The following is a 72,089-nucleotide window of genomic DNA, read 5'->3' as shown; positions in this document are numbered from 1 at the left end:
CTGCAGGTGAAAGGTTCTGGTGTCTGTGATTGGTTTGACACAATTGCAAAGAGGCAGCCTTCAAGAATGTCTTAGAAATTATCATATGAGCCATCCTAGGTTTTGCTTTCAACTAAGAATACCAAGAGAACAAAGCAAGTGTTAGAATTAAATCTGAAAGTAGTTTGAAATAATATGCCCTATTTAAAACAAGAAGGTTTTCTTTGGACTTGACTGTCCTTTATATATTTTGGCATCAATGCCAAGCTGTGTTAGCATTAGAATAAATTACACTCCAGTGGGTTCTAAAGAGATGAAAGTAATACAATTATGATTTCCCATTGTTCTCTCCTCCAAGTATTGTTGATTGTTTTGTGAAGAAATGTAAAGTAAATAAGCAAGCATATGTCCACAAAGTACCTACAAGCTCAATCCATTTGATTATGTTGTGGCTTAAAACTATTTCAAATACACAAATAAACCTTAAAAACAAATATCATAGTATACTGTCCCTTTAACCTTGAGATGCTGCTTAAATGTATGTGTTTTTTAAGGCTTCCAGGGAGTTACATTGCTTTTTTAGTCAGTGCAAGTGTTACTGCCCCTGCAATATGTGGCGAGATGAGAATGGAATAGATTTTCTGAATTCTGCACGCATAAGTCCTTACGCTGTATATTGGATACCAAATTGTGCGGCTGTTCCATGTTAGTCTATGGGTAAAAAAAATACGTCCGAAGGGTGAAATATACGCGCGTAACTTGTATGCTACGCCGTATATGTAATACCAAAATCATGTAAAATCTGTCGGCGGAGGATTTTGCGGGCGACGCTGTAATGGAGGCCTTTATTGGTAACTTTTGAAACATTTTTGTATCCTTACTGAAAACTAAAGCCCCAGATGTGATTATCGTTGGGAATCTTCTAGATTTCTCCCCATCACAATCACTGGCAGATCTGGATTTTGAAAACTAAACAGAAAGTTCAGTATCTATTTTTATTATTCATTGTATAATATTATTTTATTTTCAATGATTGCTTATAATATTTGCTAGATACAAATGCAGATGTAATAGCAGAAGAATGTGCAATAGATGGTATTAAAAGGTACGTTCAGAAAATAGAATTTATAATAACAGACTCATCTGGTCATTTCTTCTGGCAAATTACTTTTATTATTATTATTATTATTATTCATTTCAATTAGAATATGTAAAACTAATGAAAAATGTATTCCAATATTATAAATGAACAACATATGATGCACTTTCTGTATCTAAGAACAACATATAGTTGAAAGAGGTTTGTATTCAATTTTTTTTATATATAAACTACATTAAAATGTATTGAATTTTTGTAAACTGCAAATCTTTAAAAATCTTGTATTGCAAAATAATAATTGAGTTGATATACATATGTAGTTTATATATTCCACAAGAAATATACTCCTAGATTACGAGTTTTTAGCGCTATAGGGAAATAAACGAACGCAACAAAAGTGGCGTTATTTAATCCCCTATAGCGCTACCATTACAAGTTTTAAAAAGCCTGGCTTGTGCAGGCGATATGGAGTTTTTAAGCTCCATACCGCACCAAAAACAACTGTTTTGTTGTGCGCGTGTATGCTTTCCCCATAGACATCAATGGGGAGAGCGGGTCAGAAAAAAGTCTAACACCTGCGATCGCAGAAAGAAAAGATCCGTAACGCAGACCCATTAATGTCTATGGGGAAAATAAAAGTTACGTTTAAACCTAACAGACTAACATAAACCCCATGTCTAAACACCCCTAATCTGCTGCCCCTGACATAACCGACGCCTGCCTACAGTTGTTAACCCCTAATCTGCCACTCCCGATATCGCCACCACCTAAATAAAAGGTATTAACCCCTAATCTGCCACTCCCAATATCGCCGCCATTATACTAAAGTTATTGACCCCTATTCCGCAACACCCCAACATCGCCGCCACTATATTAAAGTTATTAACCCCTATTCCACCACTCCTCGACATCACCACAACTAAATTAAGTTATTAACCCCTAAACCTCTAGCCTCCTACATCACTACCACTAAAAAAACCTATTAACCCCTAAACCGCCAGCCCCCAACATCACAACAACCTAAATTAAACTATTAACCCCTACACCTCAACCTAACCCTAAACCAAACCTTAACATAACCCTAACCCTAACACCCTCTAACTTTAACATAATTAAAATAGATCAAAATTAAATTTACAATTATTAACTAAATAATAACTATTTAAAACTAAATACCTGTGAAATAAAACCTAAGATAGCTACAATATAACTAATAGTTATATTGTAGCTATCTTAGGTTTTATTTTTATTTCACAGGTAAGTTTTTATTTATTTTAACTAGGTAGACTAGTAAGTAAATAGTTATTAACTATTTACTAACTACCTAGTTAAAATAAATACAAACGTACCTGTCAAATAAAACCTAAGCTACCTTACACTAAAAACTAACATTACAAAAAATAAAAAAACACTAAAATTACAAAAAATAAAAAAAACCTACCATTACAAAAAATAAAAAAACCCTACCATTACAAAAAACCAACAAATTTATCCAAAAAAATAAGTTATTCCTATTCTAATACCCTTTAAAAAATACCCCCCTCCCAAATAAAAAAGCCTAATCTAGAATAAACTACCAAGGGCATTGCCCTAAGTTAAACAGCTCTTTTGCTACAAAAAATAAACACCCCCTAACAGTATACAAACCCCCACCCCCCAAACTACCAAGGGCCCTTAAAATAGGATTTAAGCAGCTCTAATTCTATTGGATGAAGAATCAGCCAATAGAATGAGAGCTGCTTAAATCCTATTGGTTGATTTTAACAGCCAACAGGATTTCAGCAGCTCTAATTCCTATTGGCTAATTCAAAATTTTCAGCCAATAAAAAAGGAACGCCATCTTGGATTGCGTACCTTGCATTGAAGATTCAGTGTACAGCGTCGACCGTATGAAGAGGATGCTCCGTGCCGGATGTCTTCAAGATGGACCCACTCTGCGCCACCGGGATCAAGATAGAAGATGCCACCTGGATGAAGATTGAAGAGGCCACCTGGATGAAGACTACTCGCCGCCTGGATGAGGACTTCTCCACCAGGATGAAGATCGTTCAAGCGGGACTTCAAAAACTGTAAGTGGATTGTCGGGTGTTAGTGTTAGATTTTTTTTAAGGGTTTTTTGGGTGGGTTTTATTTTTAGATTAGGGTTTAGGCATGTAAAAGATCTAAATGCCCTTTTAAGGGCAATGCCCGTCCAAATGCACTTTTCAGGGCAATGGGTAGCTTAGGTTTTTTTTAGATTTAGGTTTTTTTATTTTGGGGATGGTTGGTTGGTGGGTTTTACTGTTGGGGGGGGTCTTTGAATTTTTTTTTACAGGTAAAAGAGCTGTTTAACTTAGGGCAATGGCCTACAAAAGGCCAATTTAAGGGCCATTGGTAGTTTATTGTAGGCTAGGGTTTTTTATTTTAGGTGGGCTTGTTTATTTAGATAGGGCTATTAGATTAGATGTAATTCTTTTTTATTTTTGATAATTTTGTTTGTTATTTTCCGTAATTTAGTGTTTGCTATTTTTTGTAAATTTTTTTTTGTAATTGGATACTTTGTCATTTTTAGAGAAGTGTTAGGATTTTTTTAATGTGTAGTTTAGTTTATTTAATTGGTAGTTAGTTTGATTGTTAGTTTAAACTTAGTTTTTTTTTTATTTGACAGGTAAGATTAAATTTAATTTGAGATAGGGAAATTGTAATTTTAATATAAGTTTGGGGAGGCGTTGGGTTTAAGAGTTACTAGTTTAAATTAGTTTATTGTGATGTGGGGAGCTTTTGGTTTAGGGGTTAATAGTTAAATGTATTATATTTCGTTGTGGGGGCTTTCGGTTTAGGGGTTAATAGGTTTATTATAGTCACAGCGGTGTAGGACTTAATAACTTTAGTATAGTGGGGGCGATGTGGGCAGACGGCAGATTAGGGGTTAATAATATTTAAATAGTGTTTGCGATGCGGGAGGGCAGTGGTTTAGGGGTTAATAACTTAAGTAAGTCTGAATAAAATCAAACTAAGCAGACACATCTATTGAAAACATCCCTTTAAATGTGTACCATATATGAGTTATAATTAAAAAGAAACATAGATATATAGGGCCCTTTTATCATTGCCTGATTGGACAAAGTTCTCAACCAGGGAACCTGTCCATCTGGGAATGTAGCAAGTGAGCAACATTCAATTGCAACATTTATGATTGCTCAAGCAGACATTTCTGTATCTCCACCCTCTGCTGTCACACAACCAATCATGGTTATGTAAAAAACCAGCAGTCTAAAGACAGCAGCTTCATAACTACTGCTGGCAGGGTTGCTTGTGAAAGCCTTCATCAGAAGGGTTTTGAAGCAGGATCTTGAGCTTGATAAATGGAACCCGATAATAATAAGCTGTTATAGTCGCTTTTTGTAGCATCAGGTAATAGTAGTAGGAATGCAAAAATGTACTATTAGAAGATAGCAACTCTGCTTATCATATATTCCTTTAAGGGTAAGTCTGTAAATGAGCTCAACTTATCATCTGTACCTTAAATGACAGGCACTCGTGTACCTATGTACTCTACTTGTCATGTGTGCCTTTGAAGATAAGTCTTCAGAGCCATGTACCCTGCAGTGACTCTTCAGTGTGCTGTTTCCTTTATAGCATCAGCCTCTGTCTCTTCAGCCTTTCTAAAATAACTGAGGCTTGGAAAATTCAAATTGAGCTCTTCTCCATGGGTATATGCCTTACATCCTTAACTTAAGTTACTTTACTGGCTATCTGAAGTAAGAGCAGTTTACCAGTGATCATCTACCTGTGAGAATGGTTATTATGTGCCATTTTGTTAGTCTCACCAGGACTTTCATCTCTGCCAGCAGCTATTCCAGTTTAAACCTTTTTTTCAGAGACCCCCCCACAGGAGTTGCTATCTTTTAATAATGAGTTTTTGCATTCCTGCTACTATTACCTGAAGCTACAGATGCTTTTACTTATCATGCCCTTTTCTATATAACTGTTATTTGTTTTATCTTTCAGTGTGCCAGTAAACTTTTGACTAGCAGGCAATACTCCATACTTCTTTCAATAAAGTTATTATTTCTTCAGTTTGATAATTAACACTTTATGTATCAAATAATGTTTGGGTGTACCCTATTTTTTTTAAAAAAATATGTATCAATGAACTGGTAGATTAATTTATGTTTTGCTTAATTTATGAAAAAAGGTGAGATTATCACAGAAAAACAGACACATATAATATACACATGGCAATAAAATTCTCAACCAAAAACATATTATTTTAAATTACATGATAGATCTTCTGTATATTATTTTCCTTCATATAAGTACATCAAAAGAAATACATACAAATGGTTCTGCAGAGGCATTATATCCCACGTAAACTTGATATAAAAGTGGAAAATATACTCACATTTAATAGCACTGTTACCACATTATATTTCATTGGAATCACTGTATCATTTATCTTTTATATGAACAAATGTTAAATTAATAATTCAATTGGCAAATTCACTTATGGCTTCCTATTTTATATATTTTAATTGTTCATTAAACGTGTGGTAGGGTTCAAAGAGTGGGGAAGTCTCTGCCGGTGGGAGTATCATTTACGATATGAGATCATTTTAAATAGGGTCCTTTAGGGAGGGGGTCTTTTAAAGTAGGAAGGTTACATAGGATGAATGGGTCCCTTTGGATGAGTGTACTTAGGTGCCTTTAGGTGGGAGTGTCCTATAGATGGCAGGTCCTTGGGGTTTAGATCAGGGGTTTCTTAGGGTGGGGGTCCTTTAAAATGAAGGGCTGGTTTGTCTTTTAGTGTTAGAATATCTTTAAGGTAATAGGGTCACCTTAGAGCATGATTGGTCCCTTAAGGTGGGCAGTAGGGGGTAATTGTAGCAGATGATTCCATAAATTAGAAGTTCATTTTAATGGGGTCTCTGAAAGTTAGGGGTTTATGTATTGCAATAAATCAACAAGGGGTAATGCCCAGCAGGAAGCTCCAGCTGTTATGGGATTATGTGCAGAGCAAACATTTTGAAAAAAATAAATGTTACGGTTGCCTCCAGGCTGGCTGGAAGTTGGACCATAGAAAAGGATGCTCCTAGCGCTCACCAAAGGAGCAGCAGCACCGTAGACACTCTAACTGCTGCGTAGCCACCATAAGTAACGCAGACTCTATGAACCACCGCTGCTGGGCTGTTATCTCGCCGTCTGCTCTGCGCCCTGGACCTACGACCAGGCTCCAGTAGGTGAACCCAGGAACAAGAGCTCTTACAGGAGCTCAGTAGCTAAGGGAGTATATAGAGCATAGCAATCCCTGTAGTGATTATAGCTGAAGCTGTCCCCTACAAACATGAGTCAAAGCTGCAAGTTAGAGGGTCAGAATAGGTCTGATGTGCTGGAGCACACAGCCTGCTTTTTATTGAGGTTACATGCAAAAAGGACACTCTCAGGGGGAGGCATAAAATCCCCCATCACACATTTGATATTAGATAGAGAGACACTCCCTTTGACAGGCCACAACATTACTTCAGCAGATAACAAGTTACACACAATAAAACAATGCAGTCCACCTTATCACTAGCAGTCTGATTAGACAATGGTAAGGTTTATCACTAAACCTAATTAGAGCTGATCCCAGCAAACTTGTATTTAGAATTGAACAAAATTAACTCTTAATGGCACACAATGAAACTGAACCAAGAGGGAGAAAGCCAGGGACAAGTCATTTCACAGGTCTGGGGACATAGTCTTAAAGGGGCATTGTTCACCAAAGTCACAATATGTCCCCAGACGGTTCTTAAAGGGCCATACATACCCAATAAAAGTTAATATACTCTCAGGGGCACAATCTTCCAGGGGCCATAGTCATGAGGAAGGAGGCTGGCAAATAGGCTTCTCCAAAATCCAGGGAAGCAGAGCAATTTTCCATTTAAAGGGCCAGTTACAAATAGCAGTTTGTAACATATCTCCCCTTTTGGAGGGAGACTAACCAGGCACCTGACCTTCTGTCGGTCAGTGCCTAAGTTAGTCTCGTAACCCACCCACAAATAAACATTAGCAGCAAAGTAGCCCCCCCACAATAAGTAGTACTGGCCTGTAGGTTCCAGGTTGTAGGATGAAAGTGTAGCATCCTCGGCCTTCCTGGCGCAGCTGGGCAAATAGCTGGTGGTACTTGGGGGGCAGAGGCCAGCGGCACTCTGCCCTGGTGCCAGCGCTTCTGCTGGGGTGAGGGGTTTGCAGGCCAGTCCTGTAACAAGGGGGTCTGTAGGGCAGAGGCCAGCAGCGCTCTGTCCTGATGCTAGCTCTTCTGCTGGGGTGAGGGGTTTGCAGGCCAGCCCTGTAACAAGGGGGTCTGTAGGGCAGAGGCCAGCAGCGCTCTGTCCTAATGCCAGCTCTTCTGCTGGGGGCATTGGGGCATAGTCCTGCCTGGTGGCAAAGGGAACGTGGGGGTTAACATCTCCACTGTTAACCCTGGGCCCAAGTTAGGAGTTAGCTGGAGAATGGAGACTGGGCTCCCAATCCACTGCATCTCACTCACACTGCTGATGGGGGACAGGAGCAACTGTCTCTGCCCCTGTGCTGTAAGTGCAGAGACCACGGTCCCATCTGCACGGTTGTGGGGCTTGCTGTCTCCCCCTGGTGCGTTAAGCTGCCGCTGGGGAGAGGGGGTTACAAGCTCCTCTCCCATACATACTTCCAGCCGCTGGGGAATGGAGTCTGGGCTCCCAATTCCCTGCAATTCACTCTGCTGCTGGGGGACAGGACCAACTGTTTCTGCCCCCTGTAACTCAGCCTGCCGCTGGGGAATGGAGTCTGGGCTCCCAATTCCCTGCAATTCACTCTGCTGCTGGGGGACAGGAGCAACTGTCTCTGCCCCCTGTGCTGTAAGTGCAGAGACCACGGTCCCATCTGCACGGTTGTGGGGCTTACTGTCTCCCCCTGGTGCATTAAGCTGCCGCTGGACAGAGGGGGTAACAAGCTCCTCTCCCATACATACTTCCAGCCGCTGGGGAATGGAGTCTGGGCTCAAAATTCCCTGCATATTCCTCTGCTGCTGGGGGACAGGACCAACTGTCTCTGCCCCCTGTAACTCAGCCTGCCGCTGGGAAATGGAGTCTGGGCTCCCAATTCCCTGCATATTCCTCTGCTGCTGGGGGACAGGACCAACTGTCTCTGCCCCCTGTAACTCAGCCTGCCGCTGGAGAGCAGGTGTCCATACCCCCAAACTCCACAGTTGGCGCTCAAAGGCTCGTGCCGCTTCGTTCTCAGTAGCCAATTTTCGGATGATTCGACTGACTACCTCCTGTGCAGGGTCTGGACCATATCGGACTAGCCGCCTCTTTACCTCTGGAACAAAATCAGCGCCCTTATAGTGACGGATCAGGTTGAGGTGCTCTTCACAGGGTTCTGACCAGTGTCTTGTCAGCTCCATGCTGCTGTAGGTAGGGACGCTGCGCAGTGGCTAGCGTTGCCCTCAATAACTCTCCTACGATACCAGTGCTGTTGTGGTGCTGCTCCTTGCGCTAGGACGCTATCCCACCGCTGCCGCCAAATGTTACGGTTGTCTCCAGGCTGGCTGGAAGTTGGACCGTAGAAAAGGATGCTCCTAGCGCTCACCAAAGGAGCAGCAGCACCGTAGACACTCTAACTGCTGCGTAGCCACCATAAGTAACGCAGACTCTACGAACCACCGCTGCTGGGCTGGTATCTCGCCGTCTGCTCTGTGCCCTGGACCTACGACCAGGCTCCAGTAGGTGAACCCAGGAACAGGACCCAGGAACAGGAGCTCAGTAGCTAAGGGAGTATATAGAGCATAGCAATCCCTGTAGTGATTATAGCTGAAGCTGTCCCCTACAAACATGAGTCAAAGCTGCAAGTTAGAGGGTCAGAATAGGTCTGATGTGCTGGAGCACACAGCCTGCTTTTCTCCAACATTGGTGTGTCCGGTCCACGGCGTCATCCTTACTTGTGGGATATTCTCTTCCCCAACAGGAAATGGCAAAGAGTCCCAGCAAAGCTGGTCACATGATCCCTCCTAGGCTCCGCCCACCCCAGTCATTCTCTTTGCCATTGCACAGGCAACATCTCCACGGAGATGGTTAAGAGTTTTTTGGTGTTTAAATGTAGTTTTATTCTTCTATAAAGTGTTTGTTATTTTAAAATAGTGCTGGTATGTACTATTTACTCTGAAACAGAAAAGGATGAAGATTTCTGTTTGTAAGAGGAAGATGATTTTAGCAGACAGTAACTAAAATCGATTGCTGTTTCCACACAGGACTGTTGAGATGAAGTAACTTCAGTTGGCGGAAACTGTTAGCAGTCTTTTCTGCTTAAGGTATGACTAGCCATATTTCTAACAAGACCATGTAATGCTGGAAGGCTGTCATTTCCCCTCATGGGGACCGGTAAGCCATTTTCTTAGTTAAACATAAAAGAATAAAGGGCTTCAAAAAGGGCTTAAAAACTGGTAGACATTTTTCTGGGCTAAAACGATTGCTTTACTAGGCATATTATGCAGATTCTAACTAATTATTGGTATTATAATCTTGGGGAACGTTTAGAAAAACGGCAGGCACTGTGTTGGACACCTTTTTCAGATGGGGGCCTTTCTAGTTATAGACAGAGCCTCATTCTGGGACTGTATAGGGGTTAAATGTAAAAACGGCTCCGGTTCCGTTAATTTAAGGGTTAAAGCTTTGAAATTTGGTGTGCAATACTTTTAATGCTTTAAGACACTGTGGTGAAATTTTGGTGAATTTTGAACAATTCCTTCATACTTTTTCACATATTCAGTAATAAAGTGTTTTCAGTTTGAAATTTAAAGTGACAGTAACGGTTTTATTTTAAAACGTTTTTTGTGCTTTGTTGACAAGTTTAAGCCTGTTTAACATGTCTGTACCATCAGATAAGCTATGTTCTATATGTATGAAAGCCAATGTGTCTCCCCATTTAAATTTATGTGATAATTGTGCCATAGTGTCCAAACAAAGTAAGGACAGTAATGCCACAGATAATGATATTGCCCAAGATGATTCCTCAAATGAGGGGAGTAAACATGATACTACATCATCCCCTACTGTGTCTACACCAGTTATGCCCACACAGGAGGCCCCTAGTACATCTAGTGTGCCAATACTTATTACCATGCAACAATTAACGGCTGTAATGGATAACTCCATAGAAAATCTTTTATCCAAAATGCCTACTTATCAGAGAAAGCGCGATTGCTCTGTTTTAAACACTGAAGAGCAAGAGGACGCTGATGATAACTGTTCTGACATACCCTCACACCAATCTCAAGGGGCCATGAGGGAGGTTTTGTCTGATGGAGAAATTTCAGATTCAGGAAAAATTTCTCATCAAGCTGAACCTGATGTTGTGACATTTAAATTTAAATTAGAACATCTCCGCGCACTGCTTAAGGAGGTGTTATCTACTCTGGATGATTGTGACAATTTGGTCATTCCAGAGAAATTATGTAAGATGGACAAGTTCCTAGAGGTTCCGGTGCCCCCCGACGCTTTTCCTATACCCAAGCTGGTGGCGGACATAGTAAATAAAGAGTGGGAAAGGCCCGGCATACCTTTTGTTCCCCCCCTATATTTAAGAAATTATTTCCTATAGTCGACCCCAGAAAGGACTTATGGCAGACAGTCCCCAAGGTCGAGGGGGCGGTTTCTACTCTAAACAAACGCACTACTATTCCTATCGAAGATAGTTGTGCTTTCAAAGATCCTATGGATAAGAAATTAGAGGGTTTGCTTAAAAAGATTTTTGTACAGCAAGGTTACCTTCTACAACCAATTTCATGCATTGTTCCTGTCACTACGGCAGCGTGTTTCTGGTTCGAGGAACTAGAAAAATCGCTCAGTAAAGAATCTTCGTATGAGGAGGTTATGGACAGAGTTCAAGCACTTAAATTGGCTAACTCTTTTGTTTTAGATGCCGCTTTGCAATTAGCTAGATTAGCGGCGAAAAATTCAGGGTTTGCTGTCGTGGCGCGCAGAGCGCTTTGGCTAAAGTCTTGGTCAGCGGATGTGTCTTCCAAGACAAAATTGCTTAACATTCCTTTCAAAGGTAAAACATTATTTGGACCTGATTTGAAAGAGATTATTTCAGACATCACTGGGGGAAAGGGCCACGCCCTCCCACAGGATAGGTCTTTTAAGGCTAAAAATAAGCCTAATTTTCGTCCCTTTCGCAGAAACGGACCAGTCTCTAATTCTGTATCCTCTAAGCAAGAGGGTAATACTTCTCAACCCAAACCAGCCTGGAAACCAATGCAAGGCTGGAACAAGGGTAAGCAGGCCAAGAAGCCTACCACTGCTACCAAAACAGCATGAAGGGATAGCCCCCGATCCGGGACCGGATCTAGTGGGGGGCAGACTTTCTCTCTTTGCTCAGGCTTGGGCAAGAGATGTTCAGGATCCTTGGGCGCTAGAAATAGTTTCTCAAGGTTATCTCCTGGAATTCAAGGAACTACCCCCAAGGGGAAGGTTCCACAGGTCTCAATTATCTTCAAACCAAATAAAGAGACAGGCATTCTTACATTGTGTAGAAGACCTGTTAAAGATGGGAGTGATACATCCAGTTCCAATAAGAGAACAAGGAATGGGATTTTATTCCAATCTGTTCATAGTTCCCAAAAAAGAGGGAACATTCAGACCAATTTTGGATCTAAAGATCCTAAATAAATTTCTCAGGGTACCATCGTTCAAAATGGAAACTATTCGAACGATCCTACCTACTATCCAGGAAAATCAATTTATGACTACCGTGGATTTAAAGGATGTGTACCTACATATTCCTATCCACAAGGAACATCATCAGTTCCTAAGGTTCGCTTTTCTGGACAAGCATTACCAGTTTGTGGCACTTCCATTTGGATTAGCCACTGCTCCAAGGATTTTCACAAAGGTACTAGGGTCCCTTCTAGCGGTTCTAAGACCAAGGGGCATTGCAGTAGTACCTTACTTGGACGACATCCTGATTCAAGCGTCGTCCCTGTCAAAAGCAAAGGCTCATACGGACATCGTCCTAGCCTTTCTCAGATCTCACGGATGGAAGGTGAACAAAGAAAAAAGTTCTCTGTCCCCGTCAACAAGAGTTCCCTTCTTGGGAACAATAATAGATTCCTTAGAAATGAGGATTTTTCTGACAGAGGTCAGAAAATCAAAACTTCTAAGCTCTTGTCAAGTACTTCATTCTGTTCCTCGTCCTTCCATAGCGCAGTGCATGGAAGTAATAGGATTGATGGTTGCAACAATGGACATAGTTCCTTTTGCACTAATTCATCTAAGACCATTACAACTGTGCATGCTCAGACAGTGGAATGGGGATTATACAGACTTGTCTCCGACGATTCAAGTAGATCAAAAGACCAGAGATTCACTCCGTTGGTGGCTGACCCTGGACAATCTGTCACAGGGAATGAGCTTCCGCAGACCAGAGTGGGTCATTGTCACGACCGACGCCAGCCTTGTGGGCTGGGGCGCGGTCTGGGAATCCCTGAAAGCTCAGGGTCTATGGTCTCGGGAAGAGTCTCTTCTCCCGATAAACATTCTGGAACTGAGAGCGATATTCAATGCTCTCAGAGCTTGGCCTCAACTAGCAAAGGCCAAATTCATAAGGTTTCAATCAGACAACATGACGACCGTTGCATATATCAATCATCAGGGGGGAACAAGGAGTTCCCTGGCGATGAAAGAAGTGACCAAGATAATTCAATGGGCGGAGGATCACTCCTGCCACTTGTCTGCGATCCACATCCCAGGAGTGGAAAATTGGGAAGCGGATTTTCTGAGTCGTCAGACATTCCATCCGGGGGAGTGGGAACTCCATCCGGAAATCTTTGCCCAAATAACTCAATTATGGGGCATTCCAGACATGGATCTGATGGCGTCTCGTCAGAACTTCAAGGTTCCTTGCTACGGGTCCAGATCCAGGGATCCCAAGGCGACCCTAGTAGATGCACTAGTAGCACCTTGGACCTTCAACCTAGCTTATGTATTCCCACTGTTTCCTCTCATCCCCAGGCTGGTAGCCAGGATCAATCAGGAGAGGGCCTCGGTGATCTTGATAGCTCCTGCGTGGCCACGCAGGACTTGGTATGCAGACCTGGTGAATATGTCATCGGCTCCACCATGGAAGCTACCTTTGAGACAGGACCTTCTTGTTCAGGGTCCATTCGAACATCCGAATCTGGTTTCCCTCCAACTGACGGCTTGGAGATTGAACGCTTGATTTTATCAAAGCGTGGGTTTTCAGATTCTGTAATAGATACTCTGATTCAGGCTAGAAAGCCTGTAACTAGAAAAATTTACCATAAAATATGGAAAAAATATATCTGTTGGTGTGAATCTAAAGGATTCCCATGGAACAAGATAAAAATTCCTAAGATTCTATCCTTTCTACAAGAAGGTTTGGAGAAAGGATTATCTGCAAGTTCTCTGAAGGGACAGATCTCTGCTTTATCTGTTTTACTTCACAAAAGACTGGCAGCTGTGCCAGATGTTCAAGCATTTGTTCAGGCTCTGGTTAGGATCAAGCCTGTTTACAGACCTTTGACTCCTCCCTGGAGTCTAAATCTAGTTCTTTCAGTTCTTCAAGGGGTTCCGTTTGAACCCTTACATTCCGTAGATATTAAGTTATTATCTTGGAAAGTTTTGTTTTTGGTTGCAATTTCTTCTGCTAGAAGAGTTTCAGAGTTATCTGCTCTGCAGTGTTCTCCACCCTATCTGGTGTTCCATGCAGATAAGGTGGTTTTGCGTACTAAGCCTGGTTTTCTTCCGAAAGTTGTTTCCAACAAAAATATTAACCAGGAGATAGTTGTACCTTCTTTGTGTCCGAATCCAGTTTCAAAGAAGGAACGTTTGTTACACAATTTGGACGTAGTCCGTGCTCTAAAATTCTATTTAGAGGCTACTAAAGATTTCAGACAAACATCATCCTTGTTTGTTGTTTATTCTGGTAAAAGGAGAGGTCAAAAAGCGACTTCTACCTCTCTTTCCTTTTGGCTTAAAAGCATTATCCGATTGGCTTATGAGACTGCCGGACGGCAGCCTCCTGAAAGAATCACAGCTCACTCCACTAGGGCTGTGGCTTCCACATGGGCCTTCAAGAACGAGGCTTCTGTTGACCAGATATGTAAGGCAGCGACTTGGTCTTCACTGCACACTTTTGCCAAATTTTACAAATTTGATACTTTTGCTTCTTCGGAGGCTATTTTTGGGAGAAAGGTTTTGCAAGCCGTGGTGCCTTCCATTTAGGTGACCTGATTTGCTCCCTCCCTTCATCCGTGTCCTAAAGCTTTGGTATTGGTTCCCACAAGTAAGGATGACGCCGTGGACCGGACACACCAATGTTGGAGAAAACAGAATTTATGCTTACCTGATAAATTACTTTCTCCAACGGTGTGTCCGGTCCACGGCCCGCCCTGGTTTTTTAATCAGGTCTGATGAATTATTTTCTCTAACTACAGTCACCACGGTATCATATGGTTTTTCCTATATATATTTCCTCCTGTCCGTCGGTCGAATGACTGGGGTGGGCGGAGCCTAGGAGGGATCATGTGACCAGCTTTGCTGGGACTCTTTGCTATTTCCTGTTGGGGAAGAGAATATCCCACAAGTAAGGATGACGCCGTGGACCGGACACACCGTTGGAGAAAGTAATTTATCAGGTAAGCATAAATTCTGTTTTTATTGAGGTTACATGCAAAAAGGACACTCTCAGGGGGAGGCATAAAATCCCCCATCACACATTTGATATTAGATAGAGAGACACTCCCTTTGACAGGCCACAACATTACTTCAGCAGATAACAAGTTACACACAATAAAACAACGCAGTCCACCTTATCACTAGCAGTCTGATTAGACAATGGTAAGGTTTATCACTAAACCTAATTAGAGCTGATCCCAGCAAACTTGTATTTAGAATTGAACAAAATTAACTCTTAATGGCACACAATGAAACTGAACCAAGTGGGAGAAAGCCAGGGACAAGTCATTTCACAGGTCTGGGGACATAGTCTTAAAGGGGCATTGTTCACCAAAGTCACAATATGTCCCCAGATGGTTCTTAAAGGGCCATACACACCCAATAAAAGTTAATATACTCTCAGGGGCACAATCTTCCAGGGGCCATAGTCATGAGGAAGGAGGCTGGCAAATAGGCTTCTCCAAAATCCAGGGAAGCAGGGCAATTTTCCATTTAAAGGGCCAGTTACAAATATATAAAACTTTTAAAAAAGTTTAAAAATGTATTAGGATTAGGAAGGTAAAATTTAAGTTAGATTCAGGGAACAAATGAGGAGGAAAAGCTAATGCATCCCAAAACACAGGATTCCCATAACCCTGACACACAATTAGAGATCAGAGTAAATTAGAATTAAACTACATGTTTAAAAGATTGTATAAATGAAAACTTTAACATTTTATTTTCATCGGCTATAATGAGAGCAACTAGAGCTGTGAAAATGCATGACCCCACATTTTCCCACTACTCGTTCCTTGATAAATAAATACACAACACCTGATTGGGAGAGAAAAGGCCGTAGCTTATTTATTAAACAAACAAATAAATTAACATTTTAACTTAACTTTTTCAACATCATTTACAATCCACCTCAGTGCTTGCTCTTATTTTCTCATAAGCCCCCACCCCTTCCAGGGCTGGGCGTTCCTCACTTTCCTTTGCTTACACCTCCATAACTGCCACCATATTCCATTAGGCGTAAGCCTTAACAGAAACTAGCAAGCACTTCCGCCTGCACTGCGACACCACACAATTCAACATTCGGGGAGGGAGGGCGGGACACACCTCCTACCGTGCTGCTCCGGAAAGGGCACCTGTGACCTCACTTCCAGTACTGGATCTTATCAATGTTCCCCAACCCCACCCACCTGGAATAATCCACTCCTTGGGGGGGGGAAGTGGGGTCACAGGTGCCCTCCTTCCAGTTTGTCATCCGGGGCCTTTTCTTGACCCCACATTTTCCCACTACTCGTTCCTTGATCAATAAATACACAACACCTGATTGGGAGAGAAAAGGCTGCAGCTTATTTATTAAACAATCAAATAAATTAACATTTTAACTTAACTTTTTCAACATAATTTACCATCTACCTCAGTGCTTGCTCTTATTTTCTCATAAGCCCCCACCCCTTCCAGGGCTGGGCGTTCCTCACTTTCCTTTGCTTACACCTCCATAACTGCCACCATATTCCATTAGGCGTAAGCCTCAACAGAAACTAGCAAGCACTTCCGTCACAGCTCGCTCCCTAGCGAGTACCGCCACCTAAAGCTAAGGTCTTTTCGATCCCTTCCCGAAGAGTGAAATTAAATAAATGCAACCCCACTTCATTGAGGTGCACACCATCCTTAAGGTAAAAACATTTACCCGACTCCCCTTCAAACTCTATGTGGCGTAAGCCAACCCCTCCTAGGCCCCTTACATACCCAGATATCGTTCTATTGATCTTACGCTTGGAAGCCTCCAATTTTTTTACATCCCACACAGACCTCCAAATTACCCTACTCTCAATCTCCGACCAGACCAGGACCATACCCGGAAACAGCTGAACCAACCTATTTAGACTTCTTTTTATGTCCTCAATTAGATCCTTCTGTGGCATACAACCCAAATCGTTTCCTCCTGAGTGCAAAACTAACACCTTCGGGGGGGGAGAAAAGCCTGGCATGCTCAACCACCGTACCCACAACTTGTGCCCATTTCATGCCACGAATCCCAAACTATCTGATGATAAGCTGATCCCTGCTAAAACCCAGCTGAATCCCATCTGGCTTCACTGCTGCCGCCTTCCTCGCCCAGTACACGTAGGAGTGTCCTACGATCCAACACTTCCCCGGATCTGCCAAACAAATTAAAACGTCATCAGTCCCCCCCCTCCTAAAGCACCAAATCCGGTCTCACATACCCTCTGAACCTCTCAGATCTCCATCTTCCAATCCTCCTAATCACCGCCACCTCCAGCCCCAAATTAGCCGCCTCAGTCGCTGCACCTATCCTAAAAGAATGCGACCCGAAATCCGTGCCCCTGATTCCCATCAATCCCAAGACCCTCCGCGTTATCGCCACAAACTGGAAGCGTGACAGTGCTGACCCGTCCGCATGGACTAACAATGGGCCTGCTGCATGGCTGGCTACGTCCAGCTATTCTCTCAAGCCCTTACTGGGCAGCACTCTCCACCAATTGCCTTCAATACCACTGCTGTTCCTCTACCCTCCTGGTCTGTCTTAGACCTCCTGACCCATAGCTCAACTACTCCGTCCGCTACAACTACGTCCTGTTTACCCATTCCGCTCACATCTCACTGTTTTTTTCCCACCAATTCCGACACTCTGAACGCTCCAAAGAAAGCCAGTACAAAGGCGGTTCTAAACAACTCCTCGTACCTTGAGGAACACACCCTACCTAGTCCCGCCACCAACCCCTGCAAAATCGCAAAAGTAACTGGTCTCCAACCATCCATCCGGAATCCCCTTCTACACATACCTGTGGCCGCCATACGGGCCACAAAAACTTTCGTAAGATCCTCCACACCCGTCAACCGAAAAAGGAATGTCATTGCTGCCATCCTCTTATGCACCTCTGAGGGCGATAGCCCTTCCCTATCCCAAGAACCCACCCAGCACATCCATACCAAGAAATCACCCCTCCTACTCCCCTGGCACCGCTCGTCCTGCAGCACCTGCTCCCACAGTCTCCACACTCGAGCGTAAGCCCTCCATGTGTTAGGGGCCAATGCCCCTCTGATCAATCTCAACATTCCTGGAAACCCAGGTGCCACAACTCCTCGGGACATGTGATTCCTTCCTGCTCCGCCTCCGGGGCCACTTCTCGGAACCTGTCCCACTGAAATCGTGACAAAGCGTCAGCAACAACGTTTAACTGCCCCGGGACATGCACTGCCCTGAAAGATATGTTGCATCTCAGACACTCCAATACAAACACTCTCAGGAGTCGTATCACTGCCGGCGAATTTGCCGTCAAGCGGTTAATCGCCCATACCACACCCTGGTTGTCTGAATGAAAACATACCCTCTTGTTGCCCAATTGCTCCGGCCAAATCCTCAAAGCCACTACCAACGGGAATAATTCCAAGAAAGTTAGGTTCTTGGTCAAACCCCACTCAGCCCACACTTCGGGCCATTTGCCCACGCACCATTGGCCATTCAAATATGCCCCAAAACCATGAGCCCCTTCAGCGTCCGTGAATAAGCACAGCTGGTCATCTGACCAGCCCACTTCCTGCATTAACACTTTCCCATTGAACTCCTCTAGGAAAGTTCACCACACCTTTAAATCCTCTTTGACCTCCACTGACAACCTAACATGGTGTCTTAGGTCAGAAACCCCAGTTGTCAGTAATGACAATCGTCTGCAAAATATTCGGCCAATGGGAATTATCCTGCAGGCAAAGTTCAATTTTCCCAATAACGACTGAAAATCTCTGAGGGTAGCTTTTGTTCTCGCCAACATCCTGCCGATCACCATTCTGAGGTCAGCAACCTTGTCCTCCGGTAACCTGCACTCCATCCTAATGGAATCCATTTGGATTCCCAAAAAATTCAGTGACATCGTGGGACCCTCCGATTTATCTGCTGCCACTGGGATTCCAAAATCCCTTGTCACCTGACCAAATGCCTGAACCAACCGTTCACATTCCGTCAAACCGGCCGGACCGACGAACAGGAAGTCATCTAAGTAATGTACCATAGATGAAATACCAGCCGTCTGCTTCACCACCCACTCCACGAAGGATCTGAACCTCTCGAAATATGAATATGAAATTGAACATCCCATCGGGAGGCATAGGTCCACAAAAAAGGCTCCGTCCATCATGCATCCCAACAGATGATGAAATCTTGGATGCACTGGGAGAAGGCAAAAAGCCAACTCAACGTCCGCTTTTGCCATCAAAGCTCCCATTCCCGCCGCTCTCACCAACCCAACGGCCTTGTCGAACTACGCATATTTAACTGATACCAATTCTGGATCTATGCCATCATTGACCGACAGCCCTTTTGGGTATGATAGGTGGTGGATCATGCGGAATTGCCCTGGGACCTTTTTGGGCACCACCCCCAGTGGTGATACCCTTAAGTTTGGCAAAGGGGGGTCCGTAAACGGACCCGCCATTCTTCCCAAGCGAACTTCTTTCAAAAAATTTTCTCTTAGCTCCTCCGGGTGTTTCCTAGCCGACTTTAAATTACCTGCAACCCCCCCGCCTGTTCCTCCTTATATGGAATCATAAAGCCCGAGCTGAAACCCGTAAGTAGCAGCTCGGCATCCTCCGCCTGCCCCCGCTTATGGGCATACGCCTCTAACCATGGGGCCATCTTTCCGACCCTCACCGACATCCGCGCCCGCTGAACCCATGTCCCCTGACTGGGCCCCTTGCTTACCCTTTTTGAAGCATTTGGTGAAGGGGTGTATACCCCCACAACCGGAACATTCATGCTTGTATTTGCACGAGGCCCCAAACTTACATTGCCCGTCATTGAACTGGAAACACACTCCCTTTCTGAGAGCCGATCCAGTTCCCCCAGCGCCTCCGCCCCCGGCCGTTTTCCCGTAGCCCCGAGAGGAATAACTACCCCTCAAGGGGGTCATCATCTTGAGCCAAATGCCCATATCTCTGTCATCCCACCGCATCTCAGGACGTACCACCAACCGCTGCCTAAAACCTTCGTCATATCACCACCACGCCATCCCCCCATACGTCCTGTACGCACTAAAAATTTCGTCGTAATAACAAAACAATGAAGCCCCTTATTCTGGCGTCTTCTTGCATATGACACTGGCCAAAATGCAGAAGGCACGCGACCAATTCCCGAAAGTCTTTGGCAACTTGCGCCACCGTTTCTTTCGCTCCTCTTCCTCCTTTTTACCCTTCTCTTTTTCATCCTCCTTTACCTCTAGAACGTGTTCCAGAGGTAACAGGGAGAAGATCTCTATAAATTCCCGTTTTCCAATCTTTTCTCTCAATTCACTGGTTAAGTGAATCCCTAACGGGCCTACCGAACACAGACATGGTCTCCTGAGGGCCCCTTCTGGAACTCGGACCACCTCACCCCTGCTACCCCCCGGAGTTTCCGCACTTGCCGCATTTGCTTGAGTCCCGCCCACCGCCGGGATAGGCCCTGGCGTGGTCCACGCTGCCGCCACTGAGGTCCCTCCCCCCGGCTTCTCTAACATCGCTAGCAAAGTCCTCAAACCCGCAACCATCGCTTCCCTCTCACCAGTCACTGCCCCATTCACACCGGGTGCCCCACCAGCCATCTCACCTGCTGGCTGCTGCAGCGTTCCTGTGCCCTTTTCGCGTACTCTGCCCCTGTCTTCTTCCATCCTTCCTCTGCTGACGTCCAGCCTCCTCCGTACCGCTTCCCTTCTGGCAGGTGATCTCCCTCTGCCTCACCTGCTCCGGTCACGGCTCCTGTCCACCCGAGCCCAGGTGGGTGATGCCGGTGATCCTCCTCCCCTTGTCCTCCTCCGTGGCGACCTAGACCTCCTGCGTCCTCCTGAGGTCGCCGTCCTGTCCGGCTGCATGTCCCTTCTCCCGGTCCTACCTCCTGTTACTGGCGCCTGCAATGTAGACATAGCCGTAACCTCTCTCCCTTCGGAAACCCTTCTACCCCCTGTCCCCCCCCCTTTGAGGCCCTGCTCCCTGCCCCCCTCCACTCCGTTGAGGAGACAATAACTGTAAGATCTGCGCCAAAGCGGACAGATCTCCTACCTGTCTTGCAGTTCCTGGTCCTGCTGAAGTGCCTTCCAAGGGATCCTCCTCTTCATCTCCAAAGTCACAGCTGGCGTTGAGCTCGAGCGGTGGCTCCGTAAACCTGTCCTGCTGTGCTGGGATGCCTCCTCCAGAGGCGTCCAGAGCCTCCTCCCTCAGCTCTCCCCCGGCCACTCCTGCAACAAAACAAATCATTAAACCTGCCTCTTCACAAACCCCACCCAACCCCTCCTTAATCCCATTATTCCCCTAAAATCTCCCCCTTCTTCATTATTATTTATTTTTCATTTTTTTTTTTTTTTTTAACTCTAACCTAGGAACCCAATGCCAAGGGGGGCAAAATGTGACTACTCTGCCCCCTGCAGCTGTTTCTGCTCAATACCTGCTCCTGGGATCGTTACGCCAAGCCATATCCCTTGCCCAGCTATCCCCCGCCAAAACTATCCTCCTCCCTGCTATGCTAGCACGCCCTTGATGCCCCTTAGCCTTGCCCTGCCTATCAAAAGCCCCAGACCCCTGTATCCCTGGCCCCAACACCGCCCACCCGCCCCCCTCCCACCCCAACCCCCCCCCCAACATACACCACTACTATTGCCGAGCCTGACATGCGGGTGGAGAGGAGGGGGGGGGGGAGAAGGCCGCAAATACCACCTGATCTATATTCACCTAGTACAGGTCATATTCTAAATAGCCGTCCAGGGATTGGGGAACGTAGTCCCATATCCCTGGGCTACAAAATTATCCTCCAGCCTTATGCCTGGCCGCCCCGCGGTCCAATCCGCCTGCTTGGCTACAGTTTACAGCCATTACAACCCCCCCCCCCACGGCCTTATTCCCGGCCGCCACCCACGGCCTTATTCCCAGCCGCCGCCCGCGGCTAACTCTCATACCGACCTGGCCTTATTCCTGGCCGCCAACCCGTGGCTATCCCGTCTAGGCTTCCATTTTCCTTTTTAGCCGCCAAAACCTCTCCCCCCCCCGGCCTTATTCCCGGCCGCGCATAACATCCTGGGCCCATTTAAACCCTTATCCCCGGCCTTTGGACTTATAATTGTTTTGCGGCCGACAAGACAACACCCTCCCCCCCCTGGCCTCTAACACATTGTCCCCGGCCTTTTGGGCTTATAATTATTGTGGCCACCAAAGAACCCTCCCTCCCCCCCCGGCCGTCTTCCTGGCCGTGCATTTAGTTCCCCTACCCCCCCAACAGTCATCTTCGATAGCTCAGCTTTCAGACCCCCAATCTTTGATAACGCAGCTGCTTACCTGACTCCTGAGCGCTTCTCCCGGTCCGTCCTGCTCTGCCGCCTCCTCTCGATGTCCCTGGCTCCGCCTGCTGACGTACTGTGATGACGTCAGACCCGGCACCGCCTGCGGCCGGGCCTCCGCTCCCGCTCCAGTCCGCTGACCTCTGCCGCTCTCCGACCTCGCCTGTTTCTGTGGACCTGCTGGCTGGCTCCTCTCCCGACCGGATCTCCTCCTGCCAACCTCTGGGCTCAAGCGTTCCAGTGGCCTCGACCTCCTGGCTGGCCGTCTTCCACTCCCAACTGCTGCCTCCACCACCGGACCTGCTGTGGCTGCCTCCCCAGCCGTGGACAACTGCTGCCGGATCCAACCTTCGCCATTCCTCTTCGCCGCCGAAAGCAACTCCTGCAACAAGGCCTCCATCTTCAGGTAAGTAAGTGCACCGCACACCTCCTACCGTGCTTCTCCGGAAAGGGCACCTGTGACCTCACTTCCAGTACTGGATTTTATCAATGTTCCCCAACCCCACCCACCTGGAATAATCCACTCCTGGGGGGGGAGTGGGGTCACAGGTGCCCTCCTTCCAGTTTGTCATCCGGGGCCTTTTCTTTATGGGCTCAAATTATGGAAGATTTATGGCATGTGAGCAATGAGAAAATAACAATATGTGTCACTTTTATTTTTCTTTAGAAATGCAAAAGTGCATAAAATAGGATTTTTAGACACGCTGACTACAAGATGAGTTCTGGTAGTCCAAGCTCAATACCAATATTATAAAGTTTTCATTTTTAAATATACATTTATAATGTGCTTTCAATGGTCAGCAATATTCCCAATCCCCTCCTCTAAAATGAAGCTAATGAGACAATTACTTTAAAATTAGTTTTGTTGAAAATAACATAGTAACCAACCACTGAAAAGATGGATAATTCAATTCCACCCTTTAGGACCTATTTAAAGGCTACATTTAAGGATTACATAACATTAGAAATACAGGTATTTTGGCTATCCAAAAATTAATAAATAACTCACGATATCCTATATTTTGGATTAGGCATGTAGAAAGTGTAGCCTGTTAGTCCTGAAGATTGGATCTTTATAGCTCTGTCCTTATGAATGAGTCACTAACTTTATGCATTTCTTGTAGACATGGTTTGATAAATATACTGTATATTAGTGTGCATACAAAAAAACATGCAATTTAGTTAATATGTTTTATTATAAAACAAGAGTTTCTACATTTCTATGATAAAGGCAAACCTATATATATTTTCCTTCAATATGCTGTGTTATTATATGAAGTTCTATGATGACATTATTTAATATGGTCATTAAAGTATTATGAGGTAACATGTTTAACAATGTCATATATGTCACATGATGTTTATTACATTATATAGTCAACTGCAAGGTAAAATGATATTGATAATCTTCTGAGGAAAGCGTTTAAAGCTCTGCCTGAATGGTATTGACTCCGGAACTATGATTTATATTAAATAAAATAAAATAAATAAAAGCACTTGCAATCACAGATCTTGTCAACTTATGGACAGATATGGACATATTTATATCCTCTCTTCTGCACCCCAATGTCACCTGGCAAGATAGGAAAACAATATCAATAGCTTAAGCGTAATTGATAGTACATGATAGCATGGCATCATGATACAATATGCATTCATAATGATTATTTGTGAGGTTTTCATAATGATTTTTTATTAAATATGCATTCAACCCCAGACATCGGAATATGCTGAAGAATGTGTGATTAACAAAATGCATGAACGTTTAGTGTTGTTAATTTTGTTTGTTTTGTTTGCTTGTTCGGAGCCAAAACAAAGAGGACAGGAAACTGAGGAAAGTGGAGGAGCTAATATTGTTTTGCTAATCAGCTCACTTGTTTGCAGTGATGTATAAGGGGTTGGGCTATTCATGTTTCCAATATTCCCTACCCAATCCTGATAGAGTATTGCTAATTATTGATATTAGTAACAGAAATTCAGACATTAAGGGCCAGATTACAAGTGGAACACTAAATATTGCTTTCATAAAGACAATGGGGCCTATCTATCAAGCTCCGGATAGAGCTTGAGGACCTGTGTTTCTGGCGAGCCTGCAGGCTTGCCAGAAACACCAGTTATGAAGCAGCGGTCTAAAGACCACTGCTTCATAACTCAACCGCAATTCAACCCTATTGAGTACGATCGGGTTGATTGACATCCCCCTGCTGGCGGCCGATTGGCCGCGATTCTGCAGGGGGCGGCGTTGCACCAGCAGAACTTACAGTTCAGCCAATCAGTGCCTGCTCCCAGATAACTTCACGTGCACAAGCGCAGTGTTATCTATATGAAATACATGAACCAACACCCTCTAGTGGTGAAAAACTGTTAAAATGCATTCTGAAAAGAGGTGGCCTTTAAGGTCTAAGAAATTAGCATATGAACCTCCTAGGTTAAGCCTTCAACTAAGAATACCAAGAGAACAAAGCAACATTGGTGATAAAAGTAAATTTGAAAATTGTTTAAAATGACATGCTCTATCTGAATCATGAAAGTTTATTTTGGCCTAGACTGTCCCTTTAATTTTGAGCATCAGTTTTAACATTTAATTTATAATGTTATTGTAGCTTCACTGTAACAAACATGTTAGAACATGTTTAGGTACAGTGCAGTTGCAATATTAGAAAAAAACAACATGTTCAGTACATTAAAAAGACAAAAATTCCAAAAAACATGTTTGACATAGTGCAAAGCTGAAAAAAAACTTGTGTAAAATGAAAAAGCTACAGCTAATGTCTTCTATGGAATATTAATATCTGTACACAAAATCTTCTTCTTAAAAAGAAAAGGAGACAAAAAAAGTTAAAAGTATATTTACTTAATAATGGTAAGACTATAATAATAAACATACATAACACAGTGTATTAAGATAAAGTAACAAGAAAGAGGCGCCAATGGTGCAGATCAAAAGGTATTTCAAAATATCAAACTTATGTGAACACTAGGTACTCACAATAGGAGGAGGCACTCAGTTGTGCCGGTAGACGCAGGCTGGGTTTTAACAGCAATCCAGCTGGCTGTGAAAGGCAGCAAAAGGTGGCAGCTCTCTATCAGCATCCGATGGAAGAAGATCTAAAAGTGTAAGCAAGGATAGAGGCGCCTATGGTGCAGGTAAATGGTGGTACAATGAGTGCTAATAGCCCACTCTAACACAATGTACTCACATTTATTGAAGGCACTCACTTGTGCCTATAGAGGCAGGCTGGATTTAGCAGCAATCCAGCTGGCTGTAACCGGGTGGAAAGGCTGGTTCGTGGGTGTCAGAGTGCAGGAACTCTATAGTAGCATAGCAAGGTGGTACCAAAATAACACTGAGAGTGGATGTGTAATAAAAAATGGATTTATTTAAAACATATAAAAAAAGTTATTCCACTCATCACAGTGTTAAAAACAGCTGGTACATCAGGAATACATGCTATCCTGATGTACCAGCTGTTTTTAACACTGTGATGAGTGGAATAACTTTTTTTATATGTTTTAAATAAATCCATTTTTTATTACACATCCACTCTCAGTGTTATTTTGGTACCACCTTGCTATGCTACTATAGAGTTCCTGCACTCTGACACCCACGAACCAGCCTTTCCACCCGGTTACAGCCAGCTGGATTGCTGCTAAAATCCAGCCTGCCTCTATAGGCACAAGTGAGTGCCTTCAATAAATGTGAGTACATTGTGTTAGAGTGGGCTATTAGCACTCATTGTACCACCATTTACCTGCACCATAGGCGCCTCTATAACACAGTGTATGCACACGTACAATATACCTACAATCCCCTAGCCCCTTTATGTATATTATCCATGTAATGGAAATAGTGGCAACGGTGTTAGTTTAAGCAAATATCAACCCCTTCATAATATAGTATGCTGAAATAATAGTAGATATATAATCTATTCAGTATTCATTATATACCAGTTAGTATCACTGGTGAAGTGTAGGAGAAGGGGGGTGCTGACTGTCTGATAAATATATAGGTACAAAAAAGAGAGAGAAGTTTGACAGTACCCAGCACTCACAAAACACTATATAGTAACAGTATGCATTGAAAACCGGATTGTGTCAAGAACTGGTTATTAAAACGTAACTTTTACTAATGATAGAATAAAAAGGGTGGTAAATAGTACCAAATGTATAACATAAATAAGTGAGATATACATTTAAAACTTAGATTAAGAAACAGATCAGGACTGTGTGTGTGAGACTTCAAAAACAGAATTACTTCCTTAGTTCAAATACACCGTAACCCTCAGGGCTCAGAGAATACACGGATTGCTCTAAAGCTAATCTAAAAAGGGGATTGACCCCAACAACATTACCTAATCTGAGCAATACTGGTATCTAGAGCAGGAGAGGAAACGGTTTATAAATGACTGATTAAGGAAGGCAATTGCCACATCAATATGAGCTTAGAAAGGTCCCAGGTAAACACAAATTAGCAAGTCTCATGCACACAGACAATGCCTGATGTACATTTCGCCGCTAGCACGGCTTTCTCAGAGGCTAACCAGAGTCAGGGCCCCAACCCGGTATTTGTATCGTTATTGACCAATAGAAATTGGTTCTAAGCACACACCTCTAGATGCAGCCTATCACAAGAGGCTTAACATAATTGGTTAAAGATTCATCACATGATCGTATCAAGCAGATGTCAGGCTAATAACATGTTGAAACAATTTTGTAATATAAGATATTAGATATTCGCTACATTGTTTCAAAATCAAGTAATAGGTGTCAGGAACAATGAAAGATGTCAGCCTAGCTTACTCAAAATTGTCACTCCCACCTGGTCAAAGATTAATTCTATCCACCAATTGAATTCGAAAGTGTCTTACAATACAAAAATCTGCGTTTATTACCAATGACAGATTTTCATTCACACATTTCAACACACATATGTCACACGTAGGAAAATCCTCAATTGATGCATAAATCCTCTCCATGTATGTTGATAGAAAATTTGATTGCGTTTTTCAAAAAACGATCATAAGAGAATTATGTCAACATCCTTCCTATATCACACGAATGTAAATACTCTATTGCTGTAGAAAAATAAATAAATAAAGCCTCTCCATATATATTGATAAAAAATTTACATTTTAATTGCGTTTTTCAAAAAACGATCATGAGAGAATGACGTCAAAACTCATTCACAAATTGACTTAAATAAGACACACTCTTCTTATCTGTCAGAGCAAAGAGTAATGTTAACACGAATAAGTATAGTGACTCTATTGAAACGGAATCTTCTTGTGTGTCCCTAGTAGATTAAGTGCATAAAATAGCTTGATATCAAAAATCTATATGTAAGATTTATGAATAATATCACGTAATGCGTATCACATTTCAAATAGCAAACCAAAAAAGGGGGGACATTGTTTGCAATATTTCAGCCAATATTATCACTATAGTGCAGATCCTGCCCATTAGTGGATTAACCAAATTTAATTGCGTTTTTCAACAAACGATAATAAAAGAATAATGTGAACACTAATCCACCAATTGACTTAAATTGAACACACTATTCTTATTTATAAAAGCAAAGAGTATTATTATGCAATCATAAGATGAAATATGCTAAGGTGTATCTCTTATTACAGTGGTTATAATCATAATTTATTTTGTACTGTAATTTCCCAAACGTCATCTGCTACAAGTATAAGACTATCATTCGTGCCAGTATGGTAGTTTATCACTATATGAGTTATTACAATAGTGTTACTGTTCCTTCTGTCATGGATTATTGATCTATATGTACATTAAAAGTCACCTATTGTTCATTTACAGGAATGCCGCAAATCCATCCTGTTCGTTAATCCTATTGAGTGTAAGGGTATTAAGCCAAAAAATCCAGCGGCATTCATATTGGAGCAGCATTTGTTCTATATTTCCTCCTCTTATGCCTCTCCATGTATATTGATAGAAAATTTAAATTTTAATTGCGTTTTTCAAAAAACGATCATGAGAGAATGTCAAAACTCAGTCACAAATTGACTTAAATAAGACACACTCTTCTTATCTGTCAGAGCAAAGAGTAATGTTAACACGAATAAGTATATTGACTCTATTGAAACGGAGTCTTCTTGTATGTCCCTAGTAGATTAAGTGCATAAAATAGCTTGATATCAAAAATCTATATGTAAGATTTATGAATAATATCACGTAATGCGTATCACATTTCAAATAGCAAACCAAAAAAGGGGGGACATTGTTTGCAATATTTCAGCCTATATTATCACTATAGTGCAGATCCTGCCCATTAGTGGATTAACCAAATTTAATTGCGTTTTTCAACAAACGATAATAAAAGAATAATGTCAACACTAATCCACCAATTGACTTAAATTGAACACACTATTCTTATTTATAAAAGCAAAGAGTATTGTTATGCAATCATAAGATTAAATATGCTAAGGTGTATCTCTTATTACAGTGGTTATAATCATAATTTATTTTGTACTGTAATTTCCAAAACGTCATCTGCTACAAGTATAGGACTATCATTCATGCCAGTATGGTAGTTTATCCCTATATGAGTTATTACAATAGTGTTACTGTTCCTTCTGTCATGGATTATTGATCTATATGCACATTAAAAGTCACCTATTGTTCATTTACAGGAATGCCGCAAATCTATCCTGTTCGTTAATCCCATTTACGTTTTAATAACCAGTTCTTGACACAATCCGGTTTTCAATGCATACTGTTACTACATAGTGTTTTGTGAGTGCTGGATATTATCCATGTACTAGTTTCACTATTGTATTGTAACAAAACGAGTTGAGTTTCGGTTGACACATGTAAATTATATTGCATTAAATCTGTAAAGGTATTATTTACATTACACCTTCAATACAGGTGGCAATGCTGCTTTTAAAATGTTTAATGATTATGAACATATTAATTTAAACAATGTGTGTGTATGACAAAATATTTACAAATAATCTATACTATAATTGCGTTTGTAATGTCCGTCGCCATCGGCAGTAGCGCGCATCCTCAATGGAATGTTGGCACGCAGCCAAAAGAATTCACCTGGATGCAGCGAACCTGCATCCAGGTGAATTCCGAAATCCACCGGGATGCAGCGAAGGCAAATAGAGTATTACAAAAAAAAACACCGCCCGCACGAAGTATAACAAAAAAAAAAAAACATGAACCTCCCACACGAAGTATTAACACCTACACCGCAAACCCACACATCGCAAAATAATAAAGTAATTAACCACTTAATCCCTTAACCATCAACCACCCACATTGCAATAAACCTAATTACCCTATTAACCCATAAACTGCAAAAACCCCACATCGCAATAAACCTAATTTCCCTATTAACCCCTAAACTGCAAAACCCCCACATTGCAATAAACATAATTAACCTATTAACCCCTAAGCCGCAAAACCCACACATCGCAATAAACCTATTTACCCTATTAACCCATAAACCGCAAAAAACCCACATCGCAATAAACCTATTTAACCTATTAACCCCTTAAACCGCCAAAATCCACAATGCAAATAATTAATTTAATTACTAAGTCCTCTAACCTAACAACCCCTAACCTAATACCCCCTTACCTAAATTAACACAAATTAACTAAACTAAAAAATACTAAAGTTACAAAAAAAAAGCTAAGATTACAAAAAATTAAAAAGGCTAACATTACAGAAAATAAAAAAACAAATTACCAAAGTTTACAAAATTTAACCTAATCCCTATGACCTAGATTTGGAGTTTGGCGGTAGCCGTGAAAACCAGCGTTAGAGGCTCCTAACGCTGGTTTTAGGCTACCGCCGGTATTTAGAGTCACTCAAAATAGGGTCTAACGCTCACTTTTAAGCCGCGACTTTTCCATACCGCAGATCCCCTTACGTCAATTGCGTATCCTATCTTTTCAATGGGATCTTCCTAACTCCGGTATTTAGAGTCGTTTCTGAAGTGAGCGTTAGACATCTAACGACAACTCCAGCCGCAGGAAAAAAGTCAGTAGTTAAGAGCTTTCTGGGCTAACGCCGGTTTATAAAGCTCTTAACTACTGTACTCTAAAGTACACTAACACCCATAAACTACCTATGTACCCCTAAACCGAGGTCCCCCCACATCGCCGCCACTCGATTAAATTTTTTTAACCCCTAATCTGCCGACCGCCACCTACGTTATCCTTATGTACCCCTAATCTGCTGCCCCTAACACCGCCGACCCCTGTATTATATTTATTAACCCCTAATCTGCCCCCCACAACGTCGCTGCCAGCTACCTACACTTATTAACCCCTAATCTGCCGTCCGCACGCCGCCGCCAGCTACATTATCCCTATGTACCCCTAATCTGCTGCCCCTAACACCGCCGACCCCTATATTATATTTATTAACCCCTAATCTGCCCCCCACAACGTCGCCTCCACCTGCCTACACTTATTAACACCTAATCTGCCGAGCGGACCTGAGCGCTACTATAATAAAGTTATTAACCCCTAATCCGCCTCACTAACCCTATAATAAATAGTATTAAACCCTAATCTGCCCTCCCTAACATCGCCGACACCTAACTTCAATTATTAACCCCTAATATGCCGACCGGAGCTCACCGCTATTCTAATAAATGGATTAACCCCTAAAGCTAAGTCTAACCCTAATACTAACACCCCCCTAAATTAAATATAATTTAAATCTAACGAAATAAATTAACTCTTATTAAATAAATTATTCCTATTTAAAGATAAATACTTACCTGTAAAATAAATCCTAATATAGCTACAATATAAATTATATTTATATTATAGCTATTTTAGGATTTATATTTATTTTACAGGTAACTTTGTATTTATTTTAACCAGGTACAATAGCTATTAAATAGTTAAGAACTATTTAATAGCTAAAATAGTTAAAATAATTACAAATTTACCTGTAAAAGAAATCCTAACCTAAGTTACAATTAAAACTAACACTATACTATCAATAAATTAATTAAATAAACTACCTACAATTACCTACAATTAACCTAACACTACACTATCAATAAATTAATTAAATACAATTCCTACAAATAAATACAATTAAATAAACTTGCTAAAGTACAAAAAATAAAAAAGAACTAAGTTACAAAAAATAAAAAAGATATCTACAAACATAAGAAAAATATTACAACAATTTTAAACTAATTACACCTACTCTAAGCCCCCTAATAAAACAACAAAGCCCCCCAAAATAAAAAATGCCCTACCCTATTCTAAATTACTAAAGTTAAAAGCTCTTTTACCTTACCAGCCCTGAACAGGGCCCTTTGCGGGGCATGCCCCAAGAAGTTCAGTTCTTTTGCCTGTAAAAAAAAAACATACAATACCCCCCCCCCCCAACATTACAACCCACCACCCACATACCCCTAATCTAACCCAAACCCCCCTTAAATAAACCTAACACTAAGCCCCTGAAGATCATCCTACCTTGTCTTCACCTCACCAGGTATCACCGATCCGTCCTGGCTCCAAAATCTTCATCCAACCCAAGCGGGGGTTGGCGATCCATCATCCGGTGCCTGGCGACGTCCAACTGCAGAATGACGGTTCCTTTAAAGGACGTCATCCAAGATGGCGTCCCTCGAATTCCGATTGGCTGATAGGATTCTATCAGCCAATCGGAATTAAGGTAGGAATATTCTGATTGGCTGATGGAATCAGCCAATCAGAATCAAGTTCAATCCGATTGGCTGATCCAATCAGCCAATCAGATTGAGCTCGCATTCTATTGGCTGTTCCGATCAGCCAATAGAATGCAAGCTCAATCTGATTGGCTGATTGGATCAGCCAATCGGATTGAACTTGATTCTGATTGGCTGATTCCATCAGCCAATCAGAATATTCCTACCTTAATTCCGATTGGCTGATAGAATCCTATCAGCCAATCGGAATTCGAGGGACGCCATCTTGGATGACGTCCCTTAAAGGAACCGTCATTCGGCTAGTAGGCGTCGGGAGAAGAGGATGTTCCGCGTCGGAGGTCTGCAAGATAGATCCGGAAGAAAGAAGATTGAAGATGCCGTTGATAGAAGACTTAATCCGGATCATGGACCTCTTCAGCTCCCGCTTGGATGAAGACTTCATCCGGATCATGGACCTTTTCAGCTCCCGCTTGGATGAAGACTTCAGCCGGATCATGGACCTCTTCAGCCCCCCGCTTGGGCTTGGATCAGGACATCGGAGGAGCTCTTCAGGACGGATCGGTGAACCTGGCAGGGTGAAGATAAGGTAGGAAGATCTTCAGGGGCTTACTGTTAGGTTTATTTAAGGGGGGTTTGGGTTAGATTAGGGGTATGTGGGTGGTGGGTTGTAATGTTGGGGGGGGTATTGTATGTTTTTTTTTACAGGCAAAAGAGCTGAATTCTTTGGGGCATGCCCCGCAAAGGGCCCTGTTCAGGGCTGGTAAGGTAAAAGAGCTTTGAACTGTAGTAATTTAGAATAGGGTAGGGCATTTTTTTATTTTGGGGGGTCTTTGTTATTTTATTAGGGGGCTTAGAGTAGGTGTAATTAGTTTAAAATTGTTGTAATATTTTTCTTATGTTTGTAAATATTTTTTTATTTTTTGTAACTTAGTTATTTTTTTTTTGTACTTTAGCTAGTTTATTTAATTGTATTTATTTGTAGCAATTGTATTTAATTAATTTATTGATAGTGTAGTGTTAGGTTAGGTTAATTGTAGGTAGTTTATTTAATTAATTTATTGATAGTCTAGTGTTAGGTTTATTTGTAACTTAGGTTAGGATTTATTTTACAGGTAAATTTGTAATTATTTTAACTATTTTAGCTATTAAATAGTTCTTAACTATTTAATAGCTATTGTACCTGGTTAAAATAAATACAAAGTTACCTGTAAAATAAATATAAATCCTAAAATAGCTATAATATAAATATAATTTATATTGTAGCTATATTAGGATTTATTTTACAGGTAAGTATTTATCTTTAAATAGGAATAATTTATTTAATAAGAGTTAATTTATTTCGTTAGATTTAAATTATATTTAACTTAGGGGGGGGGTTAGTATTAGGGTTAGACTTAGCTTTAGGGGTTAATCCATTTATTAGAATAGCAGTGAGCTCCGGTCGGCAGATTAGGGGTTAATAATTGAAGTTAGGTGTCGTCGATGTTAGGGAGGGCAGATTAGGGGTTAATACTATTTATGATAGGGTTAGTGAGGCGGATTAGGGGTTAATAAGTGTAGGCAGGTGGAGGCGACGTTGTGGGGGCAGATTAGGGGTTAATAAATATAATATAGGGGTCGGCGATGTTAGGGCAGCAGATTAGGGGTACATAGGGATAATGTAAGTAGCGGCGGTTTACGGAGCGGCAGATTAGGGGTTAATAATAATATGCAGGGGTCAGCGATAGCGGGGGCGGCAGATTAGGGGTTAATAAGTGTAAGGTTAGGGGTGTTTAGACTCGGGGTACATGTTAGAGTGTTAAGTGCAGACGTAGGAAGGGTCACCACATAGCAAACAATGGGGCTGCGTTAGGAGCTGAACGCGGCTTTTTTGCAGGTGTTAGGTTTTTTTTCAGCTCAAACAGCCCCATTGTTTCCTATGGGGGAATTGTGCACGAGCACGTTTTTGAGGCTGGCCGCGTCCGTAAGCAACTCTGGTATCGAGAGTTGAAGCTGCGTTAAAAATGCTCTACGCTCCTTTTTTGGAGCCTAACGCAGCCTTTATGCGGACTCTTGATACCAGAGTTATTTTTATGATGCGGCAAGTAAAACGCGGGCGTTAGTTTTTCGGCTTGTTACCGACAAAACTCCAAATCTAGCCGTATGAAAATAAAAAAGCCCCCCAAAATAAAAACACTCCCTAATCTAAGAATAAATTGCCAGTAGCCCTTTTAAGGGCTTTTTGCAGGGCATTGCCCCAAGATAAACAGCTCTTTCTCTTGTTAAGTGTATCCAGTCCACGGATCATCCATTACTTATGGAATATATTCTCCTTCCCAACAGGAAGCTGCAAGAGTCCACCCACAGCAAAGCTGCTATATAGCTCCTCCCCTAACTGCCATATTCAGTCATTCTCTTGCAAGCCTCAACATAGATAGGAGGTCGTGAGAGTCTGTGGTGCTTTCTACTTAGTTTATTCTTCAATCAAAAGTTTGTTATTTTTAAATGGCACCGGAGTGTGCTGTTTATCTCAGGCAGTATTTGGAAGAAGAATCTGCCTGCGTTTTTCTATGATCTTAGCAGACGTAACTAAGATCCATTTGCTGTTCTCACACATTCTGAGGAGTGAGGTACTTCAGAGGGGGAATGGCGTGCAGGTTTTCCTGCAGATAAGGTATGTGCAGTAAAATATTTTTCTAGGAATGGAATTGACTAAGAAAATACTGCTGATACCGAAGTAATGTAAGTAAAGCCTTAAATGCAGCGATAGCGACTGGTATCAGGCTTATTAATAGAGATACATACTCTTGTAAAAATGTGTTTTAAAACGTTTGCTGGCATGTTTAATAGTTTTTTAACATATGTTTGGTGATAAAACTTATTGGGGCCTAAGTTTTTTCCACATGGCTGGCTTAAATTTTGCATAGAAACAGTTAACTGAAGCTTCCCACTGTTGGCTGTGGCAGTTTGTTGTGTCTGTTTTTAAAAACGTCTATGTCATTTTTTTGATCTGTTTTTTGCATTAAGGGGTTAATCATCCATTTGCAAGTGGGTGCAATGCTCTGTTACCTTATTACATGTACTGTAAAAATTTCGTTTGTTTTACTGCCTTTTTTTCACTGTTTTTCAAATTTTGACAAAATTTGTTTCTCTTAAAGGCACAGTAACGTTTTATATATTTGCTTGTTAACTTGATTTAAAGTGTTTTCCAAGCTTACTAGTCTCATTATTAGTCTGTTCTAACATGTCTGACATTATGTTTTAAAGCCATGGTGGAACCCCATCTTAGCATGTGTACCAGATGTACTGATTTCATGTTAAACAATAAAGATCATTTTTTGTTTTTAAAAACATTATCACCAGAGGATTCTGTCGTGGGGGTAGTTATGCCGACTAACTCTCCCCATGTGTCAGACCTTTTGACTCCCGCTTTAGGGACTCACGCTCAAATGGCGCCAAGTACATCAAGGGCACCCATAGCGTTTCTTTTACCAGGGGATTCTGTTGAGGGGAAAGTTATGCCGACTAACTCTCCCCACGTGTCAGACCCTTCGACTCCCGCTTCAGGGACTCACGCTCAAATGGCGCCAAGTACATCAAGGGCGCCCATAGCGTTTATTTTACAAGACATGGCAAAGGTGGTGAATAATATTCTGGCAGCAGTATTAGTCAGACTACCTGAAATTAAAGGAAAGCAGTTAGCTCTGGGGGTAGATACAGAGCATACAGACGCTTTTAGAACCATGTATGATACTACCTCACAATATGCTTAGTCTGTGGGTGATTTTTTTTTTTTTTTTTTTTTTTGACTCAGGGAAGATGATTTAACCTGATTTTGATATTTCTACATTTAAAATTTATGCTTGAGAACCTCCACTTGTTGCTCAGGGAGGCTTTGGCTGCTCTGAATGAATGTGTACAATCGCAGGGCCAGAGAAATTGTGTAGACTGGATAAATAATATGCAGTGCCGGTGTGTACTGATGTTTTTCCAATACCTAAAGAGGTTTACTAAAAATTTTTTAATAAGGAATGGGATAGACCAGGTGTGCCGTTCTCTTCCCCTCCTATTTTTTAGAAGAATGTTTTCTAATAATTACCACCACACAGGACTTCTGGCAGACAGTTCCTAAGGTGGAGAGAAGAGTTTCTACTCTAGCTAAGCGTACCACTACCTCTGACGAGGACAGTTGTGCTTTTTAGATCCAATGGATAAAAAATGTTTATTCAACAGGGTTTTATCCTGCAGCCCCTTGCATACATTGCTTCTGTCACTGCTGCTGCGGCGTTCTGGGTTGAGTCTCTTGATGAGGCTTTACAGTTAAGCGACTCCATTGGATGAATATATTTGACAAGGTTATGCTAGCCAATTCCTTTGTTTTCTGATGCCTTGTTCATTTGACTAGACTAACGGGTAAGAATTCTGTTTTTTACTATACTGGCGCGCAGAGCGCTATGGCTTATATCATGGTCAGCTGTCGTGACTTTAATAAATAAGCTAGTTAACTTCCCTTCAAGGGGCAGACCCTATTCGGGCCTGGTTTGAAGGAGATTATTGCTTATATCACTGGAGGAAAAGGTCATGCCCTTCCTCAGGATAGGTCCAAATCAAGGGCCAAAAAAAAAAAAAAAAAAAAAAGTCTAATTTTCGTGCCTTTTAAAAACTTCAGGGCAGGTGTGGCATCCTCTTCCTCTAAGGCAAAACAAGAGGGAATTTTTGCTCAGTCCAAGGCGGTCTGGAGACAATCGGACCTGGAACAAAGATAAGCAGGCCAAGGAGCCTGCTGCTGCCTCTAAGGCAGCATGAAGGAACGGACCCCTATCCGGTAACGGATCCTATAGGGGGCAGACTTTCATTCTTCGCCCAGGCGTGGGCAAGAGATGCCCAGGATCCCTAGGCATTGGATTTTATATCCCAGAGATATCTTCTGGATTTCAAATATTCCCCCCCAAAAAAAGGGGAGATTTCGCCTTTCACAATTATCTGCAAACCAGATAAAGAAGGAGGCATTCTTACATTGTGTACGAGATCCATCCAGTTCCAAGAGAGGAACAGGGACAGAGTTTTTACTCAAATCTGTTTGTGGTTCCCAAGGAGAGGGAACCTTCAGACCTATTTTGGATCTAAAGATCTTAAACAAATTCCTCAGAATTCCGTCATTTAAGATGGAAACTATTCGTACCATCTTAACTATGATCCAGGAGAGTCAATAGAGGACTACAATGGATTTGAAGGATGCTTAACCTCACATTGTGATGCATAAAGATCACCATCGTTTTTCAGGTTTGCCTTTCTAGACAGGCATTACCAGTTTGTAGCTCTTTCCTTTGGGATATCTACAGCCCCAAGAATCTTTATGGAGGTTCTGGGGTCGCTTTGGCGGTCGGGGCATAGAAGTGGCCCCTTATTTAGACGACATCCTGATACAGGCGTCAAACATCCAAATTGCCCAGTCTCATACGGACGTAGTACTGGCATTTCTGAGATCACATGGGTGGAAAGTGAACAAGGAAAGAGTTCTCTATCCCCAATCTCAAGGGTTTCCCTCCTAGGGACTCTGATAGATTCTGTAGAAATGAAAATTTACCTGACGGAGTCCAGGTTGTCAAAGTTTCTAAATTTCTGCCGTGTTTTTTTTTTTTTTTTCATCCCATCCGTGCCCTTCGGTGGCTCAGTACATGAATGAAATCAGCTTAATGTTAGCGGCAAGGGACATAGTACCGTTTGCACGTCTACATTTCAGACCGCTGCAACTATGCATGCTCAGTCAGAGGAACGGGGATTACACAGATTTGTCCCCCTGTTAAACCTGGACCAAGAGACCAGAGATTCTCTTCTCTGGTGACTATGTCGGGTCCATCTGTCCAAGGGTATGACCTTCCGCAGGTCAGATGGGACAATTGTTACAATAGATGCCAGCCTTTTAGGTTGGGATGCAGTCTGGAACTCCCTGAAGGCTCAGGGATAGTGGACTTAGGAGGAGACCCTCCTAATAAATATTCTGGAACTGGGAGTGATATTCCATGCTCTTCAGACTTGGCCTCAGTTAGCAACTCTGAGGTACATCATACTCAGTCGGACAATATACACGACTGTGGCTTACATCAGCCATCAAGGGGGAACAGAAGTTCCCTAGCGATGTTAGAAGTCTTACAATAATTCACTGGACAGAGACTCACTCTTGTCTATCAGCTATCCATATCCCAGGTGTTGAGAACTGGGAGGTGGATTTTCTAAGTCGTCAGACTTTTCTTCCGGGGGAGTGGGATTTCCTCCGGAGGTCAAGACCAAGCAGGAGAGGGCTTTGGTGTTTTTGACAGCGCCTGCGTAGCCACGCAGGACCTGGTATGCAGATCTCGTGGACATGTCATCCTTTCCATCACAGTCTCTGCTTCTGAGACAGGTCCCTCTACCTCAGGGTCCTTTCAACCATCTAAATAGAATCAATCTGAGATGGACTGCCTGGAGACTGAACGCTTGATGTTATCAAAGCATGGCTTCTCCGAGTCAGTCATTGATACCTTAATACAGACATGAAAGCCTGTCTCTAGGAAAATTGAACATAGATATGGTGTAAATATCTGATTGTTATGAATCCAAGGGTTACTCATGGAGTAAAGTCTGGATTCCCAGGATATTATCTTTTCTCCAAGATGTTTTTGAGAAAAGGGTTGTCAGCTAATTCCTTAAAAGGGGACAGATTTTTACTCTGTCTATTTTTTTGCACAAGCGTCTGGCAGGTATTCTAGACGTTCAGGCATTTGGTCAGGCTTTGGTTAGATCCAAGCCTGTGTTTAAAACTGTTGCTCCGCCATGGAGCTTAAACCTGATTCTTAAGGTTCTTCAAGAAGTTCCGTTTGAACCTTTTTTGTTCCATAGATATCAATCTTTATCTTGGAAAGTTCCTTTTGGGTAGCTAATTCCTCGACTCGTAGAGTCTCCAAGTTATCTGTGTTACAATGTGATTCTCCTTATCTGGTCCTTCGTACGGATAAGGTAGTCCTGCGTACCAACCTGGGTTTTTTCCTAAGGTGGTATCTAACAAGTACATCACTCAAGAGATAGTTGTTCCATGCTTGTATCCTAATCCTTCCTCAAAGAAGGAACGTCTATTACACAATATTGGACGTGGTTTGTGCTTTAAAGTTTTACTTACAAGCTACTACAGTTTTCATCAAACGTTCACCTTGTTTGTTGTCTATTCTGGACAGAGGAGAGGTCAAAAGACTTCAGCAGCCTCTCTGTCTTTTTGGTTAAAAAGCATAATTCATTTAGCTTATGAGACTGCTGGACAGCAGCCTCCTGAAGGGATTACAGCTCATTCTACTAGAGCTGTGGTTTTCACTTGGGCCTTTTTTAAATGTGGCTTCTGTTGAATAGATTTACAAGACGGAGTCTTGGTCTGCGCTTCATACTTTTCAAATTTAACAAATTTGATACCTTGCTTCTTCGGAGGCTATTTTTGGGAGAAAGGGTTTTTTACAGGCAGTGGTAACTTCCGTTTAAGTACCTGCCTTGTCCCTCCCATCATCCGTGTACTTTAGCTTTGGTATTGGTATTCCATAAGTAATGGATGATCCGTGGACTGGATACACTTAACAAGAGAAAACATAATTTATGCTTACCTGATAAATTTATTTCTCTTGTAGTGTATCCAGTCCACGGCCCGCCCTGTCACTTTAAGGCAGGTAATTTTTTTCATTTGAACTACAGTCACCACTGCACCCTATGGTTTTTCCTTTCTCTGCATGTTTTCGGTCAAATGACTGAATATGGCAGTTAGGGGAGGAGCTATATAGCAGCTTTGCTGTGGGTGGACTCTTGCAGCTTCCTGTTGGGAAGGAGAATATATTCCATAAGTAATGGAAGATCCGTGGACTGGATACACTACAAGAGAAATAAATTTATCAGGTAAGCATAAATTATGTTTTTACAGAAAAAAAGTCTAAGTCCCCCTAACAGTAAACCCCCCCACCCACCAAACCCCCCAAAATAAAAGAACCTAACACTAAAAACCTAAACTACCCATTGCCCTGAAAAGGGCATTTGTTTGGGCATTGCCCTTAAAAGGGCATTTAGCTATTTTACTGCCCATCCCTAATCTAAATAAAACAACCCCCCTTAAAAAAAAAAAAACTTATAAAAACTTCTATCCCCCAGGTTGGTACTCACACCATTCCTGAAGTCCGGCGGAGAAAATCCTGTTCCAGGCAGTGAAGTCTTCCAAGTGGCGACCTCTTCTTTCTTCTTCCAGGAACATCCGGCGTGTGGTTTTTTTAAGAATATGTAAAATAATTTTCTCCCAGCATTGCTAGAGATTATAAACTTATCAAAATGTTTTTTTTTTCTGTGAAGTCTGTAAGACTTAAAATAATAGATGCTGAAATAATGAAATAGGCAGATCATAATAATAATAAAAAAACAATTCACGTGTATATATATTTTTACATATTACTCAATGGGCTCCATGCACTAAGCTGTCTGCGAGGTGTTTGTGAGTTTTTCCGTCTACATTTCTGCGTGCGGATCAAACATCATATGTACTATGCCCCTAATTCATTGGAAAACTGACTTATTGATCTATATGCACATTAAGTCACCTATTCATTTACAGGAATGCCGCAAATCCATCCTGTTCGTTAATCCTATTGAGTGTAAGGGTATTAAGCCAAAAAATCCAGCGGCATTCAGACTGGAGCAGCATTTGTTCTATATTTCCTCCTCTTATGCCTCTCCATGTATATTGATAGAAAATTTAAATTTTAATTGTGTTTTTCAAAAAACGATCATGAGAGAATGATGTCAAAACTCATTCACAAATTGACTTAAATAAGACACACTCTTCTTATCTGTCAGAGCAAAGAGTAATGTTAACACGAATAAGTATATTGACTCTATTGAAACGGAGTCTTCTTGTGTGTCCCTAGTAGATTAAGTGCATAAAATAGCTTGATATCAAAAATCTATATGTAAGATTTATGAATAATATCACGTAATGCGTATCACATTTCAAATAGCAAACCAAGAAAGGGGGGACATTGTTTGCAATATTTCAGCCTATATTATCACTATAGTGCAGATCCTACCCATTAGTGGATTAACCGAATTTAATTGCGTTTTTCAACAAACGATAATAAAAGAATAATGTCAACACTAATCCACCAATTGACTTAAATTGAACACACTATTCTTATTTATAAAAGCAAAGAGTATTGTTATGCAATCATAAGATGAAATATGCTAAAGTGTATCTCTTATTACAGTGGTTATAATCATAATTTATTTTGTACTGTAATTTCCAAAACGTCATCTGCTACAAGTATAGGACAATCATTCATGCCAGTATGGTAGTTTATCCCTATATGAGTTATTACAATAGTGTTACTGTTCCTTCTGTCATGGATTATTGATCTATATGTACATTAAAAGTCACCTATTGTTCATTTACAGGAATGCCGCAAATCCATCCTGTTCGTTAATTCCATTTACGTTTTAATAACCAGTTCTTGACACAATCTGGTTTTCAATGCATACTGTTACTATATAGTGTTTTGTGAGTGCTGGATATTATCCATGTACTAGTTTCACTATTGTATTGTAACAAAACGAGTTGAGTTTCGGTTGACACATGTAAATTATATTGCATTAAATCTGTAAAGGTATTATTTACATTACACCTTCAATACAGGTGGCAATGCTGCTTTTAAAATTTTTAATGATTATGAACATATTAATTTAAACAATGTGTGTGTATGACAAAATATTTACAAATAATCTATACTATAATTGCGTTTGTAATGTCCGTCGCCGTCGGCAGTAGCGCGCATCCTCAATGGAATGTTGGCACGCAGCCAAAAGAATTCACCTGGATGCAGCGAACCTGCATCCAGGTGAATTCCGAAATCCACCGGGATGCAGCGAAGGCAAATAGAGTATTACAAAAAAAAAACACCGCCCGCACGAAGTATAACAAAAAAAAAAAAACACGAACCTCCCACACGAAGTATTAACACCTACACCGCAAACCCACACATCACAAAATAATAAAGTAATTAACCACTTAATCCCTTAACCATCAACCACCCACATCGCAATAAACCTAATTACCCTATTAACCCATAAACTGCAAAAACCCCACATCGCAATAAACCTAATTTCCCTATTAACCCCTAAACTGCAAAACCCCCACATTGCAATAAACATAATTAACCTATTAACCCCTAAGCCGCAAAACCCACACATCGCAATAAACCTATTTACCCTATTAACCCATAAACCGCAAAAAAACCACATCGCAATAAACCTATTTAACCTATTAACCCCTTAAACCGCCAAAATCCACAATGCAAATAATGAATTAAATTTCTAAGTCCTCTAACCTAACAACCCCTAACCTAATACCCCCTTACCTAAATTAACACAAATTAACTAAACTAAAAAATACTAAAGTTACAAAAAAAAGCTAAGATTACAAAAAATTAAAAAGGCTAACATTACAGAAAATAAAAAAACTAATTACCAAAGTTTACAAAATTTAACCTAATCCCTATGAAAATAAAAAAGCCCCCCCAAATAAAAACACCCCCTAATCTAAGAATAAATTGCCAGTAACCCTTTTAAGGGCTTTTTGCTGGGCATTGCCCCAAGATAAACAGCTCTTTTACAGAAAAAAAAGTCTAAGTCCCCCTAACAGTAACCCCCCCCACCCACCAAACCCCCCAAAATAAAAGAACCTAACACTAAAAACCTAAACTACCCATTGCCCTGAAAAGGGCATTTGTTTGGGCATTGCCCTTAAAAGGGCATTTAGCTATTTTACTGCCCATCCCTAATCTAAATAAAACAACCCCCCTAAAAAAAAAAACTTATAAAAACTTAAGTCTATCCCCCAGGTTGGTACTCACACCATTCCTGAAGTCTGGCGGAGAAAATCCTGTTCCAGGCAGTGAAGTCTTCCAAGTGGCGACCTCTTCTTTCTTCTTCCAGGAACATCCGGCGTGTGTTTTTTTTAAGAATATGTAAAATAATTTTCTCCCACCATTGCTAGAGATTATAAACTTATCAAAATGTTTTTTTTTTCTGTGAAGTCTGTAAGACTTAAAATAATAGATGCTGAAATAATGAAATAGGCAGATCATAATAATAATAAAACAATTCACGTGTATATATATTTTTACATATTACTCAATGGGCTCCATGCACTAAGCTGTCTGCGAGGTGTTTGTGAGTTTTTCCGTCTACATTTCTGCGTGCGGATCGAACATCATATGTACTATGCCCCTAATTCATTGGAAAACTGACATTTACAAGTGTCGAGCGAACTTGTCCGCAACTCTTACACCTAGATTTAGAGTTTTTTGGCCAAAGGGGTGCGTTAGCTACACGTGTTTTTTTTTCCCCACACCTTTTAAATAACGCTGGTATTTAGAGTTCTCTGAAGGGCTGCGTTAGGCTCCAAAAAGGGAGCGTAGAGGCATATTTACAGCCACTTCAACTTTCAATACCAGCGTTGCTTACGGTAGCGGCCTAGCTGGAAAAACGTGCTCGTGCACGATTACCCCATAGGAAACAATGGGGCAGTTTGGGCTGAAAAAAGAACTAACACCTGCAAAAAAGCAGCGTTAAGCTCCACACGCAGCCCTATTGTTTCCTATGGGGAAACAGTTTCTAAGTCTGCACCTAACACCCTAACATGTACCCCGAGTCTAAACACCCCTAACCTTACACTTATTAACCCCTAATCTGCCGCCCCTGCTATCGCTGACCCCTGCATTTTATTATTAACCCCTAATCTGCCGCTCCGGACACCGCCGCAACCTACATTATAGCTATGTACCCGTAATCTGCTGCCCACAACATCGCCAACACCTACATAATATTTATTAACCCCTAATCTGCCCCCCCCCAACGTCGCCGCTACCTTACCTATACTTATTAACCCCTAATCTGCCGACCGGACCTCGCCGACACTATAATAAATGTATTAACCCCTAAACTGCCTCACTCCCGCCTCAAAAACCCTATAATAAATAGTATTAACCCCTAATCTGCCCTCCCTAACATCGCCGACACCTAACTTCAAGTATTGACCCCTAATCTGCCGACCGGACCTCGGCGCTACTCTAATAAATGTATTAACCCCTAAAGCTAAGTCTAACCCAAACCCTAACACCCCCCTAAGTTAAATATAATTTTTATCTAACGAAATAAATAAAATCTTATTAACTAAAGTATTCCTATTTAAAGCTATATGCTTACCTGTAAAATAAACCCTTATATAGCTACACTATATCGAATAATTATATTGTAGCTATTTTAGGATTTATATTTATTTTACAGGCAACTTTGTATTTATTTTAACTAGGTACAATAGCTATTAAATAGTTATTTACTATTTAATAGCTACCTAGTTAAAATAATTACAAAATTATCTGTAAAAAAAATCCTAACCTAAGTTACAATTAAACCTAACACAATAAATAAATTAAATCAATTAACTACAAGTACCTACAATTAAATAAACTAAACTAAATTACAAAAAAACAAACACTAAATTATAAAAAATAACAAAAGATTACAAGAATTTTAAGCTAATTACACGTACTCTAAGCCCCCTAATAAAATAACAAAGCCCCCCAAAATAAAAAAATTCCCTACCCTAATCTAAATTAAAATAGTTAACAGCTCTATTACCTTACCAACCCTTAAAAGGGCTTTTTGCGGGGCATGCCCCAAAGAAATCAGCTCTTTTGCCTGTAAAAAAAACACAATACCATCCCCCAACATTACAACCCACCACCCACATACCCCTACTCTAACCCAAACCCCCCTTAAATAAACCTAACACTACCCCCCTGAAGATCTCCCTACCTTGAGTCGTCTTCACTCTGCCGAGCAGCGATGGACCAAAAGAAGACATCCGGAGCAGCAGAAGTCTTCATCCTATCCGGGCAGAAGAGGAACAGCCAATAGAATGCGAGCTCAATCTGATTGGCTGATTGGATCAGCCAATCCGATTGCACTTCAATCTGATTGGCTGATTCAATCAGCCAATCAGATTTTTCCTACCTTAATTCCGATTGGCTGATAGAATCCTATCAGCCAATCGGAATTCGAGGGACGCCATCTTGGATGACGTCACTTAAAGGAACCTTCATTCGTCGTCTAGTCGTCGGGAGAAGAGGATGTTCCGCGCCGAAGGTCTTGAAGATGGAGCCGCTCCTCGTTGGATGGATGAAGATAGAAGATGCCGCTTGGATGAAGATGTTTGCAGATGTCCTCTTCTGCCCGGATAGGATGAAGACTTCTGCCACTCTGGATGTCTTCTTTTGGTCAATCGCTGCTAGGCTGAGTGAAGACGACTCAAGGTAGGGAGATCTTCAGGGGGGTAGTGTTAGGTTTATTTAAGGGGTGGTTTGGGTTAGAGTAGGGGTATGTGGGTGGTGGGTTGTAATGTTGGGGTGGTATTGTGTTTTTTTTTACAGGCAAAATGCTGATTTCTTTGGGGCATGCCCCGCAAAAAGCCCTTTTAAGGGTTGGTAAGGTAATAGAGCTGTTAACTATTTTAATTTAGATTAGGGTAGGGAATTTTTTTATTTTGGGGGGCTTTGTTATTTTATTAGGGGGCTTAGAGTAGGTGTAATTAGCTTAAAATTCTTGTAATCTTTATTTTTTGTAATTTAGTGGGGGTTTTTGTAATTTAGTTTAGTTTATTTAATTGTAGGTACTTGTAGTTAATTTATTTAATTTATTTATTGATAGTGTAGTGTTAGGTTTAATTGTAACTTAGGTTAGGATTTATTTTACAGGTAATTTTGTAATTATTTTAACTAGGTAGCTATTAAATAGTAAATAACTATTTAATAGCTATTGTACCTAGTTAAAATAAATATAAAGTTGCCTGTAAAATAAATATAAATCCTAAAATAGCTACAATATAATTATTTGTTATATTGTAGCTATATTAGGGTTTATTTTACAGGTAAGTATTTAGCTTTAAATAGGAATACTTTAGTTAATAAGATTTTATTTATTTCGTTAGATAAAAATTATATTTAACTTAGGGGGGTGTTAGGGTTAGGGTTAGACTTAGCTTTAGGGGTTAATACATTTATTAGAGTAGTGGCGAGGTCCGGTCTGCAGATTAGGGGTTAATACTTGAAGTTAGGTGTCAGCGATGTTAGGGAGGGCAGATTAGGGGTTAATACAAATTATTATAGGGTTTTTGAGGCGGGAGTGAGGCGGTTTAGGGGTTAATACATTTATTATAGTGGCGGCAAGGTCCGGTCGGCAGATTAGGGGTTAATGAGTATAGGTAAGGTAGCAGCGACGTTGGGGGGGGCTGATTAGGGGTTAATAAATATTATGTAGGTGTCAGCGATGTTAGGGGCAGCAGATTAGGGGTACATAGGGATAATGTAGGTGGCGGCGGTGTGCGGTCGGCAGATTAGGGGTTACATTTTTTTATTAGAGTGGCAGCGATGTGGGGGGGGCTCGGTTTAGGGGTACATAGGTAGTTTATGGGTGTTAGTGTACTTTAGAGCACAGTAGTTAAGAGCTTTATAAACCGGCGTTATCCCATAAAGCTCTTAACTCCTGACTTTTTTCTGCGGCTGGAGTCTTGTCGGTAGAGGGTCTACTGCTCACTTTAGCCAAGACTCTAAATACCGGCGTTATGAAGATTCCATTGAAAAGATAGGATACGCAATTGGCGTAAGGGGATCTGCGGTATGGAAAAGTCGCGGCTTGGAAGTGAGCGTTAGACCCTTTCCTGACTGACTCTAAATACCAGCGGGCGGTAAAAGCAGCGTTAGGAGCCCTTAATGCTGCTTTTGATGGCTAACGCAGAACTCTAAATCTAGACGTTATATTCTAGTCTTTTTGTAGCTAAAAAATCCTCGCTCAACATAAATCTCGCAAAATAACAGTACTTACTAAACAATCTATTTCTACACACGCTACTTTTCTGCACCTAGCTTGTGAAAAATCCCTCGCCAGCTTATAGGTGGCGAGCACAATAATAAACAATAGGGTCTATAAGATATATGCCTACAAGTGTATAAAAGCAGGACAATACACTTGAATCTTTACTCACGGTAGGTCCTGCTAGCCATGGAGATACTTCTTCAGCTATATATTTTTTGTCTGATGCAAATCAGGGGGAGAAGGCAAATTCGGAACCTGATGCTATAGAAAATGTTGTTAGAATAAGGAGATTGTGGGTACAGCATGTATTCCTTCCTCTGGTTCCTTTAGATGGCCTTTCCGATAGAAAGGTTATTTAAAGGTTCCATCTGGATCGACATTCAATATTGACTTTATTTGCTCAAATTGCACAGTTCTTAGCGCCAGTGATGGCATGTTCAATGGCAATTCCCAGACTCCTCAAATTTTTTTGCTGCCTTGCACTTTTTTGCCACCGGATCATTTCAGGCAGTGTCCAGCATCATCATTGGTTTCAATCAATCTGCCTTTTCGCGTCATCTAACAAAATTTATCGATGTATATATTCCCAGAATATGTTTGTCTACCATCTACCACAGAAGAGTGGCAATCGATAGTCTCATTTCTATCGTGTTGCAGGAATGCCAAATGTACTTGGGGCCATAGACTGTACCCATATTGCAGTTAGACCGCCACGTTTATGGGAGGAGATTTATTGGAACAGAATGTCTTGCCATTCTCTGAATGTACAGATGGTGTGTGACCCAAAAATGAGAATTATAAGCATAGCATCCTGCACAGACCTGCAGCTGTGGCGTTCTGAGCCCATTCTGTAAACCGCTCCAAAATGCTATTTACAGCTTCTTTTTATGCTGTCATGTTTTTACCCTCAATTCAATAAAGTGAAGTCCTTTTACTATTTGTGGAGTCCTTTTTGCGCTTTGGGACGCTCACCTGTCTTTGTGTATATATATATATATATATATATATATATATATATATATATATATATATATATATATATATATATATATATATATATATATATATATATATATAGCAACAAAGAAAACTTGCACTCACTGGACTTTTAACAAAACTTTACTTGGCAGAAAATAGTGACATTTCGGGGACAGTGTATCCCCTTCCTCAGGAACGTCACTATTTTCTGCCAAGTAAAGTTTTGTTAAAAGTCCAGTGAGTGCAAGTTTTCTTTGTTGCTGTACACTTAATTCCACTAGCACCCTGGCAGTTGTGATTGAGTGAGAGTGCACATCTTTGCTAACGTATATATATATATATAACATTTTATATATATATATATATATATATATATATATATATATATATATATATATATATATATATATATATATATATATATATATATGCAAAAGAGGAGTATGGGGGAGGTGCTCGAAGCGCTAGTACAGAATGGTCCGTTCTAGGGGAATATAAATAAAAATAATAAAATACCTGATTACAGCTCTGTGCAAGTTATTGCAGAACTATTAAAAGGCAGTTAATAAGAGTTAGATTGCATGATAATAAAAACCTCTTACATACACCATATATAATACAGTTATAAATGGATACACATATGTATATCTACAATAACGCAAAAATACTACAACATTATATCAACATTAAATCAACAGAACCAAATGTGCAGATACAGATGGAAATATAGGGGAGTGCGTGCTGAATATTGCATGGAAATGAATAAGAGTCTATTGTATCTGGGGAGAACCCCAATATGTGCCGGCAAGTGGTGAGAAAAACAGAAGTGCAGTAGATATATGGTTCTTTTCGCACCCTTCACACTGTGACCTCCACTCCAGGTGAAAACCCCTTAAGGATGTGTACTCACAGCAAGCACCATCAATCAATATGAGGTAAGGTATAGGCGAAAACACTCTCTGCAGCTCGTGTGTCCTGGGTAGAGCTAAAGTGCTTAGTTCACTACAAATTGCAGCTTCTCCTCAGAATCCAATTTGTATTACTCTTTTCAATACGATGTCCAAAAAGGCTTATACAAAGCCGTGGAATATGTGGATGACAAAAGCGATGCAAGGACTAGTGCAGTATTGTCACACAATAGTTTATTAATAACAACCAAAATACAGCGTTTGTACTCACATTTATATACCTCAATGTGATGAGGTAGCTTAAAGCATGAAGTAAAGTTATAAACCAATGAAAACAGTCAATGCGATGGTCTGCAGTGTGCCAGTCTCAATATAATGTTCTATTTCAGCCTTACGCGTTTCGAAGGAATGTTACAGAACCTCCGTTCTCCCTTCTTCGTACAATTAATTTGCTCTTCCATATTTAGGGCAAGTTCTTTCTTCTTTTTTCTCGTGCGCCTCAATAGGTCCAGAGCTTATACCTCTACTAGTTAGGGGTATATTCTATCTTTTTTTCACTTTATATATATATATATATATATATATATATATATATATATATATATATATATATATATATATATATATATATATATATATATATATATATATATATATATATATATAACATCCGTCTAAATATTTATACATTTTGTATTAATCTATTTTATTACAAATATTTGGCGACCAAAAATAAATTCTAATTAGTAATTGATAGTAATTTGATGCTATCATCTAAACGTAATCCAAAAATTCATTATTGGATATTGTATTCAATAATTTCAATGATGGATATTGTTTATTATTATTATGGAAAACATATTTCATTACAAACTTTAATATGTTTTATTTTTATTACAGGGGATGCTGGTTATCCATGTTATGAATGGCTTCTGACACCCTATAATAACCCACAACTCAGGAAACATATCCGGTTCAATGAGGCACACAAGACCACAAGGGGTGTCATTAAAAGGATGTATGGATTATTGAAAATGAGGTTCAGATGTCTGGACAGATCTGGCAGTGCAATGCAGTATTTTACAGAGAAAGTTGCTAGAATAATATGTTTGTTGTGTTTTGTACAATATTGCCACCAAAAGAGGATGCCCCATTGTGGATGATATTCCCATGCCCTTAGAAGATTTTCTAGAGGAAATTTGTAGGGAGAACCCAAATAGACATGGCATGGCCACAAGGGACATGGTTTCTAACCAATATTTTGATAATTGATTTTAAATAAAACATATTGTTTCATGTTCTGAAAATATTGTTTAAATATCTGCAAATTATGTAATTAGTTACGTCTTTATGTTATTTTTTTGTCTAATTAAAAAATATTTAAAATCTCAATATCTTCTTTTATTGTATTCCATTTTGTCAACACCATAGTTAATAGTATTGGCATTGATCCCATACAACTAAAATTAAAATGAAACAGAGGTTAATTTTGTTACAATTAATTGTATTAAGATTTTTTTAAAGACAAAACAAAACACACAAATAAACCTATATAGAAGCATTTTATCATAACAATTAGCATATGGTAACAAAATGAAAAAGGTAGAATGTAGAAAATCAAAGTTCACATTCGTCCATGTACAGATTCTTCAAACTATTCTTTATTTATTGACTCATTTTGTAACATAATAAGGGAATAAAATTAGAATGAATAACACATTTCCCAATAACTGTATTAGTAATGTTAGGTGTGGTCAACAACTTTGGCTCTACAGATGTTTTCAAAATGAATTTCCTATGATGCTTAAGCATCTTAAAGATAGTTAAGCAGCATGGGAAATGTAGTTTTTAAACAAATTGAGATCCAAGATTCTTAACCCATTTATTTTAAAAAATAGTGAATAAATACTTGTATGTAAACAATAAAGGCAAGATAAAATTGTTGTTAGTAAGGGTTAGTTGAATTCAAAATTCAAAAAAAAGAATATAGCAATATAATCTAAATAGTCACACGTCATTTTGATTGACAAGTATAGTTGTAACGTCCGATACAAAGATGTCCCTACAGGAGCCATGGTCAGTTTTCTCCAAGATATGTAATCTGTCTTTCTGCCATCTCATTTGGGGCCTTAGAGGCATTAGTCACCTAGTTTTGCATTAACAAATAAAACCAAATTTTATAATATGTATCTACATTTCCTAAGATTAGTGCCACAGTTTCATGGAGCTTGTGTGTCAATCGAATTCTATCTAGTATCTCCTGCCACAATGATGCCCTTTCCTTCCAGTATTTGGCGATACACACTCTTATGACAGTGCAAAGTATTCTAATAAAAGTATTGATATGGTTATGGAGGTTTGGAAGTGGCGTATTCAGGAGCCCCTGGGACATGGTTAGCGTTATCTGATCATCTAGTAGTGTACTAAGGTAGGTAGATAGGTTTGACCAGATCTGATTAACCTCGCGGCATTCCCACCACATATGTGCGTAAGTGCCTATGTCATTGGATCCCCTGTAGCAGTTTCTGTTTCTTACCTCTGTAAAGTGGGAAGTTTTTATTGGGATTAGATACCACCGAAAGATGGTCTTATAGCTATTCTCCCTTAAATCCGCGGTAATCAAACCCCTGCAAGAGGAGTAAAGTAGTTTGTGCCATTCCCTCACCTCCAACCCAATACCCGAATCAGCTTCCCATTTGAGCATGAGAGAAGACTTTTCTTCATTTGCTGTGGACTGCAGTGCTATGTACAATTGAGAGATAGTGTGTTTCGGCCTGATGTTGGTGCAGCATATTCTCTCTAATGGGGTACTAATTTGATTCTGTATGTTGGGTAAGAATTTGCCCAAAGCGGAGGTGATTTGTAAATATAAATACCACCGAAGGGGGTCTGGAGCCAATAGCTCCTGTGTTTGTGTGAAAGTTAGAGGTTTATTATGTAGCAACATGTCTCCCACCCGGTAAAGTCCCTTATTTTCCCATTTATCTAGTTGTTTCCTGTATTCAGTCAGAATAAGATATTTGAGTGGCATCTTGAGTGAGAAATCTGGAACCATTTTTTTCTTTTTTAGTAAGGTTCTCCAGTGATCCACTGCGTGACTGGTGATTGGAGAATAATTGTTGAGGTAAAGAGGTATCCCAGATTAGATCGTTTGGGGAACCAAAGTCCCCCAAATCTGACTCCAAACCGATCCACAATTTCAATTATTTTTTTTGTTTGAGATGGTAATGCTATCACCATAGCTTCACTTTTATCCATATTTATTTTGTATCCTGCTATGGCAGAAAACTGACTGAGAACATCATAAAGGAGGTTAAGGGCCTAGTTAGTGTTAATAAAACATCATCCGCGAAAAGAGTGATCTTATAATCCGTTTTTTTAAGCTGAAAGCCTGTAATGTCAGGAATATGTCTAATACAGGCGGCTAAGGGTTCCATACAAAGTGTAAACAACAGAGGTGAAAGTGGACACCCCAGCGGACACCCCTTTCTCATGCCATTTTTAATATTTATAGGTTTGGAGTGGTGACCGATAGCTCTAACCGTGGCCGTAGGTTTGGAATATATACTCTGTAAGGCTGTCACAAAGGAGCATTTGAATCCCATCTTTTCCAAGACTGAGAACATGTATGTTCAATCAATTCTGTCAAGCGCCTTCTCCGCATCCAGTGATAGGACCAGAGAAGGCGTTTTCGACTTTGTCAGTTGGATGATGGTCGTGATTATGCGTCTAATGTTATCAGGAGCTTCTCTGCCGCCACAAAACCAACCTGGTCTGGATAAACTATGTCTGGTAATATAGGTTTAAGTCTATTTGGTAATATCTTGGTGAAGATCTTTAGATCTTGGTTTATTAGAGATATGGGTCTGTAACTAGTGCACCACTTTACATTTTTTCCTGGTATAGGTATTACGACTATCCTTGCTCTAAGAAGGTCAGGAGGTATCACATATCCTTGCATAATGTGATTGGAGAATTTAACTAAGTGAGAAAGTAGAGAGGATTTGAACAATTTGTAATATTCTCCCAGGAGACCATCAGGACCCGGAGCCTTACCTGGCTTCAAATCCTTTACGGCCTTTTGAACCTCAGTCACCATTATCTCCTGATTTAAGGTATCTCTATCCGTCTCTGTCAAAGAAGGTAGTTATTAAGAAATTGAGCCAGTAAAGTTGTGGTCTGTGCAGACCGAGTCACCTTATTTCCATCGTATAGGTCGCTATAATATTCAGCAAAGCAGTCAACTATTTCTTGTGGGTGTGTTGTAGTAGTGCCGTCTTGTCTCTGAATTTGTGATATAGCCACCAGTCTTAGTTTGTCACAAATTGTATTTGCCATATATATATCTGGTTTATTGGAATATATATAGTAATTAGCCTTAAGTCGAAACGCTGCCCTTACCGATTGATCATTAAGGATGTTAGCTAATGCTGTACGCTTTTTGTAACTGTTTTAAAGTGGTCTTATATTGTGTTAGTCTGTGTTGTTTTTCAAGTGTGCTAATTTAACTTTGGAGTTCTAATCTTTGATAATTTAATTTTTTAACCACAGCGGATTTCTCTTTTATAAGCAATCCTCTTAAAAAGGTTTTATGAGCTGCCCAGATCGAAATGGGATTCTCCGTCATCCCCGTGTTAATGTTCCAATATTCCCACATTCGTCCTGTTGTAACATTTAGAACATGAGGATCTTTTAGGCAAAAGGGGTCAAATGTCCATGATCTAGTTCTGTTGGCCTTCTGCAGAGTGCCTAATTTAAGTTGTGTTATTGAATGGTCTGACCACACACAGGAGTGGATAGTAGCTGAGTCTAGGGCAGGTTGCAAGATTTGGCTAATAAATATATAATCTAGCTTTATGTATGTCTTATGTGCCACTGAATAGTATGTGGTGTCTACAGTATTTCCATATAAGGTCCCCAGGAATCAATTAAGGCATGTGTGCTCAGATGGTCTAGTATCACTTTAGTCATTTTATATTGTCTATTTTGTTTGTTAGTTAACAATTGGAGGCATTTTCTATATTGTAATGCGAGATCCACATTAAAGTCTCCGGCTAATATTATCCTTGTCTGAGACCAATTTGTCAGTTGATGTACTATTTGCTTAAAGAAGGTATCTTGTTTATCATTAGGGGCATATATGTTGCAAAATATAATATCGGTACCTTGTATCTGGCCTCTAACTATTAAAAATCTGCCCTCTTTATCTTTGATGGTTTCTGTATGGACAAAGGATATAGAGGAGTGTATGAGGATTGAAAACCCTCTTTTTTTAGAGTCAGTTGTAGCATGGTAGTGGTATGGGAAGTCCCTAGTCCAGTATCTGGGTATCTGGGAGTTTAAAAAATGTGTTTCCTGGAGGAAAATCACATTAGCTTTTAAAGATTTATATTGTGTAAGTGCTTTTCTGCGCTTAATATCTGAGTTCAGCCCTCTTACATTGTGTGACATCAAATTAATGGCCCAAGACTCCATTGATAATGTGGGAATTATAGCTATTAAAGTGGTTAGTATCTATTATTTTAAGTGTATATTGGCTTGAGTTATTTCTATCTCGGTTATGTTCAACCGAGCCAAAGTATGTAAAAAAAGAGATTTCTATGTAATTCTGAGTTCTCCCCCTGAAGCGTGACACATCATAGAAGTGGGAATGCAAATAATAATTCAGTGACCACATAAACCTAATAACTGTGTAACATGAATATATCCATACTGGATAAGTTATAATAATTCCACCGGGATGCAGCGAAGGCAAATAAAGTATTACAAGAAAAAACCCCGCCCACACGAAGGATAACAAAAAAAAAAAACACGAATCTTCCACACGAAGTATTAACACCTACACCGCAAACCCACACATCGCAAAATAATAAAGTAATTAACCACTTAATCCCTTAACCATCAACCACCCACATCGCAATAAACATAATTACCCTATTAACCCCTAAGCTGCAAAAAACCCACATTGCAATAAACCTAATTTCCCTATTAACCCCTAAACTGCAAAACCCCACATTGCAATAAACATAATTAACCTATTAACCCCTAAGCCGCAAAACCCACACATCGCAATAAACCTATTTACCCTATTAACCCATAAACTGCAAAACCCCCACATCGCAATAAACCTATTTAACCTATTAACCCCTTAAACCGCCAAAATCCACAATGCAAATAATTAATTAAATTACTAAGCACCCTAACCTAACACCCCCTAACCTAATACTCCCTAACCTAAATTAACACAAATTAACTAAACTAAAAAATACTAAAGTTACAAAAAAAAAGCTAAGATTACAAAAAATAAAATAGGCTAACATTACAGAAAATAAAAAAAACAAATTACCAAAGTTTACAAAATTTAACCTAATCCCTATGAAAATAAAAAAGCCCCTCAAAATAAAAACACCCCCAATCTAACAATAAATTGCCAGTAGCCCTTTAAAGGGCTTTTTGCAGGGCATTGCCCCAAGATAAACAGCTCTTTTACAGAAAAAAAGTCTAAGTCCCCATAACAGTAAACCCCCCCGCCCACCAAACCCCCCAAAATAAAAGAACCTAACACTAAAAACCTAAACTACCCATTGCCCTGAAAAGGGCATTTATTTGGGCATTGCCCTTAAAAGGGCATTTAGCTCTTTTACTGCCCATCCCTAATCTAAATAAAACAACCCTCCTCCAAAAAAAACTTAAAAAAACCTAAGTCTAACCCCCAGGTTGGTACTCACCATTCCTGAAGTCCAGCGGAGAAGGTGAAGGTTAGAGGTTTAATATGTAGCAACATGGTTATAGGTTTATTATGTAGCAACATGTCTCCCACCCGGTAAAGTCCCTTATTTTCCCATTTATCTAGTTGTTTCCTGTATTCAGTCAGAATAAGATATTTGAGTGGTATCTTGAGCGAGAAATCTGGAACCATTTTTTTCTTTTTTAGTAAGGTTCTCCAGTGATCCACCGAGTAACTGGTCATTGGAGAATAATTGTGGGCTAATTGTTGAGATAAAGGGGTATCCCAGATTAGATCATTTGGGGAACCAAAGTCCCCCAAATCTGACTCCAAACCAATCCACACCATATTTGTATTAGCTGATCCCATCAGCGCAGTTTGGGCCAATCTAGAGGCATTGTAATAATCTATCAGGTTAGGGACTCCAACCCCCCCCCCCCCCCCAGCTGTCTGTATTGTGTCAGTATCTGAAATGAAAATCTAGAGTGTTTCTTGTTATTGATAAAGTGAATAAGTTCAGATTGTAGTACTTTCAGGTCTTTTTTGGGACTGGGATAGGTAAGGCCCTAAATAAGTATAGGAGTCTCAGAAGAACACTCATTTTCATCGCAGATATTCTGTCATACCATGAGAAGTTAAGGAGCTTCCATTTAGCACTGTCCCTATGAATCTCTCTATACAGGGGTAAGTAATTAATTTTATAAAGTCCTGTAAACTGAGCAGACAGGTTAATTCCCAGATATTTGATAAGTGATTTAACCCAAGAAAGTGTAAAATTAATTTCAATTATTTTTTTTGTTTGAGATGGTAATGCTATCGCCATAGCTTCACTTTTATCCATATTTATTTTGTATCCTGATATGTCAGAGAACTGACTGAGAACATCATAAAGGTTAGTAAGGGAGGTTAAGGGCCTAGTTAGTGTTAATAAAACATCATCCGCGAAAAGAGTGATCTTATAATCCGTTTTTTTTAAGCTGAAAGCCTGTAATGTCAGGATTCTGTCTAATACAGGCGGCTAAGGGTTCCATACAAAGTGCAAACAACAGAGGTGAAAGCGGACACCCCTGTCTCGTGCCATTTTTAATATTTATGGGTTCGGAGTGGTGACCGATAGCTCTAACCGTGGCCGTAGGTTTGGAATATATACTCTGTAAGGCTATCACAAAGGAGCCTTTGAATCCCATCTTTTCCAAGACTGAGAACATTTATGTCCAATCAATTCTGTCAAACGCCTTCTCCGCATCCAGTGATAGGACCAGAGAAGGCGTTTTCATCTTTGTCAGTTGGATGATGGTCGTGATTATGCGTCTAATGTTATAAGGAGCTTCTCTGCCCACCACAAAACCAATGTGGTCTGGATGAACTATGTCTGGTAGTATAGGTTTAAGTCTATTTGCTAATATCTTGGTGAAAATCTTTAGATCTTGGTTTATTAGAGAGATGGGTATGTAACTAGTGCACCACTTTACATTTTTTCCTGGTTTAGGTATTACTACTATCCTTGCTCTAAGAAGGTCAGGGGGTATCGCATATCCTTGCATAATGTGATTGAAGAATTTAACTAAGTGAGAAAGTTGAGAGGATTTGAACAATTCGTAATATTCTCCCGGGAGACCATCAAGACCCGGAGCCTTACCTGGCTTCAAATCCTTTACGGCCTGTTGAACCTCAGTCACCGTTATCTCCTGATTTAAGGTATCTCGATCCGTCTCTGTCAAAGAAGGTAGTTATTAAGAAATTGAGCCAGTAAAGTTGTGGTCTGTGCAGACCAAGTCACCTTATTTCCATTGTATAGGTCGCTATAATATTCAGCAAAGCAGTCAACTATTTCTTGTGGGTGTGTTGTAGTAGTGCCGTCTTGTCTCTGAATTTGTGATATAGCCGCCAGTCTTAGTTTGTCACAAATTGTATTTGCCATATATATATCTGGTTTATTGGAATATATATAGTAATTAGCCTTAAGTCGAAACGCTGCCCTTACCGATTGGTCATTAAGGATATTAGCTAATGTTGTACGCTTATCTTGTAACTGTTTTAAAGTGGTCTTCTTAGATTGTGTTAGTCTGTATGGTTTTTAAAGTGTGCTAATTTCACTTTGGAGTTCTAATCTTTGATAATTTAATTTTTTAACCAAAGCGGATTTCTCTTTTATAAGCAATCCTCTTAAAAAGGTTTTATGAGCTGCCCAGATCGAAATGGGATTCTCCGTTGTCTCTGTGTTAATGTTCCAATATTCCCACATTCATCGTGTTATAACATTTAGAACAAGGATCTTTTAGGAAAAAGGGGTCAAATGTCCATGATCTAGTTCTGTTGGCCTCCTGCAGAGTGCCTAATTTAAGTTGTGATATTGAATGGTCTGACCACACACAGGAGTGGATAGTATGTAAAAAAAGAGATTTCTATGTAATTCTCAGTTCTCCCCCTGAAGCGTGACACATCATAGAAGTGGGAATGCAAATAATAATTCAGTGACCACATAAACCTAATAACTGTGTAACATGAATATATCCATACTGGATAAGTTATAATAATTCCACCGGGATGCAGCGAAGGCAAATAAAGTATTACAAGAAAAAACCCCGCCCACACGAAGGATAACAAAAAAAAAAAACACGAATCTTCCACACGAAGTATTAACACCTACACCGCAAACCCACACATCGCAAAATAATAAAGTAATTAACCACTTAATCCCTTAACCATCAACCACCCACATCGCAATAAACATAATTACCCTATTAACCCCTAAGCTGCAAAAAACCCACATTGCAATAAACCTAATTTCCCTATTAACCCCTAAACTGCAAAACCCCACATTGCAATAAACATAATTAACCTATTAACCCCTAAGCCGCAAAACCCACACATCGCAATAAACCTATTTACCCTATTAACCCATAAACTGCAAAACCCCCACATCGCAATAAACCTATTTAACCTATTAACCCCTTAAACCGCCAAAATCCACAATGCAAATAATTAATTAAATTACTAAGCACCCTAACCTAACACCCCCTAACCTAATACTCCCTAACCTAAATTAACACAAATTAACTAAACTAAAAAATACTAAAGTTACAAAAAAAAAGCTAAGATTACAAAAAATAAAATAGGCTAACATTACAGAAAATAAAAAAAACAAATTACCAAAGTTTACAAAATTTAACCTAATCCCTATGAAAATAAAAAAGCCCCTCAAAATAAAAACACCCCCAATCTAAGAATAAATTGCCAGTAGCCCTTTAAAGGGCTTTTTGCAGGGCATTGCCCCAAGATAAACAGCTCTTTTACAGAAAAAAAGTCTAAGTCCCCATAACAGTAAACCCCCCCGCCCACCAAACCCCCCAAAATAAAAGAACCTAACACTAAAAACCTAAACTACCCATTGCCCTGAAAAGGGCATTTATTTGGGCATTGCCCTTAAAAGGGCATTTAGCTCTTTTACTGCCCATCCCTAATCTAAATAAAACAACCCTCCTCCAAAAAAAACTTAAAAAAACCTAAGTCTAACCCCCAGGTTGGTACTCACCATTCCTGAAGTCCAGCGGAGAAGGTGAAGGTTAGAGGTTTAATATGTAGCAACATGGTTATAGGTTTATTATGTAGCAACATGTCTCCCACCCGGTAAAGTCCCTTATTTTCCCATTTATCTAGTTGTTTCCTGTATTCAGTCAGAATAAGATATTTGAGTGGTATCTTGAGCGAGAAATCTGGAACCATTTTTTTCTTTTTTAGTAAGGTTCTCCAGTGATCCACCGAGTAACTGGTCATTGGAGAATAATTGTGGGCTAATTGTTGAGATAAAGGGGTATCCCAGATTAGATCATTTGGGGAACCAAAGTCCCCCAAATCTGACTCCAAACCAATCCACACCATATTTGTATTAGCTGATCCCATCAGCGCAGTTTGGGCCAATCTAGAGGCATTGTAATAATCTATCAGGTTAGGGACTCCAACCCCCCCCCCCCCCCCAGCTGTCTGTATTTTGTCAGTATCTGAAATGAAAATCTAGAGTGTTTCTTGTTATTGATAAAGTGAATAAGTTCAGATTGTAGTACTTTCAGGTCTTTTTTGGGACTGGGATAGGTAAGGCCCTAAATAAGTATAGGAGTCTCAGAAGAACACTCATTTTCATCGCAGATATTCTGTCATACCATGAGAAGTTAAGGAGCTTCCATTTAGCACTGTCCCTATGAATCTCTCTATACAGGGGTAAGTAATTAATTTTATAAAGTCCTGTAAACTGAGCAGACAGGTTAATTCCCAGATATTTGATAAGTGATTTAACCCAAGAAAGTGTAAAATTAATTTCAATTATTTTTTTTGTTTGAGATGGTAATGCTATCGCCATAGCTTCACTTTTATCCATATTTATTTTGTATCCTGATATGTCAGAGAACTGACTGAGAACATCATAAAGGTTAGTAAGGGAGGTTAAGGGCCTAGTTAGTGTTAATAAAACATCATCCGCGAAAAGAGTGATCTTATAATCCGTTTTTTTTAAGCTGAAAGCCTGTAATGTCAGGATTCTGTCTAATACAGGCGGCTAAGGGTTCCATACAAAGTGCAAACAACAGAGGTGAAAGCGGACACCCCTGTCTCGTGCCATTTTTAATATTTATGGGTTCGGAGTGGTGACCGATAGCTCTAACCGTGGCCGTAGGTTTGGAATATATACTCTGTAAGGCTATCACAAAGGAGCCTTTGAATCCCATCTTTTCCAAGACTGAGAACATTTATGTCCAATCAATTCTGTCAAACGCCTTCTCCGCATCCAGTGATAGGACCAGAGAAGGCGTTTTCATCTTTGTCAGTTGGATGATGGTCGTGATTATGCGTCTAATGTTATAAGGAGCTTCTCTGCCCACCACAAAACCAATGTGGTCTGGATGAACTATGTCTGGTAGTATAGGTTTAAGTCTATTTGCTAATATCTTGGTGAAAATCTTTAGATCTTGGTTTATTAGAGAGATGGGTATGTAACTAGTGCACCACTTTACATTTTTTCCTGGTTTAGGTATTACGACTATCCTTGCTCTAAGAAGGTCAGGGGGTATCGCATATCCTTGCATAATGTGATTGAAGAATTTAACTAAGTGAGAAAGTTGAGAGGATTTGAACAATTCGTAATATTCTCCCGGGAGACCATCAAGACCCGGAGCCTTACCTGGCTTCAAATCCTTTACGGCCTGTTGAACCTCAGTCACCGTTATCTCCTGATTTAAGGTATCTCGATCCGTCTCTGTCAAAGAAGGTAGTTATTAAGAAATTGAGCCAGTAAAGTTGTGGTCTGTGCAGACCAAGTCACCTTATTTCCATTGTATAGGTCGCTATAATATTCAGCAAAGCAGTCAACTATTTCTTGTGGGTGTGTTGTAGTAGTGCCGTCTTGTCTCTGAATTTGTGATATAGCCGCCAGTCTTAGTTTGTCACAAATTGTATTTGCCATATATATATCTGGTTTATTGGAATATATATAGTAATTAGCCTTAAGTCGAAACGCTGCCCTTACCGATTGGTCATTAAGGATATTAGCTAATGTTGTACGCTTATCTTGTAACTGTTTTAAAGTGGTCTTCTTAGATTGTGTTAGTCTGTATGGTTTTTAAAGTGTGCTAATTTCACTTTGGAGTTCTAATCTTTGATAATTTAATTTTTTAACCAAAGCGGATTTCTCTTTTATAAGCAATCCTCTTAAAAAGGTTTTATGAGCTGCCCAGATCGAAATGGGATTCTCCGTTGTCTCTGTGTTAATGTTCCAATATTCCCACATTCATCGTGTTATAACATTTAGAACAAGGATCTTTTAGGAAAAAGGGGTCAAATGTCCATGATCTAGTTCTGTTGGCCTCCTGCAGAGTGCCTAATTTAAGTTGTGATATTGAATGGTCTGACCACACACAGGAGTGGATAGTATGTAAAAAAAGAGATTTCTATGTAATTCTCAGTTCTCCCCCTGAAGCGTGACACATCATAGAAGTGGGAATGCAAATAATAATTCAGTGACCACATAAACCTAATAACTGTGTAACATAAATATATCCATACTGGATAAGTTATAATAATTAAAACAGTAATACAATGCAAAAAAAAAAAGAAAATTTGTAATTTATAACTATTAACTTTTGGTGTTGGTAAAATACACATTGGATTGAGTGTGCATAACAGTAAGAATACTATAGATATGTTCTATATTGAAAGTGTGTGAGGATATGCCTAGGGGTTACCTCGGGCATACCCCTGAGTACAGAATAACTATGTTTACAAAAATATTTAACTATATGTAGGTTTATAACAAAACTCAGGATTTGGTCAACTTCCATCCCTTATGTCCATCATGTTTCACAATGAGAATGCAAAGCGTTCTCCAAAGCAGTACATGTAGAGATAAATATACTCATCTCTAGGTCGTCTCCATCGTGAAGATGTCACATAGGTGAAAACCTTCTCCAACTAGATCTTCCCTAACTTTTTTTCTCCCCTTTCAGCGGGTCACCCTGAGTATAATTATAGAGTCAGAGGATGATCATGTTTTCTGTTTTTTCTTTGGGATTCTCGACCATTTTCACTTAGATGATAATCCTTGCTGCGAGGAATTGTGAGGTGCTTTATTTTCCTGAGATAGGGTTGACAGCTCCGGACAGTCCAATTTTAAGTATTTACATATCTCTGGGATTTTTGATGGATTACTAAATGAGATTGTTCTGCCTTCATGTTGGATATGCAGTGCAAATGGGAATCCCCAGCTATAGGGAATTTGATTCTTGCGTAACAGTTGTGTGAGAGGGCATAATGCACTGCGTCTTTGTAGTATTCTCAGGCAAAAGTCTTGCTAAAACTGGATGACTGATCCTTTAAATTTAAAGGTAGGATTCTTCCTGGGTGCTGCCATTATATCTTCATTTTCCTGAAAGCGAAACATTTTTACTATTATATCCCTGGAGGGATCCCCTTTTTTTGGCTTTGCTTTTAGGGCTCTATGTGCCCTTTCCATCTGAAATTTGCTGTCGTCTCTGTCTTCTGTGATGGTCTGGAACAGTTGTAAAAGGAAGTCTGATATTTCTGGTGAAGTCACCGTTTCAGGGATCCCTTTTAACCTTATGTTACATCGTCTACCTCTATTTTCCAAATCCTCCATTTTATTATGGATGTCATTTATTTCTTGTTGTTGGGAGGAGATCTGCTGTTGTAAATTGGATATGTCTTGTGATGGTGTCTTCTTTGTCTTCTAGTGATTCAACTCTTGTTCCCAATTCTAGTATATCTTGTTTAATGTCGGCCAAGCTATTGGTGACAGTATTTTGTAGTGTATCCATTTTCTCCAGCATTTTGTCAAAGATGTTGGTATTATCTTGCTTAGATACTAGACTTTGGAGATCTGCTTTTGTGGCCGGGGTCATATCCATAGTGTCAACTTGGAGTTCTGAGTCCGAGTCTATTCCTTCCTCTAGTTATGAGGCCTCTCTTTCTGGAGTTTTCCCTCCTTTGTTGGGTTTAAAGAAGGGGTGCTGTGTGGCAGATTTAGATGCAGAGGCTGGTTTGTTTTGCTTTCTGACCGACATTGTTCGTATCTAAAGTAGTAGGTATAGTTAAATTGTTTTAGGTTACACAGTACCCCAGCCTACAGGATCCAGTGCATTAAAAGAGCAAATGAGACTTGTCCCTGCTGGCCATGCAGCAACATGCTGCAGCTCTCTAGTGTTATCTGCTGCCCACGTGGGTGCTATTGGTATCTCAGAGGTTTAAGATGAAGAGAACTATGTGTATAGTAGTGTAATTACACCTGCTCAGTAGCAAGCATTTTTGGGTATTAAAGTGTATTTTATTTGATTCAGGTGTACACCTCTATTGCTCTGCTGCCTTGCGTTTTGCTGAATAAAGTAGTATTACTTTTATGATGAAGCTCATTATTCCTTTGTTATTTTGTGAGGAGAAAAAAATCTTTGCTTCATCTTTTGTATCTGTTGTATAACCCACTATTGCCATTCCCCCAAGTTGCTTCTAATCGCCCTTTCAAAGGGATTAATAAGCTTAGTCATTGAGGGCAAGCAGCACAAAAAATGTGGCTGTCCTATGTGAATGTATTCCGCTTGCGTGTGAAGGCTTGTGGTCTTTTAACCCGGTGCGTGTCTGTCTCCCCTTGCACCTCTGTTAGCGGTAGTGTGTGGCAGAGAGGGTCACTTATTTCCCAGCTTACCAGAGGTATTAGCGCAGCTCGGGTAGCTTCCCCAGGGTTCTGTCTGTCATCTAAAGGCTGATATGTGTGTCTCCCTTCTGGGCACAATGCGATGTTGCGAAAATGGCGGATCCGTCAGCACAACTGTTGCGCATATGGATTTAGGCTTGACTCTCCATCTCCATGCCTCCTTATCCTAAACATAACAGGATTGCCATCAGTAGGTCCAGGGATGTCCTCTTAGCAAGTTACACTCATTCAGGGCATCATAAAGTTATTTTAGAGCACTTTCGTTATCTTGTATGCACGGAGCTCAGTGATTAAGCTGCCATCACTGAACTCTTCCAGGTGCCACCACAAAAAGCCCTTTTAAGAGCTATTGGTAGTTTATTGTAGGCTAGGTTTTTTTTTATTTTGGATGGGCTTTTTTATTTTGATAGGGCTATTAGCCTAGGTGTAATTCTTTTTTATTTTTGATAATTTTGTTTGTTATTTTTCGTAATTTAGTGTTTGTTATTTTTTGTAATGTAGTCCTTTTTTATTTAGATACTTTGTAATTTTTAGAGTAGTGTTAGTTTTTTTTTTAATGTGTAGTTTAGTTTTATTTAATTGGTAGTTAGTTTAATTTTAGTTTAATAAATATATTAGTTTAATTGTTAGTTTAGTTTTTTAAATTTGACAGGTAAGTTTTAATTTAATTTAAGATAGGGAACTTAAATAATTATTTGCCAATGTTATTTAAAGGGACAGTCCAGTACCCAAAACAAAAATTAATGGTTGAAAAAGGCATTTAATTATAAAAAAAACTATACTATATACTTAGAAGAACGATTTACCGTTGTTCTCCATTGGTATTCTTATTTAGAAGCTAAAACTTTGAGGTTCACATGTTAATTTTTTTGACCTTGAAGCCTGCCTCTAATTAAAATGCATTGTGACATTTTATCAACACTAGAGGGTGTGATTTTATGTCTTTCATATAGATAACATTTAGCTCATGCACGTGTATTTAAGGTGGAGTAAAAAAAAAAAAAGAAGTTGACTCTTTCATTGTGTAAGCCATGAATCCAAAGGCTTTCATTTTCATATATCCATTTTTAGAAAGGTTGACAATGGTCTCATGTTTTACAGATAAGCATTGGGCAAATACTTTATTATTGTTTTAAAAAATTACTTTAAATACATTTTTAAAAATCAATTTTAAAATCAAGGATGCCATATTGTAAACAATTGTAATAACTTGCTTACACATAATTTTATTTCTTCCCTTATTAGGCTTAAGTGAAAAATTAAAGCGTGGCATGCTTATGTGCTAATTAGATAACACTTTTAAGAGACAATCTACAACCTAATTGTAATAGAGGTACTTTTTTATAAATTAAGGATTACAATTGACACTTTATAATATCAGTTGAATAATGAAAATAGAAAATGCGTCAAAAAATATGTGCAGGATAGGAAATTCAAAATGTTTGAACTAATAATATATTGGCTACACCCACTGTACTATATAATTCTAATAGGATTAACATTCTATTAAAAGAATTAAAATTTAAGAAATTAGAGTTATTAAATTTTATACCTCTTAGGTCGCTATCACAATCGTCTGTAATTCCGACGATAACTTTGGGGCCTAAATGCTGTACCAATCTTTGCTCATAATCGGTCAGATCTGCGACATAAGCTGTTCCACCTCTGGTAGCACGTGAATAATTTTTTTCTTTTGCCAATTTTGCTTTGGCAAATCTTTTAATGTCATTGTACCTTTTTTTATCTAGTCAACGTCCTTTTTCCCGGGGCCCTGAGCACTGACAGCATCACTGATACGAGTCCAGATACTCTTTTTTTGCGGTGACTGGAAGTTTGCTTTGCACAACAACCAAATAAATAGTCATAAGAGTCCAGTAACAAATCAACAAGGACCAGGTTCTGCTGGTGTGAGAAGTGTGGATTCTTGGATTTGGTTGTCTGCTAATCAGATCCTGATGTTGCCATACTTAATTTATTAAAACTAAATATATAAGCTTCAAACGCTACAGGTTCAGTAATTTTTTCGTCTGAAAAAATAGATAAAGTGGACTTTATATAGTGCTGAAATAACTTCCCGCGACAAATGTGATGTTTCTGACACCTTACAGTCACATGGGACAAACATGACTGACAAGTTGTAAGAAAATAATAGTACATTCGCTACTAACGAGGCATCAGATGTATGAACATTTGCCTGCGCTCGATGCGGATTAGATTAGATTTTTACACTTTTTTTAGCATATATGGCGAGCGGGCAGCGTATCGCTACCTGCAAGTTCTATCGAGTTGAATGAACAGTCATGCTTTCGGCAAGTAATTTGACGCTTTAGTACATGGAGCCCAATGTTTCTTATGCACAAAAATAATTTAAAAAAATGCTATGAAAGATCTAGTGATTGAAAAGTATGTTATTAATTTATTGGTGTGTTCTTAAGCTCTCTGTGGATGAGCTTCAGAAGTGTATCCTGGTGTAATTGTGCAGGAATATCAGGTGCCATGCTGGGGAATTGTTGCAGACGTGGGGTCTCTAGAACATATTGTTGGCTGGGCTCAGGGGTGTCCCTCTGTATTGGTGACGAGAGGGTGTTTCAGAGTGGACAGTAGGCCAAACATTGGTAGTGGTGGTGGGCTGTTGGTGGTGGTGACTCCTTCTGTGCTTTAGGAAGGTGTTACAAATGTTGTTGTGGAGGCATATAGTATAAATGCTGCAAATCTTGATGCTGATGTGGGCGACACATCATCTGCTGCTGCTGAGGATGCTGTGGGGGATGCATTATCTGCTGCTGCTGAGGAGGATGCTGTGGGGGATGCATCACCTGCTGCTGCTGAGGATGCTGTGGGGGATGCATCATCTCCTGCTGCTGAGGATGCTGTGGGGGATGCATCATCTGCTGCTGCTAAGGAGGATGTGGTGGGGGACGCATCATCTGTTGCTGCTGTTCATAGTTGAACATATGTTATGTGTAGCTGGAGAAGGGCCAGAAGCATCCTCTGCTTCATATGCCCTAGGCTGATGTGTATCACCTTCTAGGAGGCTCAGATAGAAGGTAGTTCATAAGAACACATCTTCCTCCACCTCACTAAATTGAGGCACAACACTTTGCTATTGTTTTGGTGCAGCTTCATACTCATATTCCGAACCTGAAACATAAATAAAGCTTTTTATTAATTAATCTGATAAAACATATTGAAGTTCAATTCTATTGGCTGATCCAATTAGCCAATAGGATTGAGTTTGCATTCTATTGACTGATTGGAATAGCCAATAGAATGCAAGCTCAATCCTATTGGCTGATTGGATCAGCCAATAGGATTGAACTTCAATCCTATTGGCTAATTGCATCAGCCAATAGGATTTTTTCTAGCTTAATTCCGATTGGCTGATAGAATTCTGCTGCTGCTGAGGATGCTGTGGGGGATGCATCATCTCCTGCTGCTGAGGATGCTGTGGGGGATGCATCATCTGCTGCTGCTAAGGAGGATGTGGTGGGGGATGCATCATCTGTTGCTGCTGTTCATAGTTGAACATATGTTATGTGTAGCTGGAGAAGGGCCAGAAGCATCCTCTGCTTCATATGCCCTAGGCTGATGTGTATCACCTTCTAGGAGGCTCAGATAGAAGTTAGTTCATAAGAACACATCTTCCTCCACCTCACTAAATTGAGGCACAACACTTTGCTATTGTGCTGGTGCAGCTTCATACTCATATTCCGAACCTGAAACATAAATAAAGGTTTTTATTAATTAATCTGATAAAACATTAACCTTTTAACGCCGTTATGCCGTTCTATTCCGTCATATTTACACTGGGCTTTAAAGCCGTTATGACGGAATAGAACGTCATATCAAACGGCTGTCCTGAAGCCTTCTGCGCTTCAAGGACTTGATCGCGGTCTGGAGGGCGTTCCTAGGGTTGTAGGGACGCCCCCCAGATGTGATCCAATAATTGAAATCTCGCGATCGTGCATACAGGTGTTCCGATGTAGACACTTTTACACTGTCACGAAAGGGTTAAAGTTCAATTCTATTGGATGATCCAATTAGCCAATAGGATTGAGTTTGCATTCTATTGACTGATTGGAATAGCCAATAGAATGCAAGCTCAATCCTATTGGCTGATTGGATCAGCCAATAGGATTGAACTTCAATCCTATTGGCTAATTGCATCAGCCAATAGGATTTTTTCTACCTTAATTCCGATTGGCTGATAGAATTCTATCAGCCAATCGGAATCTAAGGGATGCCATCTTGAATGACGTCATTTAAAGGAACCATCATTCAGTAAGAAGACTCCGGATGAGGATGCTCCGCGTCGGATGTCTTGAAAATGGACCTGCTCCGCATCGGATGGATGAAGATAGAAGATGTCGTCTGGATGAAGACTTCTGCCCGTCTGGAGGACCACATCACCCAGCTTGGATGAAGACTTTTCAGGGCAATGGGGAGCTTAGGTTTTTTTAGTTAGTATTTTATTTGAGGGGTTGGTTGTGTGGGTGGTGGGTTTTACTGTTGGGGGGTTGTTTGTATTTTTTTTTTACAGGTAAAAGTGCTGATTACTTTGGGGCAATGCCCTGCAAAAGGCCCTTTTAAGGGCTATTTATAGTTTAGTTTAGGCTAGGGTTTTTTTATTTTGGGTTGGCATTTTTTTTATTTTGATAGGGCTATTAGATTAGGTGTAATTAGTTTACAGATCTGTAATTTGTTTTTAATTTTCTGTAATTTAGTGTTTTTTTTTTGTCATTTAGCTAATTTAATTTATTTAATTGCTTTTAATTTAGTTAATTTATTTAATTGTAGTGTAGTGTTAGGTGTTATTGTAACTTAGGTTAGGTTTTATTTTACAGGTAACTTTGTATTTATTTTAGCTAGGTAGTTATTAAATAGTTAATAACTATTTAATAACTATTCTGCCTAGTTAAAATAAATACAAACTTGCCTGTAAAATAAAAATAAACCCTAAGCTAGTTACAATGTAACTATTAGTTATATTGGAGCTAGCTTAGGGTATATTTTATAGGTAAGTATTTAGTTTTAAATAGGAATAATATAGTTAATGATAGTAATTTTATTTAGATTTATTTAAATTATATTTAAGTTAGGGGGTGTTAGGGTTAGGGTTAGACTTAGGTTTAGAGGTTAATAAATTTAATATAGGGGCAGCAACGTTGGGGTGGCAGATAAGGGGTTAATAAGTGTAGGTAGGTTGCGGCGACATTGGGGGTGGCATATTAGGTGTTAATAAATATAATGTAGGTGTCGGCGATGTTGGGGGCAGCAGATTAGGGGTTAATAAGTATAATGTAGGTGGCGGCGGTGTCCGGAGCGGCAGATTAGGGGTTAATAAGAATAATGTAGGTGTCGGCGATGTCAGGTGTGGCAGATTAGGGGTTAATAAGTGTAAGATTAGGGGTGTTTAGACTCGGGTTCATGTTAGGGTATTAGGTGTAAACATAACTTTAGTTTCCCCATAGGAATCAATGGGGCTTTGGTACTGAGATCTACGCTGCTTTTTTGCTGGTGTTAGACTTTTTCTCAGCGGCTCTCCAAAATGATGTCTATGGGGAAATAGTGCATGAGCACGTACGGCCAGCTCACCACTGACTTAAGCAGCGCTGTTATTGAAGTGCGCTATGGAGCTCAATTTTGCTCTTTGCTCACTTCTTGTCTTTTAACGTCGGGTTTGTAAAAACCCGTAATACCAGCACTGCAGGTAAGTGAGCGGTGAGAAAAAACTGCTTGTTATCACCGCATAGCTCCTAACACAAAACTCGTAATCTGGCCGATAGATATTTATGATCTAATCAATAGATTAACATAAATAAAAACATTTATGATATATGATATTGAATATTCACCTTCATGGACCTCTTCATGTGGCTCTGAGGTATCCATTGTCCATTTACAGCCTAGGACAGCTTCTCCAGATATAACATTGGACAGCATCCCCTCCCATGACTTGTAATGAATGGGCCTACTTGGACAACCACCTGTCCCAAGGGCATATTTGGCCTTTTGCGCCATTTTACTTTTAGTTTCCCTCTGGCAGTCATGGTAGCGATGTTTAATGCTTGCAATTGATGTATTTCGGACTAAGCAGCTGACTGCCACTCTTATCTCCTCCCACAGTTTGTTGCATACACTTGGCCTCAGATTACAATTCTCAAGTTGGGGGGCCCTTTCCAAATAGGCTTAAGCAAGAGCCTCCTTCTCCTCCTCAGAGTACCTCTCCTCCCTTAGTCTGTCCTTGAAAACCTGAAGGTCCAGCAGACACAGGCTCTCCCTACTGTTACTAGGGACCATCCCTCTCTCTCTCCTCTGTCCCTGCAGGCTTTGACAGGCTACCAGCAGCCCACCCACACTTGCCACAGTCTCCCCCACTCTCCCTCTTCCAGATGTGCCTTAGCTGACACTGAATCCTCCTATTTTCTTTCACCACCATTCTACCACCCTTTTTTCTTGCCTCCTCTGCCAGGGTTTGAGGTAGGACAAATCTTCAACCCAAACCTTGGACCTAGACCTACCCATCCTACTCCCTTTTCCCCCCTCTTCCTCCCTATTAGCCTCTCTCCACCCCCCATCCACTCTACTAGGTCTATCCATCCCTTTATTCTCCATAACTCTAACCTACCACTAAAGTCCCTAGATAACCTACCTAAATTAATTTACCTACCTAAACACTAACTAAACTATCCTCAAAAATAACTAACTAACTTGACCCTAACTAACACTAACCCAAATCCCTGAAAATAAAAAGTGTGGGGGGCCTGTCAAAGCCTGCAGGGACAGAGGAGAGAGAGAGGGCTGGTCCCTAGTCCCAGTAGGGAGAGCCTGTGTCTGCTGGACTTTCAGGTTTGAAGGACAGACTAAGAGGGATTAAACAAATGGATGGAAATGAAAAAAAAAAGGATGGGCTAAATATTCAAATAAAAAAAGAGAAAAATAAAAATTAAACGAATAAGACAAAAAATAAGATAGGAAAAAAAAGGAGAAATAAAAATGGATTTCAATCAAAAAAGGAATGGGCTAAATGTAGAAATAAATATAATTAAGGGAACAGTAGTTAAAGGGAAGATGGGAAGTGGGATAGGTGGTTAATTAAAGGGAAAAAAGGCAGATGGGGATACGGGGTAAATGAAAAGAAAGACAAAAAAATGTGAATGTGATTTATGTTTGTATAAAAAAAATCGGCTAGATTACGAGTCTTGTGTTAGGCTTAAAAAGCAGCGTTGGCTGGTCCCAACGCTGCTTTTTAACGACCGCTGGTATTATGAGTCTTGCAGGTACAGGTGTACCGCTCACTTTTTTGGCCAGACTCGGAAATACCGCAAATCCACTTACGTCAATTGCATATCCTATATTTTCAATGGGACATGCATAGCGCCGGTATTACGAGTCTGACCAAAAGTGAGCGGTACACCCTCTCCTGTCAAGACTGGTACCACATTTAAAATTCAGTAGTTAAGAGTTTTACACTACAACGCCGTAGAATAAAACTCTTATCTAAAGTGCTAAAAAGTACACTAACACCCATAAACTACCTATTAACCCCTAAACCAAGGCCCTCCCACATCGCAAACACTAAAATAAAATTTTTAACCCCTAATCTGCCGACCCGGACATCGCCGCCACTATAATAAATATATTAACCCCTAAACCGCCGCACTCCTGCATCTCAAACACTATTTAAATATTATTAACCCCTAATCTGCCAGCCCTAACATCGCTGACACCTACCTACATTTATTAACCCCTAATCTGCCGCACCCAACGTCGCCGCCACTATAATAAAGTTATTAACCCCTAAACCTAATTCTAACCCTAACCCCCCCTAACTTAAATATAATTTAAATAAATCTAAATAAAATTACTACAATTAACTAAATAATTCCTATTAAAAACTAAATACTTACCTATAAAATAAACCATAAGCTAGCTACAATATAACTAATAGTTACATTGTAGCTAACTTAGGGTTTATTTTTATTTTACAGGCAACTTTGTATTTATTTTAACTAGGTACAATAGTTATTAAATAGTTATTAACTATTTAATAACTACCTAGTTAAAATAAATACAAATTTACCTGTAAAATAAAACCTAACATAAGTTACAATTACACCTAACACTACACTACAATTAAATTAATTACCTAAATGAAATACAATTAATTACAATTAAATAAAATTATCTAAAGTACAAAAAAAACAATCACTAAATTACAGAAAATAATAAAGAAATTACAAGATGTTTAAACTAATTACACCTAATCTAATCCCCCTAACAAAATAAAAATAAAAAAAACAGAAAAAAAAGCCCTACCCTACACTAAATTACAAATAGCCCTTAAAAGGACCTTTTGCGGGGCATTGCCCCAAAGTAATCAGCTCTTTTACCTGAAATTTTTTTTTAAATCCCCCCCAACATTAAAACCCACCACCCACACAACCAACTCTACTCTAAAACCCACCCAATCCCCCCCTTACAAAAACCTAACACTAACCCCCTGAAGATCACCTTACCGGGAGACGTCTTTACCCAACTGGGCCGAAGTCCTCAACGAAGCCGGGAGAAGTCTTCATCCAAGTCA

The sequence above is a fragment of the Bombina bombina genome, chromosome 5 (assembly GCF_027579735.1).
Source record: "Bombina bombina isolate aBomBom1 chromosome 5, aBomBom1.pri, whole genome shotgun sequence".
NCBI classification, from domain to species: Eukaryota; Metazoa; Chordata; class Amphibia; order Anura; family Bombinatoridae; genus Bombina; species Bombina bombina.
This window is presented reverse-complemented; position numbering follows the sequence as displayed.